General features: G+C 30.2%; 6 protein-coding genes across 10 annotated transcripts; 2 read left to right on the top strand and 4 right to left on the bottom strand.

Annotated features, from left to right (window-relative positions):
- Positions 1–30,561: 30,561 nt before the first annotated feature.
- On the bottom strand, positions 30,562–34,270 carry LOC119689963. 5 transcript variants are annotated; one of them, XR_005253522.1, is made up of 10 exons: positions 34,110–34,270; positions 33,879–33,994; positions 33,560–33,805; positions 32,594–33,300; positions 32,411–32,539; positions 32,133–32,333; positions 31,856–32,056; positions 31,579–31,779; positions 31,190–31,502; positions 30,562–31,132 (listed from the first exon to the last, which is right to left on the bottom strand). XR_005253522.1 is itself a non-coding variant. In XM_038104922.1 (4 exons), exons 1-4 carry the CDS (start codon positions 34,177–34,179, stop codon positions 33,274–33,276), a joined length of 459 nt encoding a protein of 152 aa, XP_037960850.1. In that variant the 5' UTR covers positions 34,180–34,270; the 3' UTR covers positions 32,813–33,273. The 5 variants fall into 5 exon arrangements, 1 of the variants encoding a protein (XP_037960850.1); XR_005253523.1 differs by having other exon boundaries at positions 32,411–32,523; XR_005253520.1 differs by having other exon boundaries at positions 32,411–33,300.
- A 2,160-nt stretch (positions 34,271–36,430) lies between these two features.
- Positions 36,431–39,159, bottom strand: LOC119687950 (methyltransferase-like protein 17, mitochondrial). The gene is made up of 4 exons (XM_038102513.1): positions 38,274–39,159; positions 37,982–38,197; positions 36,725–37,011; positions 36,431–36,660 (listed from the first exon to the last, which is right to left on the bottom strand). The coding sequence occupies exons 1-4, from the start codon at positions 39,078–39,080 to the stop codon at positions 36,498–36,500; spliced, it is 1,473 nt and encodes a 490-aa protein (XP_037958441.1). The 5' UTR covers positions 39,081–39,159; the 3' UTR covers positions 36,431–36,497.
- A 125-nt stretch (positions 39,160–39,284) lies between these two features.
- Positions 39,285–41,486, top strand: LOC119687949 (zinc finger CCCH-type with G patch domain-containing protein). The gene is made up of 5 exons (XM_038102512.1): positions 39,285–39,423; positions 39,547–39,903; positions 39,959–40,433; positions 40,506–40,657; positions 40,719–41,486. The coding sequence occupies exons 1-5, from the start codon at positions 39,403–39,405 to the stop codon at positions 41,325–41,327; spliced, it is 1,614 nt and encodes a 537-aa protein (XP_037958440.1). The 5' UTR covers positions 39,285–39,402; the 3' UTR covers positions 41,328–41,486.
- A 2,080-nt stretch (positions 41,487–43,566) lies between these two features.
- On the bottom strand, positions 43,567–44,989 carry LOC119690076. Its single transcript, XM_038105066.1, has 3 exons — positions 44,848–44,989; positions 44,595–44,772; positions 43,567–44,525 (listed from the first exon to the last, which is right to left on the bottom strand). The coding sequence occupies exons 1-3, from the start codon at positions 44,941–44,943 to the stop codon at positions 44,080–44,082; spliced, it is 720 nt and encodes a 239-aa protein (XP_037960994.1). The 5' UTR covers positions 44,944–44,989; the 3' UTR covers positions 43,567–44,079.
- A 10,643-nt stretch (positions 44,990–55,632) lies between these two features.
- Positions 55,633–56,469, bottom strand: LOC119688422. Its single transcript, XM_038103102.1, has one exon. It carries the CDS (start codon positions 56,467–56,469, stop codon positions 55,633–55,635), a length of 837 nt encoding a protein of 278 aa, XP_037959030.1.
- A 1,124-nt stretch (positions 56,470–57,593) lies between these two features.
- Positions 57,594–68,441, top strand: LOC119688941. The gene is made up of 5 exons (XM_038103623.1): positions 57,594–58,093; positions 58,162–58,446; positions 58,507–59,129; positions 59,497–59,668; positions 67,947–68,441. Exons 1-5 carry the CDS (start codon positions 57,803–57,805, stop codon positions 68,115–68,117), a joined length of 1,542 nt encoding a protein of 513 aa, XP_037959551.1. The 5' UTR covers positions 57,594–57,802; the 3' UTR covers positions 68,118–68,441.
- Positions 68,442–69,973: the final 1,532 nt, after the last annotated feature.

Genomic DNA, 69,973 nt, shown 5'->3' with positions numbered 1-69,973 from the left:
TTAAAAAAATATAGTAATTATTTCCTATACCTAGAAATGGAGCGAGTTTGCAGCCAATGCCTGTAAAGGACATTAAACAGTCGGAATGAAGCATAAGATGTTATTTCTCAATAATTGTATATCGACGTATTCTATATTAACAATGCCAAATTTTGTTGAAACATCAAATATCTCTCTCATCGAAATGTTTGGGTTTTTGTTTAAAAGTGCCAACGCATCATCACTATGTCGTCACAGTAGAGGTATGCCCGATTTGCACGGATTAAAAACAATCCCTCTCATGTACCAGACCGTTTCTATTCTGGAACTTTATCTGACATACTTCAGGATAGGGTCCCTATTTTGGATTTTCCATTAAAAAAATTAAGTTTTTCTTCGTTAACCTGCGTCCTGGTCTCGTTAGTTTTTTTTGTTTTTCTTCTTTTTAAAATTCGCCATTTTCTAGATCATGTTTTTTTCGTTTTAGTATGATCATCTTCATACTCAAACGCATCATCTTCGTTGTGATGTTTTTCATCTTCGTTTATTTTACCGACTATTATTTTAAGTGATGTTCTTTCGGTGTTCCATCTGTTGCATTTAAAGATGGTGTGTTCAGCGTTGGATGTTTGGTTGCCATTAGACTTAAAGCACCTTCCATTACTTTTTCATTGTAAACATTATTATATCCCTTGACACCATTCTCCAAAACCACTAACAAATAGCGGTTACTGCACGTCGCGGACAGCTTAACCAACATATAGTGTAGTACTTGACTTTTCATAGCTATGGTATATTCAAACGCTGGTAAACAATTATATTAGTTGTCGTTAGGTGAGATATAGATACAGTTTTGTAAGTTATAGCAGTTTGAAGTTATTGCAGATCAATTACATAGGTTACCATGAATTTACCATTTTACTACGATAAGGAATAGAATGAGCTATTGGCATTATTGAAAATGTCTGTTATTTATGATGAAAACTAAGTATACTTCTTATAATTTGGAAATAGTTAGCTTCTAGAAACTTAGCTGTATAAAAACTCCTGAAAAAAAAATCAATAAAATTATGAAAAATATTTTAATAATAACGTCATGTAAATGAAAACCCATTATAGAAGCATTTTAAAACATATGCAAAGTTTGGTCACAAATCGAAACCCAATACTTGGGTACTTCATAAACTGTGTGTAAGAAGTATAAAGAAGCAATTCAATAATTTAAATGCGCTGCTTTTCCTTATCAGAGAGACTTCGATTGCTGGCAGTAGCGTAAGTTGAAAATTTTTATTCCAAATAAATTATTTTATTTGGAATGCAGATTTGAACTTTGGACTTAGACTTTGCTTTATTTACGTACTTACGCTTTACCATAAACCCCAAGAAGTACATAAATATTTGTTCAGTGAAATAAAGAACAATATTTCAAAACAAATCACAAGTGTACTCACTCACTTCAATTGTTTCATTACAAATACAATATTTCCACACAAATTTTAATTCCTTATCACTAATTAAGAAATTAAATTAAATTCTTAATTAGCGGATTGTAATGTCATAGTTAATAGCAAATGCCTTAGTATTAGGCGTTGGTATTTGTTAGTGAAGTAGGTTACATAAAAGCTCTGAAGGTCTATGGATTTGTAATCATTCTGTCTATAAACATTTCACATAACTCCAAATAGTCATATGTACATATATACTTGCATTCATATATAAATACCTGCATATATACATACATACATACATATATATATGCTACGCAAATGACGTATAAATAATGGTGTCTTAACCTGTGGATCCTCCATTACTTCTAGATTTTTTTATTTATTGCTTTCCTAATAAAACGCAGCATTATTCACGGTGACTTTTTCTGGAGGGGAAGTACGAATTTTTATAGTTGTTAATTCTTTCTAACCAAAGTTTAATTATAGTTTGACTTAACCAAATATAAACATTTTAATTTACATTTTTATTTCGGTGAAGTACAATTATTTTTAGTTTTACTATACATACTTTACACTATTCAAAATAAAGTCTATATTTAGTTTATGGAAATGTTTATTACGCAATAAAGAAGACACTTAATCCAAAAATATTCTTTGGCCTAAAGCACATTAGCGGCAAAAAACGCTTGGTGTCAGCACTCTACCGCTTGAACGGTTGTGAGATACATTAGACTACTTAAAGCAGTGCAGACTTACCAGTGGAAACATCGTAAGTTCCCAAACTAATTGAAGGATGTAATATGTCCCTGGTACAAATCTTAGAAGACTTCTATATTGCGATTAACATAGATGTCCGTTTATCAACATGCGTCGCTTACACATAACCAATCGAAACCAATTAAGCTAAAGAGGAAGAATTAAAAATTTGAAATCTATATTTTATAATCTATATTGGGAAAATTTTCTTAAGTTCATTTATGATCTTTTGACTACTGCGACAAGGATATTTTTAGTACCCCATCACATTGCAGCTCAATAATCTTATGCAAGGCTGTTCAGACCAGATGCAATAGTGGACCAATACAAATTACTGTACAGGTTGGAAGGCCGAAGAAACAAATTTGTACGTTCATATGGTAGTTGTTATTATAAATACATTAGATCATTATAAATACGGTTATAATGTTAAATTTAGTTTTATTAATTTATCAATTTAAATTCATTTATTTGATATATCATAAAAATAAAATGATGTAGTGTTACCAGCACACCAAAAGAAAATTTGTTTAATTGTAGTAGATTAAAAACATTTCGCGAGCCGCACAAACACTAGGCGCGGGTCGCATGTGGCCTGCGGGCCTTACTTTGGACAGCTCTAATCTTATGTATAACTTATAGAGTTTGAATCTGTCTGTTAGTAAGCTATATAATGTGTACTAAAAAGAAATCCAAAAACCATCTCAAACGATGATTTTTGGTTATATATGTATATCCCGTATTGTATAAGTCCGATCGGGTTACGCTACACTACGTTAGAAAGATGAGATTTCGTACGAAAGAAACTTTTAACACTTCAGTAATTGGTTGAATCAGTTTTATTTAAGTGCGCGTCAAAAATGGACCCTATATTGCTTAATGTGCAAAATATGGCTCGAGAAATATATACGGTAACAAAGTGCACTTGGGCTTATTTGCCTTATATATAAAAGAAAGAGACAAGCTCGAATATAAAAATTATCCGAAATAGTTCTAGTCTGCATAACCTACATTCTATAGTACTCTATCTCAAAGTTTGAATTTTTTACACTTGTCTCTTAGGGTTATTACATTTTTCTGGTAGCAGAAAATATCTATATATTTTGTTAAAAATCTCCGAGCCAAAAATAAAAAACATCTAGGTGTTAAAAGTATGTTTTGATCGTATTCGTCCATACTTCATTGGATGCTATCATTTAAATTCGAACTATATGAATATTTAGTAGTCATTATTTTAAAATTTCAAGCAGTTTACAAGAAACATAAATCCACTATAGAATAAATACATATTTACATAATCACAGATATTAGAGAAAGCATAATAAAAAACACTTTACCACATACTCTCTAAAAATCTTTTACATCGACAGCTTAAATAGTGAGAACCCTATTTAAAGCAATGCCCATATATAACTTAATCTACTGACCCGATTAACACACTCCTATTAAAATGCACAAAACGTAGAGTAAGAAATAATGTGTGCTTAAGAGGTGATCATTCACAGAACTTGAAACTCGAACAGGACACAGACATGGGGACTAATTAATATTACAATCGAAACACTCATTCATGAATTAACACTTTTTGACATATGTAAACGATCTACTAATCAGATCTGTCTAAGTTCCTAAAAACTATAAAAAATAACACATAATTTTAGTCTTAAAATGAATGAGGAGAAATGAAAGAACAATACTGTTTTTGTGTCTTCCACAACAAAACCCATTAAATAGTAAATCAAGTCATGTCATGCAATGAACTGTCGTTGTCCACATAAAGTGGGGTTTGTTTTGTTTAAAACAACTGAACGATAAGTTTATCTAAACTGGGGGTAATAAGTCTTCTAGTAAATTATTAAGTAAATCTTTATCTACCTACGGCTAGCTATCATTACAAGCAGATATTAATAATTGTTGTACAAATCGAAAGACTAGGGCACTTCGGATATATAGTTAGAGTAAGTGATGTCTACCCACTAGAGAAAATATTGTCTTAATAATCTATTTGGAATGTAACAGTAAAATAATATCAAATATGGATAGATTGTTTGACTAATATATGGCAAATATGAATGCGACACACTAAAAAATAAGTTTAGAAAATAAGGTAGAGTGAAAGTAAATCCTGAGACAGGCGAAGACATAATGAGTCCAGTCAAATATGATGATAATAGGTTAGGTTAGGATGGAGTGGCAGGCTTGTGCCCAAAACTCACTAAAGCTCAAATAATGGCCCGTTGTAATACTACAAAATTAGCGTTTGTACATACGTCGACTAAAGGTTACCGTACAAGCCACGCAGAAAATCACGACTCCCCTATTAGGTAAAAATGAACCAAACAATTCTATATACTTTGACTGTCTCTATTTTTGCAGGATAACATCTTTATTAGATCGGTAAAAACAGGCGTCCCGAGTATTTTAAATCTTCTCCTAGCTAAAGATGGACACTGACACATGAGGTGAAGCACAGTTTCGTTTTGATCCCCAGAGTCACACCGTCGACAAAAGTCATTATAAGGTAGACCCAGTTTCGTAGTAGGTCTTTCTATTACACAGTAACCCGTCAGCACCGTTACCATAGTACTGAGCAGGTTACATCTCAGTTCAACCAGCTGAATGGCGTGTTTTTTGTCTAGTTTAGACTAGGTCAACCTAAAGATTGACAAGAAAGAGAAGAGGGTTTGTCTACAGAATCTTGCTTGGCAAGATATTTTTGTTTGATTGTCTGTCTGACTGCTACAATTACAACACTAATATCTACAAAGTGAATTTGAGGAAGTAAAGTGCTTGCCTTGGTAAGCTCGTCAGCCCTACAATTGCCTGAGATGTCATTGTGTCCAGAAGCCCAGTTGTCAGTGTCTAACTCATGACACTACTTAGCTCCTACCTAGCTCCTTAAGAGATGCTTGGCGTTCCCGAATTGTTAGAAATGCGATTATAGTGTCTACCATGGATTTAATGACAGCTTGACTGCCCAAAAATGATGATGTTGATAGTAATATATTAAAGTTCTTGAAATAGTTCTTAATATTCTTTTAATTATAATTAGTTTTGGTAAGAATTTGTAAATTTTATTTATACTATAAGCAATTTTTTTAATCCTTTAAACAATTTACGTACCTTTTGAGTTTTGAGCATTGGTTTGCTGTGATAAAGAATCTAGCATTTAGGAGATTCCTTTGTGAAGGATTTATTGTTAATTATGTATATATGTATTCACTTTAATATTTCAGATATAACTTTACAGAAAAGTCTTCTTATATTAACTTACATATATGAATATATATCGTTTTTGAAATGTTTCTTTAAAGAAAAATTTTTAAATTTTCGCTTGTTAAAGCACACTATTACTTTTAAAACTTCTAACGTCATGTTATATATATCACAGATTCTTTTTTTTTTCTTTTTGCACTATAATGTGAAAGAGAACAGTCTCTGAAGGAGTTTTAGACATATTAATTGTTCCAATACTTTATTCTGTTGCTTGATTCTTAGATTCTGAACTGTTAGGAATACATTCGTAGACCTAGTTAATCTAAATGAACTGCGTTTAATATCATATTAAGATATCAAAACGGATTAATATCTTGTTTTAAAGCCTTAAACTCCCGAATGGAGTTTGGAATAAATATTAATAGCATAGATCATAAAAACACTTGAATGAATATTTTTAAATGTTTTCAAAGTTCTTCTGGGATCCTTTTATAAATATACCGCCAATTCTTATTTTATTTAACTTTCTTTATTTATAAGGTATTTTTATAAAAACACATTTACGTTTTTCTAAGATCGTGTACTTTTCCGATGTTGTCAGGACAAATTTCTCACACACCTGAAATTTTGCTCAACCTATATAAGAGAACTGGAATCGGTTCAGCAAGATACAGGCGCGAATGAAAAATGTCGGTTAAAAAAAAAAAAAAACATTATTAAACAATTTCCTTTTCTCTATTATAGAAAGGAATCTTTACCACAATTTTTTTTTTTATAAAACAAATTGAAAATTTTTTTCTTTTTAACTTTAGAATTTTTCCCGTAGATCAGTTAGTTGGCGTTTAAGGAAGTAAATTTGCTACCGTACCAAGCGACGCTTCCAAAGTGACTGATGAACCAAGTTTCACGGCATTAGAATTGTTAACTACGGAAAATGTGAAAATTGCTCATCTTATGGGTCAGTTACTAAATGTGAAAATTAGAATTTGGTTTGGCATTCATTATGTCTTTTTTTTCTGTATTAGTTTTTCTTTTTTTTTTTGTTACATATTTGTACAATACTAAATGACCCACCCACTAACCATTAAAAAATACATAGGAAAGACAAAAGGTTATGCGCGCGTAGGGTATGTTTGATAGCGATTAGAACGACACTTTCACACAAACTTGGGCCCATGCACGTAGATAGTCGGACAGACAGCCATATGGATACGCATAGATGTGAAATATATTCGCGATGCATTCGGCGCATGTTTTCTATTAATTTTTCGCGCTTGCGTTAGTGTGGCTGATAATGGAAATGATGAAGTGAGTCTATGAATTAGTGTAGTCAATTGGACGCACCTTATACACAAAATTACAATGTGACATATAAGCGCTGTTATGTTGACCAAACCTAGTGTGTTATTTACGAAAACTGATATATACTCGTACATACATAGAGACATATACGCACATGGACAATATGGAACACCTTTAAGCCAAATAGTTGGGACTACGTCATCAACCAACTAGAGGCAATGTAATTAGAATAAGTGTTAATAGCCGCAGGAGTTGCTGCATTTATCAGCATAAAAAAATGACTGAAAAAATGCAAAAAGGACAAAAATTGTATTTAGATTGGAAACTAATGTTATAGCATTTTCTGCTGAAACCCAATTCTGGCACAATAAATGCACCTACGGGAATTTATAGTTATACGTACTGTACGAACTGAAGGTAGTAACTATTTATATACTAACAAATAGGTTTTAGCTGTATCACCTTTATCTGTCATATAATGAGGGTTACACTACCCTGAACTAGTTAACTAAAATATGATATTCTTGTTGAGTAAGTTATGCTGAAGTCCTTTAAAAATTATTTCAGGAAGAATTTATATACTAACATATAGGTTTTAGCTGTATTATTTTAATCTATCATATAATGGAGGTTTCACTACTCTGAACTAGTTAACTAAAATATGATATTCTTGTTGAGTAAGTTATGCTGAAGTCCTTTAAAAATGATTTCAGGAAGAATTTATATACTAACATATAGGTTTTAGCTGTATTACTTTAATCTATCATATAATGGATGTTTCACTATCCTGAACTAGTTAACTAAAATATGATATTCTTGTTAAGTAAGTTATGCTGTAGTCTTTTTAAAGTGATTTCAGGAACAAGTTAGTAATAACAACACCTATTACAAATAGTCGTAGAAAGGTTATATGCAAAACCAACAACAAAATAAATAATAATAACAACAATAAGAAAAACTAAAACAAAAATAGATTTTAAAGTATAAGGACAACATTGAAACACAAATGACAACTGAGTTTGACATATGCCAACTTGTCCTAAATGCTCATCGGCACTGGCTGCATAAGCGAAACATTTGAATTTGATAAGACGAATACAAGTATATGAAACCATGACGTGGTACATTACACACCTTGTTAAAAGGCCAATCCTTAAAAACCAAACGCACATATACATATCTGAATGTGCACTTAAAACAACGCTCCGCGGTATGCCGGTATGGTGATATGGTGATATGTCATATAAACACCCCACCTAGCACATAGAGCAACCACCTAAATATCATCCAGCAATCATCAATGTAGCGACATTTTAGTCCTTTTGTTTCAATGCATATCAATTTCTTTCGTATTCCAACTATACAAGTAGAAAATCTTGAAAAAAAATGTGTTCTAGGTAGTCCTAGGCAAGTTTATTTATAGGGGAGGATACGATCTCCCACAGACTAACTTGTTAACGAAAAAGACTATTCAAAGTATACTTATACACGTGTATGCCAACAATGTGCCAATATGAAATAGCTAAGTGACGGGACGAGGGAAATTACAAAAATTTCGAAAATTCCAAATATTTTTCGAACATATTATATGATTATTACATAATGAAAGTGGATTTTTAGTATTTTTGTGAACCACAAATTTCTTTATTAAAAATCAATTTTATATTTAATTAATACATTAAATTATGTGTATCAAAGATTTCGAAATTTCGAATTCGAATTTTATATATATCTCATTTTAAGAGGCTATTTGCTTTAAGTTTAAAGCTAAATAACAAAAATACAAGAAATTAATTATTTAATTAACAGAATTTAAAGAACTTTATATCAAATTCGATGTTATAAAATCAATTACGATGAAAGAAACTATTTTTTTAATATAAACTATTTTTGAATAGTGAGGTTTATTAAAAGATTTTATTAAACACAAGAAACTTTCTTAATTTCTTTCTTAGTAAACCTTCTTAGTTTTTTAATTTTATTCTTAGGTGTTATTCTAAGAAACTCAACATTACACAATAAATTAAAGACAAATGTCGAACCTACATATAAATTCATCAACTCAAAAAGATAACTCTTGTTGATTAAGACACTTACAGACTCTGTCTAGAAGAAAAGGAGACAGCGGTGCATATATTGTGTCAAAGTCCAGCACTAGGCAAGTAAGAGCTTAACTGTCTTGGAACACCATTGAGCTGCTTGCAATAACAAGAGATGTAGTAGTTATGCGAATGGAAGCCTCTCTAGCTTTAACTCCATAACGACATCCGAGAATCGAAGAACGAAAAAGGATCCAAATCGTTTCGCAATCAAACTGTACTAATTATAGATATTTCAAAGTAAAACTTCAGCATATAACAATTTTGAAACCGCTTTTGAAACTCATTATATTCCAATCCCTTGATACACAGTTCTTAATTCTCCATAATCTTCGAAAATAATAGCAATCAGTATCGAAAAGTACTACAAAAAAAAAGTCAAAATACATACGTAGGAAATATATGCATTAACATTTATGTAGAGTGAGTCTTTGTCGTCCGAAGCATTATAACATTTGAGTTAATATAATATTCCTGAAAGGCTTAAAAATAGCCAAGAAATGAATGACTCATTTATTCAAAAGAGTACTTAATACTAAAATTGGCTGAAAAATAGCCAAAAAATAAATGACTCATTTATACTGAAGAGAACTTAAAACTAAAACTATATATATTTTAGTAGTTATAAAACACTACTTTTAAATTTTAGAGTTATACACTCTTATGTACATTAAATATAGATCAGATATAACCAAGTATGAAACTGATTAGAACCTATAATAATGTTCCGATTACAAATTCCGATAGTAAAAACCTATTTTAATAAATTCCTAATAAATCTATTCAAAAGATTGTTAATAGACCTTTAAATTTTCTCGAGCTTTTAACGTCTAGAATTTTTTGATCTTTTGCAGTTAAACACTCTTACTTACATTAAATATAGATAAGTTATAACTAAGTATGAATCAGGTTAGGACCTAGAAAAAGGTTTCGATTACAAATTCCGATAGTAAATGCCTCTTTAATAAATTCCCAAAAAATCTATTCAAAAGATTATTAATAGATCATTAAAATTATCGAGAAAATCGACGTCTCAAACTTTATTTAAATTAAATAAAATCAATTATTAAAAAAAAATTTTTTTTTAAATAAATTCTTTTAATTTTTAAAGAAAATTTCTTTTACATACGAAACTTTCGAACTCTCCCTGGCAATTATTTAGACTCTACTAAAATTTATTAAAAAGGAGAGTTCCATATACTTAAGCGGCACAAGTAGAGCAAATTATATTAACAACAACAAAAACAATGGAAACAATGTATATTGTTAGATAAAACTGGGTTTGGCTTTTTAGTATAAATTTTTATATAGGTAATACATAGTATCAAAATGTACTTTTAATAGAAATTTATATCGGCTGTAGTCGAAAAGTGAAAGTACTACTTTTATTTGCCAGAAATTAATACTGCAGTTAAGAATGTTGTAAATACTAATATTATAAAACATATATATATGTATATAAATATATATATACAGTATATATTAAATCTCTATATAATGATTCGATTATATTAAGGAATTCATTGTCATCACTAAGTTTACTTTGGATTAGAGTCTTATGTACCAATTAGTTTTATAAATAAAAATGGCTGAATGTACTCTTTGTTAGACTGTGTATATAGTGAAAACAGATATTGCTGATATTGTAAATCCAAAGTAACTACATCTGAAGAGACAATATACCATATTTATATTATCGGTGCAAATATGAACATCGAGCAAAGACCTATGATATTGTGATGTTAAGTTTTGTTTTAAACTGAATGAAACGTTTTATCGAAAAGTTTTAATTGATTAACCGATTTTATAAAAAATTCTTGTAGTTGTTGTTTCTTTATTACTGTTCTAACCCCTGTTCTAGAATTGATGTTTACTCCACTTTTTGCATGAATTGTAAGAACATAAATGATGAACAATATGTTGACCAACCAATATTCATAATAACCGCAGATATATTAAAAACTATCAATGAACTTATCAAAGACAAGCCTAAATCATCATTGAAATTCGTGAAATTTGAATTGAATATCTCAAAAACATCAATTTTTTTCATTTCGAACGAAAATTGCGACTCCAGAAAAATATATAGATTGTATCATCAACTCTCGATTGTATCGAAAGACATATATAACAATATGACTTATAACAATATGTGCTGTTTTCCATATAATCAAAAAATCAACTTCCTAAAAGTCGAGTGGGAGATGCCTGACTAGTCAAAACTTAAAAAATCGGATTTGAGAAAATTATAATTCGATTTATTTTTATAGTTATAAGTATATTGTTTACAGAGAGTTCGCTTTGTACAAAAAGTAGTTGTTGTTTGTGACATCGTACCAGTTGTCAGTGGCGTAACTACAGGGAAGCGACTAGAAGCAACGCTTTCAGGCCCCGGAATTTAGGGGGCCCCATTATAAATTTATGTATTCATTATATTTATTTTTAATAAATTCTCAAAGGTGGGACGAAACGTTAAATTTTGGTTTTTGAACAAAATTGCATTTGTAATATCAAGAAATTCTTTAAAATTTCTTTGTGTTGACATTTAAGTGGAGCCAAGAAAAGAAAAGAGCAAAACGAACGAGAAGAAACATTAAAGAAATTACCAAATCTAGAAAATTTTCTAAAAATAAATGAAAACAAAAGTGAAGAAGTGCTAATTGTGCTACATAGAATAAATTGATATATTGTTCAAATACTGAAACAGACTTCAAACAGACGTTACGAAAATCTTGACAAGCCTAATATACCCTTCTTACACTTTTTCGTGTAAAGGGTATAAAAAGATGTTAGTAGGAGCCCTTTAGTTAGAACTTGCTTATGGGCCTAAAAAATGTAGTTACGCCACTGCCAGTTGTATTGATTTTGGTGGATTTAAACATTAGCTGTTCGTGACACTACATCCTTTAAAGTTTGTATAGTCTATATACTTTTGTGTCCTACCATATCTTTAATTTTTGGAGCATTTCTTTCACTGCAGCTGTATCCTGAAAAATATTAATCTCTTCTAGATCGTTGTTTGGGCACTCTCATTTCTGAACCAATTGTTTGTGGAAAATTCTTCTACTACATTGAATAAAAGCAGGACGTTCTCCAACAATATAGTATGTAATCGCTGTTTGACCACTCTTATTTCTGGACCAATACGTTGTGAAAAATTCTGCTTCCATATTGTATAAGAGCAAGGCGTTCTCTAACATTTTAGTATGTATAATATAGTATGGTATGTATAGTATAATATAGTATGTAAGAATGTAATTTTTAAATATTATCTGTTCAGATTTAGGAGATATTTGCTTCTCTTTTCTGAGTAGTGTAGAAAGAAGAGTTTTTTATACAGCGAGGACCTTCTTAATAAGACCACTTGTGCATATATAACTATATAGCCCATATAGGTCTATATAGCTGCTATTGAAGTAGGTTTCTTAGGCAATATCGCACCAATGGACAGTACCTACAATCGCATGTCAACTACTTTCCTTATTTACTTAATTTGGCTCTATATGACTTTCATCTTTTGGAAAAATATATTTGTTGATAAAACAAAAGCATTTTGGGAACGTAGAAGTACCGACCTCCTGAAGAACATTCCGGTAGACGATGTAAAGCATTAATTCGTTATATTTTTACACCATGCTGCATTTAGTCAGAAAAGACTACTTGGTTCAAAATAAATCAACTTAACTAAGAAAACTTTTTGTTATTATATATTAAAAATCCTGTTTACTTTTAAACATAATTTTTTTCCTCATCATTACAAATACAGACGGTTTGGTTCGCTTAAGCCGTTGTAGGTACGAGTGCTTCTGTTTGAAGAAGTGATGAAGTTTCTGTGTTGCAGTGAACTTCAAGTCATTTTTTATGTGCTTCAGCCTGAAGCGTGATTAATTCAACAACTGTTGGAACGTTCAAGTCATAATAAAGGTCACTGTTACGGACATATGATGGACCATTAGTAATTGTTCTTAAGATGTTGTTTTGATATCGTTGGATTATCTGACTATTTGACTAAGAATTTAAGTAAATAAATTACATATTAATCAATTTACTTTAATATTATAGATAAGGATTAATATTTTCTTTTTAAATAGGCGGAATTGAATAAAATAATCAGCAGAAAAATACAAATAAAGTCCAACCATCAAATCCATCTTAATCCCCGCCAATAAGACCAGCACTTCTATTAAAATAAGAGAAGTGTCCGTTTAACTGAATGTACTTTTATGAAAACTGAAACTGTTATTGATTAACGAACATTCTTAAGTGCGGTTTAGATAAATATCCATTTATGAAATTCTCCATTTAGTAGGGCTTTTACTGTATCTACAATACGCTACTATATTTCACAATATTTTTTCTGTTTAATTTTTCAATTGATTCTTTAGCATAAACATATATTATTTGTGGAACTGGAACTGAGACCACAGGACTAATACTGTCATTTAAAAATCGTAGCTCTTCACTCACAAACTTATATACTTATATATTATATATTACAAAGTGAAAAGGTGGAAAAATATAAAATGAAATATAAAACGAATTTACGATAGTTTTGCAAAATGTTACGACTTCAAAGTTCTTTCAATAAGAAACAAAAAAAAAAATAAATGTGAAAATGTGAAAAACAACAACATAACAATAAAAGGGGAAACTACAAAAAAGGCAAGGCACTGCGCCTTCTTTAGCAACCCTTAAATCCTGTAGCGGACAATATAGCACTAAAGATACTATTAATTCCATACAAAATCGTTAATCTTAAATTCATTAGCGAATTTTAACTTAAAGCTAATAATATAATGACCGACAAAAACAATAACTTATACAGCCACAACAACAACAACAATAATAATAACAACAACAACAACTAATACAAACAACTACTAAAATAACAATAACAATAAATACATTATAAATGTTTAAATTTATGTGAAAATCTCTAATCGCTAACGAAATTGGACCGAGAAAAGCATTAACTTTAATGCAATCAATTAATTATTTTTATTATTGCCCACAGAACAAAAGGTAGGAAAAAGTTAACAGCGAAGGAGTGTATGGGGCGAGACCCACTGCACTTCGCTGCCGCCTAGGTATGCAGATGTTACATGCATAGAATGTCGCGTAGCTAGCCCTAGCCCAATGGTGTGAGACTGAATGCGATTGGTGGGAAGCTTGTCCATTGCAAAAACAAGTGTAAATGGTTAATGTTGTTAATTAAAAATGATTAAAATTATGTTTTCACTCCTTCATAAGGAGGTCGATCGATAAATAAAATAACACTTATACTTCTCTTAAAGAATATGCATCTGTATTAAAGTCGAATATTGCTAAAAGCGATCTTGATTTAAATTAAGACTATCTTTGAATGATACTTCTATCAAATACAAAGAATATTAAGGCTCTAACGCCTGGTTAAGGGCTTTAAATTACTAATTTTTTAAAAAATAAATCACCAACCTCAAACTTCACCTAGTATGTATAACCTACCATATATCTAACTATTATAATATCTTTAAACAACGTTTAAACCAAGGCTTCGAACCGAAATTTTTTCAGTTCCAGTTCAAAACAAAAAAATTTATCGGTTCGGTTCCAATTTTCGTTTCAGCAAAAATATCGATTTTTTTCGATTTTCGGTTTTGGGTTCGATTCCGGTTCGAAGCATTTTTTGAAACATAGATACATTAAACTATACTTGAGTGTGAGATCAACAGTATATATAATTCGGACTTTTTATAGTGCTGTCAAAATCATTCTTTTAGATCTTTTAATAAATATATTGCTCCATATACATATATAAGGTACAAAGAATAATAAAACAATAAAACATCATAATATACAATATATATACATGTTAAATTCCAGCACATAAATTGGATAGATGACATAGTAAGAATGTATACTAATAGAGCGGGAAAATATTCTTTGATGACAGCTTTCAGCAAAGAAAAAAAAAGTGTGACTTAAAAATTAATAAATGTTTTAGATTTCAATCATTCAAAAACACTGGAACTACAATATTGAATATGGTAAAAATAGAGAGCAACGGTTGAGACACAACCATATAGACATAATAAGACATGAAAAAAAAATCAGAAGAACTCTTAAGTGACGAAATTTTTTACTTCAATATTTGATATATATGGAGTCTTCTTTTAGTGCGTACTTTTTTTCTATATAACGTTAGCTCAATCACAATGGGCATATAGCCCTAAATGGATCCCCCTGGGATAGCCGATACAACAACAACCTAACGTTAGCTCAGAAATAACTTATCAACTATATAGAACTCATTATTAAGTAATATTCGACAAATCATCCAGCAAAAATTAATATTAAAACAGTGGTTACACATAATAGAGATACATTTATTCAAAATAACTATTCAATGTAAAATCATTATAGAGTTTACACCTAGAGATAAACAGAATCAATTTTGTCTCAGGAGCTTTTTTAATAAAAGAAAGTCGTCACATTTTATCACTTACTCAAAGATAGGTAATTAGCCACCAATGCACCCTGAAAAATACACTATTTGTTACGAATTATGGACTGTTAGCATGTTGTACTGGGTCAAAAATGAAAAAATCGTGTATTTTATAATCAATATCGCCAGATGAAGAGCCATCAGCAATGATCTATTTTTCAAGCTTTTGATTGTAACGAGATTGTTGTACATGCTATATTCTTTATAAAATCAATGAGTTATGAAAGCGGAGTTTATGAGTGCGTTCTCTACAAAAATGGAGTTGTGACGTCGGCTCTTAAATTGTGTGATTTGTCACTCTTTAAGAAATATTCATGGTCATTACTGTCATTACATACAAGTCTACATTGATATTGAAGTAAAATAATTAGTGCGTTAATCTGAAGATACAGCTTTAAATATACAAAATATTTGCGACACATCAAAGCACCAGGGTATAGTTTTCAAGTTGTTTCCGTGAAAGTCCACGGAACCTTAAGTTCCTTAAGGTTAAGATATAACACAATTATTTCAAAATACTCACCAATTTTTAATACTTATCGCTTTAAAGGAAGTATAAATTCGTCTTATTTCCTGATAACAAAGCTGGTAACATTGGTCTATAAAGGATATCAGTAGAGATATTAAGTGGATATTGTTTTTCTTGCTTAATTATTATAACTAGGGTCGCCAGTGGTCGAAATTCGACCTATTCAAAATACAATTTGTTTATTTTAATAGTATTTAAATTTTATTGATGAATTTGATTAAAATATGAACAAAATCTAAAGAAAGTTGTAGAAAACAATTTAAAAAATAAATTAAAATTTATAATTTCATCTCGTGCAAAATTATTTGTTGTGTTTCTGGTTTTGGCTTAATTTTTCCTTGTATCATCAATCCAATCAAATCGTTTAATTTAAAATTGTCGTAATATGTGACCACATATGCACCTGCGAAAGAAGAAAATAATTAGTATAAAATATTGATGAATTGTTTGAATGAAATACCGATAAAGTTTCGAACTGATGCTCCATTTTGAAATCTTTTCAACAAATAAATTATCTTAACATCTGCTCCGTACATTTGTTCTTCAGGTGATATCGGAAAGTTATCAGTATAGGAATCAGCAATTTTGTAGAACAGCACCTTCTTCTGAAGAAATTCGAAATTCTGACGCAATTTATTGCGTTCATCCTTCAATTTTCTTTAATACCTTAAATAATAAAATAATTAAAAAAAAAAAAACAAAATAAAATCCTTCGATTTTCAATTGATCGCGTTTATTCTTTATTGAATTCATAATTTCGACAATGCGACTTTGCACAACATCTCGCTCCCGTGTTAATTATCAAACAAATTATTATACTCTGCCATCACGAAATCAAATCGCAGTATGCAGTGAAGGCAAGAAACAAAGAAATGAAATTGGCAAATGAACGAATGAAAAAAATTAAATATTGAAAAACATTCAAACTGAATGAAATCTAAAATGATAATAATGTATAATAATAATTCTATATTTTATATCATGAAGTTCTCAAAACTTCAGTGTAAACAATATTTTTTGTAAACACCCTTTCATCATTAGCCAAATGACCTTGTCCACCTTCATTACTGACATAAAATTTAAGCCCGTCAAATGATCTAACTCTACTGGCTGCAACGTAAAGTTGACCATGCGAAAAAACAGGTCTCCTCAACAATATTCCAACTCTATCAAATGTCTGTCCTTGGGATTTGTTAATTGTCATAGCAAATGCGCTGATGACTGGAAACTGTGTTCTTTGAAAATTAAATGGCAGTGCAGTCCCTGAATACGTCAAGTGTATGCGTGGAATCAAAACACGTTTTCCGCGAGCAACTCCAGTAAGTACTTCACAATCTATTGTGTTATTATGCATTGCTTTGACTCGCATTCTCGTCCCATTCACTAATGCTTGCTTCGTATTTAAATTTCGAATTAACAAAACTATCGCATTAATCTTGAGCTCCAACTTATGTGGTGGCAAACCACTTACAATCAAAGTATTCAAAAATTCTACTGGATAGTTGCACACCTCACTGTTATCCTCGCAAATAATTCTGTCAAAACTGTAATAAACCTTTTTTTCACCAGCGATGCGATTCAATACATCGTTATTGATAAGTCCACAATCTTCATTAGTTGGAGCTAACACAACTGACTTCAACATTCTATCTGATAAAATGGTTTCATTAATATCTCCAAAAATATCATGTACTATGTTAGATTCAACACCTATCAAATTTGCTGGAATTTCTACTAAATCTTCACCATTGCCAATTCTCTTTAGAAATTGAACGAATTCCAACTCTTCGGAGAGTGCTCTCATATTTTGAGTTAACGTTATACGATTGAAAAACGGGAATTCTGCCCAACTCGTAATACAATTGATACAGTTGATCCCACATATCGACCATTCAAAAATTTTTTAACTTCATCTACTTCAACTTGTACTTGTTGGTCATTTTCGTTTGTGCTTTCACTTTGAATTAAAACAGTTGCACTATCAAAACCCTTATATACATATTTATATATGTATTTAATACTTTTGACGGAAGTGCACACCTCGACATTAATGTGACAATTATATTTTGCAAGCAAATATGGGTTGTATGGAACGACATAACGATTATCTAAAGACTTTCCTCTAACATCAACGGAAACATTATTATCGCGCCGTCTATACAACGGATAACCATTAACTGATTCTTTCGTTAATTGTACAAATTCCTTTGGAAATTGTTTTGAACATTTTCCATCTTGCATACATACAGAGCTTGGATTCAAAACACCGGATGGACCGTGCATCATGTGTTTGACAACAAATTCATGTAATTTTGGCTGCAAATTTTTATCCGGTATCTCTGCACAAACTATTTTATCAATATCAGCCAGCCCGACAATTTTGTCATTTTCACATAAAGTTATCAAAATGTGAGCATGAGGCAAACCTCTTTTTTGAAATTCGACTATACCTATATATAAAAACCTCAACTTTGATAAAAACAGATTTATTCCAAATGTCAGATATGAGTTCTTTTAACTTCGTTTTAAATACACGCACAATTATTTCAGGTCAAAAATGAGATGATTCATTAGTATCGATATTATATACAATCTCCGGCCAATTCGGATTGCAAGTCATTGTAACAAAAAGCGATGGCTTGCCGAAATGCTGAACAATTTGCATTGCATCTAATTAATTTTGATACATGTTTCTTGGAGACCCAGTGAAGGATGAGGGTAAAATTGCTTTACGACCTAAGCTACCATCTCCTACTTGATTCGTTTGCAAATAATCACTAATATTGTTGTACACATCTGCCCTCAAATTTACTTGATTCTGTCTTATAAAATGTAGTCGACATCCTTCTATTCTCACATACATATCAACAATGTATTGCAAAAATAGTTTTTGCGATTTATGCAAAAAGCTAAATTGATCCCTTATTGCAAATCTGAAACATGCAAATTGTAACATTGCAACTTTATTTCGAATCTGCCTACCATTAGAATTATGTTGCACGTTATGCGATATATTAACGTGCCAACCAAAATCTCCATTTGGGAATAGTAAAGGATATGCCAATGGTTCCAAAGCAGAACCTAATACTAATACATTCTTAACTACACCATTTGTTTTTAAAAAAGATATCATATTTCTCTCAAATGGTGGTTCACCATCTACAGTCGTAAATATTATATCTTCGTATATCTGTATCACGATTCACGGTAATTGCCATACAAATCTCTTTTTGTGCATTACATACTCTATCATAATGTTCTTTCATTGTACAAAATGAATATCTCTCGAATTGAAGTGTTGTTAATATCGATTCAACCAATTAATTAACCTTAACTATCACACAATTCACAATTAAAATTCATCACAATTAAAATTTAACTATCACACAATACACTTGAAATTAATCTAAAAATTTCAAACTCATTAACCTTAACTATCCACATTTCACAATTAAAATATATCACAATTAAAATTTATCAAAATTAAAATTTATCACAATTAAAATTTAACTATCACACAATGCAAATAAAACGATTGATATCAAAGGATATTTCCACTTCAATGCGTTTTTTTTATTCACAAACAATATTTGAAATTTAATGAGCATTAAAAATCTGATTGTAACAGAATCCACAAAGTCCAAACACACAAAGTCCACTTTTTTCCAAAAGTGGAAAAAAATCGCACACACAAATCCACCGTAAACAATACACAATTCGTCACAAAAAAAACTTTGAAAAACACATGTATTTTGTTGTTGTAGTCGCTAAATTTACGCCAACGCATTTTTACCTGTGTTTCCGTTAACATACATGCGAAAAAATAACATTGTGTTCTTCTGCACGTCTTCACCTTTCCAACGGTATAAATTTTATCCATATATGTCAACGGCAACACAGTTAAAACGGGGTAACAAACTTTTATGTTAGCGTAATTATATATAGATGCTACATACTGAACATGTTATAAAAAATCAATAAAATTATATTTAAATTAGAAAGCTATATTATCTTAATCCAATAATTTTTAAGAGATATGACAGTATTGCCATCTATATTAGATACTGATATTAAGATGAATGTGTCTGGTGCAATGTTTAAAACTTACAAAAGAGATTGTAATAATTAAATTAGAAATTCAGATACTCTAAATTCAATTTAGTTACTTTAAAGGAATGAACATCTTAGGAATACAACTTGTAACTAACTTTAAATCCAATAAAGTCTTGGAAATTTAAATGATATTGTCTATAATTGTTCGTAATGATCTAACGAAATCAAGTATCGCTAAGAACAAATAGGTGTAATCACAACTGTAGTCAGATAGACTAAGTAAAGACAACCAATGGATCATTTATATTATAAATGAATCCTTAGGTTTAATCACTAAGGGAATGATATTGGAATTGCGGTCTTCTTCATCAAAGTAATGAGATAGGTATTATGGAGGTTTGAAGCGCAAGGCTTAAACAAAGTCTTCAGCGAGGGTGATGGGAATGGAGACGTCAGGAGGGAGGTCGTGAAGCCGAATGAGGTACCTACGGACGAGTGATAAAAGGTACTCGCTAACACGACTGATTTTGGCAGTGTCGAACTTAAAGAGCTTTGGACTTAAATATCTTTATATTATATCTTCATGAAGTATTTTACTATTATAAACAGTTTTTTTTAAATTTATTCATTGAGTCCTTACGAGCCATCTCTCTTTGGGACGAAGAATAAGAAATAAAATGTTAACACTACATTTCTAAATTCTGTTAAATATAAATGACGACAATATTTTCTATTCTACAGACCTATATTTAATTATAATTGGGTTAGAAAGAGCAGAAAAGTATGTATTTTGTAAATATATGGTTTATGGATTAAATAATCTTGCGTGAAAGATGGGGAAACAGTAGGAGAATAAAAGAGAAAATATAAATAACAACTATGTATAATAAATAATGATTCAGAATAAGATTAGTATTGACTTATGGCGGAACGATTAGCACTTCTTAGGTGGGGAAAGCAAGCTTTCAGACTAAAATGTTGATATTCATATAGTTTCTTAACCTATTTTTGTCTTATTTTTATGAATGCTGATTTCACCTTAACCTACTAGAACTTAAATATATGGGTAGATTTTTTGATTTTTAAAGATCATATTGCTCTTTTCACTACTAATATTTAACGCACTGCTTTCTTATAACTGTGTAAACCTAAATGGTTTTGAAGTCGTCATTCATATTATTATAAGATAATGGAAAAGATATTTAGATACTAAAAAATATAGAGAAAATTGTAAGTACTCTAAATAATGCAAAAGATCACTCAAACTTAAAGCAAAATTTTTCTAGTATAAAGAAGAAACCAAAAGGATGAAACTAAAAAATGCTATTAATGAATCAAACTGCTCAATGGCTTCGTTACTTACTGAGAAAACAAAATGGTGATGAGACCTCACAAAAAGGAGGTATGAGACCTTATTAGAAAAAATGAATAGGAGATATTAAAAAGAAAATTATAGTTTATTGTATAGGAAGTATCTGTAGCAGGTATGTATTATTTAAACACTAAGGGAGAGACGCACACCCCGAATGCCTGTTTCCAATAGTTCAACATTACTTAGTATGATTCAACTTCGTTGAAACGGAATGGCTTTTAGAAATCATAATATATAATGGGTGCTGTCGGGACGCACATGCTAAAATTCTTTTCTTACTTTAATTTAATTGAAATTATAAACAATCGATATTTTCTTTGTGGTAATGTTCTGTTATAACTGCACATCGTCCGCATCTTTTTCTTCTATTATCTTCTATATTATCTTACATCAAAAAGATTGATAATCATTGTCAATCAGAATTGACAGTTTATGTCACATTTTTGTCATTCGTCAAAAAAGTGTGGATCTATCACACATGTAGACCAAATACCATAACGCTTTTTATGAATATTATATAATGGTCTTTCAACAGCTCCTTTTGGATTTTCATTGGCCTTATTATTAATTCCATACTCCATCACAAGCTTAAGGACTCAACAAAAGTTTTCTATCATTTTCTATTTCGTGCTATTTGTCTTAAATTCATTAAAGGATTTGCCAGTTTCAGGAAGTATTGTTTTCATTCAGATCTATTTAGGTCTGCATGCGTCGTATTCCTTGAGAGTTCCAGGTTAGTGCATCATAAGGTTTACGTAATGTATGCCCTATCCACCTATATTTTTGCTTTCTTATATCATCGTTTATATTTATTTGGCCTGAGAGTGTCCATAACTATTCGTTTGTTATCGTTCTGTAGTTTAGCTTTTATTTTAGCAGATGTTACTAGCCAGGTCTCAGAACCATAGAGTAGAACGAACTTCACATACGCACTAAAAATTTTTATTTTTGTGTCTGTGTTGGGATTGTTGGCAAGCCATATGTTTTTTACTGCCCTTAATACCACAAATTTGTTTGTTGAGATCTCCATTAAGCAAAAAATGTGCTTTTTCGATATAGCTCATTATCACAATTTTTGTAGTAATATTTTAGAGTTTTAGTACATTCAGTGGTTGTTAAACGATCAATACTGTAAGATGCCATATCTTTAATTAATCTTATGATGACTTATGTGACTTTTCTCTTCGACATATGTTACTTAGACAGTGTTGTCAAATCAAGACTTCAAAATGGATAACCCGAAGAAAATCGTCGAAGAATAAAATCGAAGAAAATAATTTGAGACAACAATAAATTGATATATAATATTTCATAATGATATATTAAATTGATTTTTAAATCTTCTGTTTTGACAAAAGAAACTTAATTCTTAATATAAACTATTGTTTTTAATAGAGATATTTTTATCGAACAGTTGTGAAATTGCAACAACAAAAAATTTTTTATTATTTTTAATTAATAGAGAAGTTTCGAACAGTCATGAATTACAATAACAAAAATAATTTTTATATTATTTTAATTAATTGAATTTTTAGCTGACCATACAGTTGTTCCGAGTATTGCCAAATACCCATAATCAATGGTCTTGGAATTATTTCTTGTATTTAATTATTCGTAAATAATGTTTTGAGACTGCAAGTACCAGAGATTGAACTCGTGCCCTGCAAAATTTGAAGCTCAGATTCAGCGTTCATTAGCCAACTGACCCAAAAATATACTTGACTTGTATGTTCGCACTTTTTTTCTAGAGTTTTGTTAGTTTACTGTAAAAGTATTGTAAAAATATTTAATTATTCTTAAATAATTTTTTGAGATTGCAAGTATCAAGGATTGAACTCACACGCCTGGTACAATTATCTCTAAAATATTCATAACCTATAAGATCTCTATTAAGAGGATAATTGACGATAGATTATACAAGATAACTATTAGATAGAATACTATTATCAGCCAAGAAAAAATAAAGGAAAGAGTTGAGATGAGGACATTGTATAGCAGGAGCCAGAAACGCGATTTGTTCCAGTAAAAATGGACCAGTCGCGTGACAAAAGTATTGGATGATGCGAGATAAACGCAACATAAATTATTATGTATACCTATATATCAATCATCAATGTAATCAATTTCAAAAAGTCGACAATACCTTATTCAATCAATACAATCGTTAACTCTTTAAATAAATTTAATACTTCAGTTTTGTCTTTATAAATTCAACATACTTTCCTGTAAGTTCTGAGTTACATAGAAGAGTTAGAAAAGAAAAATAAAATTATGATCTGCGACTTATAGACAGTCCAGTATAAGAATAAGAAGCCAAGTATAAGAAGCTGCTCGAAATCATTATTATGGATTGCGTTATAGTTCTATTTCTTCTGAAAATCAATTGAAATATGAAAACTACAAAGCTCAAAAAAAATACCAGATATAAAAATTATCTGAAGTCCTAAGAAATAAAATATTTTTGATTTTTATTTTAATTGAACGCTGAAATAGTGCGAACAACAACACCATTGCACAAAGGCAGACTGACAAAAATTCATTGACTAAAATTTCGTCGACTTGGAGAAGAAATTATCGCATAAAACAAATATTAATTTGTTTGGTTGGTTTTGATTGTGGCAGAATTCATTTTTTTCTGTTCAAGTTATATATAAGTACAGTATTGTCACCATTACATCCGGCAATAAGAAATAAAAACATTTTTAAATTGAATTTACACAATCAATGAGATTCCTTTAAAATCTGTATTAAGGTTATTCATCCTACTCCTTCATTTGTATGATTTCATAGTATAATGTATATTTCGGGCCCAATCTGTCCAGATTATTTCCTTCCTTCATAAACATTTTGATATTACAAATGTATTGCAGAAGATTAAAGTCTTCCCAGAATTTACTTATAAATAAATATTATATATAATATAATAATAATATAATAATATAAATAAGTGTATAAATGATACAATTGATAGTGAATAATAATTATTCCTGACCTTTCTTATGGACTTACAGACTGCCATTTGACGTTGTCTGAAAACCTTTACAGATCACTGACTTAGTAATTTAAGTCGATATCAAGCAAAGCAAACCCTCAGCTTAAAAATGAAAATATCAAATAATCTATTTTCATTAAGCAGGATAGATTTATGATTTTATCTGGTTATTTATATCTGAATGCAATCTAAAGTATCATTTAAATAAATTTACCGTCTCCAACACCGATCTCTGTAAATTCAGTGAGATAGACATTAGAGAACATTCTATGCGAATACACTACTCTTAGTAGAGAATGGTTATACTATTAACGCTTTTGTACATAGATACAAAATTTTTGAAATGGCAAATCTCAGACTGTAATAAAATTTGAAGAATCCCGACTAATAAGAATTAAAAGTGCGAACCCCTGTACAAATAATGTACGAAAGAATGGGGATCTTAAAAAATTTTAATTGATAACTTTTTTTCTTACAAATTATAAGTCGCTAGCATCCCAACTATCTGTGGTGGAACTATTATTAAGTATTAGGTGTTATCTTTAACTGGAAACAGTGGCGTCGCTAGGCGTCAGCGATGTCGCCAAAAAGTTACCGACTGTGGATTCTAAGCACTTAATAAATATTTTGAGCAATTTGGTTTGATAATGGCATTAACTATATTCGAAGTATTCCCTAATGTTTATATAGTAATCAGATTCATGTTCACAGTTCCAGTCAGTATAGCTTCGACGAAAAGAAAGAAGCAAAGTTAAAATTGTTTAAGACTTACTAGAAAAGTATGATGGTCCAAGAGAGACTATCTTCATTATGATATGTATAATTGAAAAAAAAAAAAGGGTAATACTAAAAGTAGGAAAATTCATTTATTTTAATTTGTGTTTATTTTAAATTGATTAGCAATAAAACTTTCAATCATGCTTTGTCGTATTAGTGAATGTAACTTATTTACTTTTACAACTGGGTTATAAAGGGGGCCTCGCAATTCTGATGTCGCCGACGTGCAGAGTTGGTCTAGCTCCGCCATTGACTGGAACCATTAGAGTCACATATATGTATCTTTAAATAACTATAGATTATGCGTAGTGAATTAAATTTTGTAATTTATAAATAAAATTTATTTATTTTTTGCTTAGGCACAATAGATCTTTAAGGTTAAAGTACACGATCGCTTCTTTTAATAATAATGCAATAAAAGTTTAATGTTTTTATTAAATTAATAGAAATATAAATGAATTTAACCATTAAAAAATAAAGTTAGTAATCTTTTTTGTCACAGTTTCTTTTACTGCTCAACTTTACATTGGAGCAGAAGGAGGATACTATAGCAGGAACATTAAGCTTTATATTATATTCAAGAAAATCATGATATATAGCTTGATCTTGAGCTTGACTTTCGATTTTTCTGACGATTTTTGGCGTCATTGTATAGCAGAAAAACTTATGGGTCTGTAAATATTTTTATAGCGACTGTAATGATTGTGAATTTAAGAAATTTTGGACCTACAATTATATGTATTTAAGTTTTTAATTTCCATTAACAACATTCATACACTTTCAAACAATCTTATAGAAGCCAAGATATCTCACATCATTTGTGTTTCAACAAGTTTGCTCTGGATCAAGATAGAAGCGTATTCTAGCGCATACGCTTCTACCTTTCAACATTCAAGAGAGACATGATACCTTTTGTTCAAAATCCTTCTTAGACTTCCACAAACCGAACTATATCTGAAAAATAGCTGTCTAAGATTTCACTTAATAAAGCTACCTTCTGCTCAAAAAGTATTTTGTTGTTTGTTAACTACTCCTTAAGTAATAGACCTTTTTCAAAAACTTTTTCAAAGTATTTTGAAGGAGATAAAATAAATTTGAAATAAAATTTAAATTTGTGTGTTTTATTTACAAAATCCGGGTACTTTTTGAGCTGGAGGTATCATCTCAATTATTTAACACATCTGCTGAAATGTCTCCAACATTATTTAAAAGTTCTGTAAATTTCTATTATTTAAAATAAATATTAAAAAATTTTAATTACTTTGAAAATTATTTATTGACTAATAATTGCTATACTGATAAGTATTGAACATAATTTTTATAACATCGTATATTCAAAAATTGATTGTACAAAGTTCATAAACTTTTATTATTGGTTTTTTTGTTGCCCTGCACAGTTTCCAAAAAAAATATTGATAATTAATATTTATCAAAAAAAAAATGTTAACTATATTACTACTGATATTACGAATATATGTTCGTATAATCATTATACATATGTCATGATGTTTAACGTCATCAATAATAGTTTATAGGGTCCAGTTTTTTAATCACCAATAAAACAATGTTTTATGGATGATAATTTAATAAACTAAAAACCTTGGAAGTGAAATAAATGAAATGTTAAGTTTTATATAATATACGAGGGCTGTTTAATGAGTCTATGATAACTGCACTCAATATAAAAAAACATTTTATATATAAAAAAACATTTTATATATAAAAAAAAACATTATTAAAAAATCAGATCGAAATTTGACTAAGCATAACTAGTTGATGATATATACACACAATATAGAGCAGATAGTATGGAACAAGTTTTGATGCCCTACTTTACAACACTCCTCAAAGCCATAGGACATTTCAATCTAAACATAATCATCTACTGATGTACTAAATTTATTCAACCTACCAAACAAACGCATCTGTGTAGTCGTGGGTTGTATCACCAGTCAAGAGTTAAGAGTTCCCTCTTATAAACATTATAGGAGTTGTAAAGAGGAAAAGTATTATTAAGCTTATATGTTCACATCTCTCTCCCCTTATTACTGGCATGAAGTTTCCTCAATGCTGTAGAAATCTTTTCCATGCATTCCTAAGAGGTGGTTTTAGTGGATTCAAGACTGACACTGTGACTTTCGATGTGAAAAGCATACAGCACAAAAAAAAATGAAGAGGAAGAGAGGAACATTTATTTTGTGACTTTCGAGCGCTAGTAGGAAGCAAAGCCAGTATCTTGTAAATTCATATCTTTAAAAAAAAAAAAGCACTCTTTAAAACAATCGGACTAATTACCACAGTAACCTTACTTAATGTATTAGGAAACACAATTACCAAATTCATTAATGCTCATTCTTACCAATGTAAGGGTAGCATCTTTGATAAATAGTGTGGGGAATTGAAAGCTTCTTTGCCTTAAAACTTGAAGAAAATCTAAGTGAAGAGTTTCAACTTGTAAAATATCGAGAAATCACTCCTGATATCTTGTTAAATATGTATCTTCGCTCCAAAGATAATTAGTATTCACTAATGTTAATTACTTTAGAGATGTTATAAATGAAAGATTAAAGCTGTTGGTTACCCTGAGGTCTATATTTATAGTTGATACAATTACGGAAAGGTTTTCTATCAAAATCCCGACTTTTGTTAGGATATAATTCACGAGTGTTAGGACATAGAAAAAACAGAGCAAATAAGTTCATTGCTGATTTTACTAATTGTGTCTATAAGACCTATTGTTGTATTCAATATGCTAAAATGTGACATTGTAAATAGCATATAGTTGGTTCAATATTTTAAAACTCAACTACCTATTATGTTTTTTTTGCATTAAAGAATAAAAATTGGACAAGAAACGTATGGCATGGCTTCAGACGTCTATCGAAATACATACATACATATTTAAATTGGACAATGAAGTTGGGTTTTAAATACTATATTTATAGTATGTATGTACATATCTACATATAGATCTTATATACTTTATTGTAATATATTAATATATTATATTACTTATTATAAAACTATTAAATTGTATATATGTATGTAAATACCGATTACAAAATATACCCTATGTTTATAAACTTCAATTAACTTTTCTGGGCTTTTATTTTTTATTTTATATATTATTATTTTATTATTATTATTATTATTATTAACATAACTATAATATTATATTATTTCTATTATTATTAGATGATTATTTTATATATCATGTCTTTTTTACCTATTAATAGCAAAGTATTAATTAATTTTAATATATTATTGAAACCCTAGATATATTCTTGTCTTCCTACTAAATTTGAATATTATAGGCGATGGAGTAGTGCTTATAAAGCACAATAGCTCACAATAAAATTATTTAAGTATTCATAAGATAGAAAGAACTTGACCAGAAAAAACTTGACCGGACAGACAGACGGAACTTATTGATAATCGGAAATCATTTTATACATTAATTTAAACTTTTCAAACTATTTTCATACAAGCAATTCTTTTATATGTTTTATACTTTTTTTATTTATAACCCTTATATATAATTCCATAATATATTTTAAGAATGCATCCACGGCGTTCGTCAATTAAAGAAGTAAACTAAACATTTTTAGTATTTGAAACTCACTTCAAGTGAGTTCATTTAGAAAACTAACTAATAGACAATTATCATATTACTCAAGAACATACTATATACAGTTTTGCATAGTGAAGTCCATTTATAAAATAAAACAATAGACTCTATAAGGCCTGCAATATGCCTACCGCAACCATAGACATCTTATTTGAGAAGTAAAAATCGAAAGAAGTAAACATCCTTTAGTATGTTTATGAACAATTTTTTATTTATTAAATGGTATCCAATATAAAATAAGGATGATCAGAAGAAAGGTATAAAGGAATATAAGGGAATATAAAAAAAAAGTAAAATAATTTAATAAATAAAATAAGAATTTTTAGAACAATAAAAAATAAAAACTTTATTGAGGATGATATTATCACAATATTCTAGCTTATAGCTGCCATTCTATAGACCCACATAGACCATTGTGTTTATAAGGATCAGTAAAATTAAAAAAAAAATTAAAAAAAGTGACAAAAACCTTGGAACTTGAGCAATGAAAGTTTATGTTGGCTACTTGTGGAAAAACATGATTAGTCGTCGTTTCTAATTTGGCAGGGATGAGTTCTAAGCATGGCACTTGCAGTCCAAACAAATTATATATGGACTTTAAACTAATTTAAAAAATTCAAATATTTCCTAAGACTACTGTTATTGAGTATTTGGTAATAATTGAAACAGCGTTGTCTGGTCAGCCAAAGTTCAATAAAATAACTAAATATTTGTTTTTGTCTTTTCTTTTCTATTTGAACCCTTCTAACTTTGAGAAAATATATTTAAATAATAATATATTTGTTTATTTTTAAATACCTGTAGAATGTTGTCATAATTGTGTTAACTGCAAGATCATTCATATTTTTATAGTTAAAAAAAAAAAATTACAAACAAACCAAGAGCTATCTGAAAACATATTGCCGTAAGAATCGAATTTCATTTAAATCTGAGAAGGTTATGGTACTGTGAAGGACAATTTTTCAATGTTTTGATTGGAAATAAAAACGTAGTTTTAGTAAATATACATATGTATATATTTATATATCATTCATATTTCAGGACTTTAGTTTAACATATATGATGTGCTTGAATACCACTCGACAAAAAAAGATTGTGCACTTAAAGCTACCTTAAGTCCTCTTTTTGGGTGTTTCAACTGTTTAAAGAGCCTAACGAAAGTCCGTCAGACATGTAGACATATGTTTTAGATGGAATGTGCTATCATATTATCTAATTTTCGAATATTTTGATAAACACTTAGTTGATACCCTCAAGGTTGAAGAGATTCCGGTACACCGTCTTGTGAAAGATTTAAACGCGATATAACAAATCAGATTATGCAAAAAATGGCATTGTTATCTACTCTCACAACATAGTTAGATTTATATTGATAACACAGGCTTATTTTCATCTAGGAGATCAAATTATATATATACATGTTACTCATTTTTGCAAATTCTTTTTTATGTCATCAATCGACTCAAGACGGGAGCTTCAAAGTATAATTAATTTTTCGAAAAACGAAAACAGTCGAACAAAACCATATCAAAGGAGCAAAGAGGTTGTTCAAGAAGATTTGCTGAATTTTTAGTCAGAATTTATAGCCTTGTGAGATGATGCGTTTCTTGTGGAGCAAATTCTTTCGACACTTGTCCAGCGTCAACGCATTTCAATCACAAAAAATCGTTTATAATAGTAGAAATTGATTCCTGATGTACAGAAATTTTAGCAGTTGCCTTTCGCAAAACTTTAATGACGATTTTCAGACACTATTTTCTTTACTTTAACTATATTAAGTTCTGTCGAAAACGACAATGGTCAACCTTTGTCAATCAAAGGTATGCATAATTAATTGATGCATACCAAATATAAACTATACAAATTATTCATCAGAAAATATTAAATAAATTGTTTGTTTTTTCCAGTTAAATTAAAATACTTATATCCCTTTAAATAAATTTCTTTATTCGCATGCAGATAGACTTAAACAATCGCAGCAGATGTGTTAGTTAAACATAGCCAACATCAGGATGAGGTTCAGGTTTATTACGTATTAAACAATTTTAAAAATAATTACTGTTCCGTTCTTCACTTGTTATCACAATTAATTCCAATATATACTTAAAGCATAGAGGAAGTTGATATAAAGGTTGGCTTAGAATAAGGGCATCATTTTTCAAGAAAATGAACCTTTGTTACTGGCTGCACTATCTGAATTTGAACTGGAAAATGTCGTTGGTTGTACATCAGCATTCATACTTGTTTTCTATCCTTTTTTTATAGGAAGGCCGAAAGGATTCTCACAATATTGCCTTCCCATATAGAAAATCTTCTATCTTCTATACTGATTGCCATGTAATCTTAATATTTTTTTGGTTACTGTTTTCTATCCTTTTTTTATAGGAAGGCCGAAAGGATTCTCACAATATTGCCTTCCCATATAGAAAATCTTCTATACTGATTGCCATGTAATTTCTTTAACCACAATCATGGAGAAAAGCTTGAGGATTTATACCTATAATGTTTCAGTTTGTACTACAAAATATTTTTAATTGTAAATCACCATTCATACCTCTTAGTGTTATCATTTCTTCATAGAAAAATTGAATGGTTGCTCACTGAGCTGTTGTCATTTCATTTCTCTTTTTTGGAAAGCTTTGGGAAAAACTTCAATTACTAATTATCATCACTCGACTCTTTAAGTTATCATTTTCATCATAAGAAAAATCAATCCATGCTGTTGTTATAGAGAATTTCTTTGGTTGGTCGTCACCATCATTTTTTATTAGTCTTAGCACTAACATTGAGGAAAGCTCCAGGGTTATGTCATCAGTAAAACATTTGTTATAACATATTATAAATCATAGCTGTTAGTTGGAATATTTCTATAGGTAAAAATTAAAAGATTGGTCACTGCAATTTTTTATTTGCTTTTATGTTATGATCAATCATTATTCCTACCTCTATGTGGGTTCATCATCATATAGAATAATCTGTGTACTCATCACTCCAAGGTGTTGTTATAGAAAATTTCTTTACTTGGTCGTCACCATCATTTTCTATTAGTCTTAGCATTAACATTAAGGAAGGCTTCAGGGTTATGTCATCAGTAAAATATTTGTTATAATATATGATAAATCATAGCTGTTAGTTGGAACATTTCTATAGGTAAAAATTAAAAGATTGGTCACTGCAATTTTTTATTTGCTTTTATGTTATGGTCAATCATTATTCCTACCTCTATGTGGGTTCATCATCATATAGAAAACTCTGTGTACTCATCACTCCAAGGTTTTGTTATAGAGAATTTCTTTGGTTGGTCGTCACCATCATTTTTTATTAGTCTTAGCACTAACATTGAGGAAAGCTTCAGGGTTATGTTATCAGTAAAATATTTGTTATAATATATTATAAATCATAGCTGTTAGTTGGAACATTTCTATAGGTAAAAATTAAAAGATTGGTCACTGCAATTTTTTATTTGCTTTTATGTTATGGTCAATCATTATTCCTACCTCTATGTGTGTTCATCATCATATAGAAAACTCTGTGTACTCATCACTCCAAGGTTTTGTTATAGAGAATTTCTTTGGTTGGTCGTCACCATCATTTTTTATTAGTCTTAGCACTAACATTGAGGAAAGCTTCAGGGTTATGTTATCAGTAAAATATTTGTTATAATATATTATAAATCATAGCTGTTAGTTGGAACATTTCTATAGGTAAAAGTTAAAAGATTGTTCACTGCAATGCTTTTATTTGCTTTTATGTTATGGTCAATCATTATTCCTACCTCTATGTGTGTTCATCCTCATATAGAAAGGTCTGTATACTCATCACTCCAAGGTGTTGTTATAGAGAATTTCTTTGGTTGGTTGTCACCATCATTTTCTATTAGGTTTAGCACTAACATTGAGGAAAGCTTCAGTGTTATGTCATCAGTAAAAAGTTTTTGATTGTACATCACAAAATATACCTGTTACTTGGGACAGTTCTTTAGGTAAAAGATGAAATGTTAATCACTACGCTTTTTTTATATGTTTTGGATAGTTATGTGAAGAACTTTAATGATCAATCATCACTCACGCGTCTATGTGTTACCACATATAACATAGTCATTATTCCAGACTATTTATAAAGGGAGTTTTTTTTGGTAGTTGACCACCAACATTTTCTATTCATTTTATTACCAGTATTTGGGAACATAGTTATCCTGATCGTTGCGCTACTTTAATTTGTTATGGAGAAGGTCTTTAGATAGAGATATTCTGACATATTTGGATTACTGTCATAAAGGAAGACGTTTAGGTAAATCATTACGCTGCTTCTATTTTTTTCCAAAATAAATTTCGTTGCTGATTTCTATCCATTCCTATTTCCTATCCGTTCACCATGAAAGAGGAATGTATCCGCGTTAATCGATGATATGTTGTATTTAATAGAAAATATCTCTGCTTACTGATTGATTGTTAATGTGATTTGTCAACACTACAAAGTTTGGTATGTAGATTATATTTCGCTACTGATTATTATCCATTTATCCCCTTTACTGATGATGATTTTATAATGACGACAACCAACTATTTACATAAAGCTTGGTAATTGAGCTTTTCTAGTGTATAGTTTTGAGATTGGATGAAATATTATTGGGATGATTTAATGCTGACGAACTAAATTCCAGAACTAAAAAAAAATAGCAAATAAAAAAATATAATCTCGTTCGCCTCCAGTAACATTTTATAACTTATTAAATATTTCAATAGTTTATTCTTAGAGATTATTTTAAATATTTCTAATTTCACTTTAGACACTAAAAAGTCTAATTAATTTGTTTGTTCTAATATACTGTAAAAAATTTTATCGGAACTGGAGATTGGAAAAAGAAAGATAAAATTGGAAACCATAATATAGACTTTCTAGTTATATAAAAAATTAAAATTACTTGAAATCCATTATCGTCATTATTATTGTTATTGTTATTGTTGTTATTCATGAAAAGCAACACATCCGCATCCCCGCCTCCCCTCTCTACTCTATGTGCTACAGGGTGTTGATGTCCTTGCAATTCTTCTGCTATAAATCGCCGCCTCGATACACGAACAATAAACCGCCAACTTCTTATCAACCACTGGACCAATAGGATAAGGTACCGAGGTAGTACCAGCAGAAACGGTATACCATGTCTTAGCTACAAACATACAATTAAAATACATAATATATACATATAATATATCTAAACTCTATAAAGATACACTAATTACCCCCGCAATATGCTTTAAAACATATATTATAACAAACACCAAAGAGAATATAGCAAAATTGTGCCTAATATAAAATTCTGTGTAAGTCATTGTGTGGTTTCTTCCAACCGTCAAACCTGAAAGGTAGAAAAATAAAAATTAAAAGTAAATATAATTATAAAATAAACCAATTGTAAGTAGGAAATTTTAATATATGATAAGACATTAAGCATCATACTCGTATATACATACCACCATCGTAGGTCAAGAGAGGATAGTTCAAGTGAAGTAATATTATTAATATTAGCAACGGACTTAACATTTTTAAAAAATATATTTAACACTAGAATTTTGACATAAACCAATAGGTCCTGCGAAATTTATTTAGAGAAAATTTTTGAAACTCGAAACAACTTTTTGATTTTGAATATGTTTTGATATTATTTTATATTAGACTTCAAAATGTATATGGTTTACTACGATGAATCAATAATAAATTTTTTTTTTATTTCTATGGTATTACAATTAGCTTAAACCAATATTATTTACCATCTACCATAACTTTGTTTTGATAGTGATGATGTTCATTTAGCTCCCGTTTGACTAAAGGATCTCCACAAAACATATATATTCAGTAAATTAAATTCACTCCAATAGTTTCTGGGTTCTTTCATTTCTCCCTGTGGTATGCAACTTTAGAGCTCCAGGTCAAAACATATTCTTATATTTCGCTTGGGTTCTTGCATAGCGTAATCTGATCCATTTCCTTTTAATAGTTCTAAATTCTGTTGCAGTGGCGTCGCTAGGCGTCAGCGATGTCGGCGACCGCCGACGGCCTCGCGCCCGCAGGGGCCTCGCAAAAAGTTATCGACTGTGGATTCTAAGCACTTAATAAATATTTTGAACAATGTGGTTTGATAGTGGCATTAACCATATTTGAAGTATTCCCGAATGTTTATATAGTAACCAGATTCACGTTCACAGTTCCAGTCAGTATAGCTTCGACGGAAACAAGCTACTCAAAGTTAAAAGACGTGATTAAGACGTACCAGAAAAGTATGAAGATCCAAGAGAGACTATCTCCATTGGAAATTCTATAAACTGAAGCAAAAATAGCAGGTGGAGCAAATTATGATTTAATTTAAAAAAAAAATTGAGTGAGGCTAAAAGTAGGAAAATTCATTTATTTTAATTTGATTAGCAATAAAACTTTCAACAATGTAACTTGAAAGTTTACAACTGGGTTATAAAGGGGGCCTCGCAATTCTGTGTCGCCGACGTGCAGAGTTGGTCTAGCTCCGCCACTGTTCTGTTGATATCGACTGATTTCAATATAAGTTATGTTGGACCTTTATATTTTTAATATGCTAAACAAACAACTGTTGAAATCCATATGATGTTACTGACAAGCTATTGGTAGCACTATCAATAGTTTTCAATTTTTGACGATTGCCAATGGAATACAGTGGTGGCTAGTAAATAAGAATAAACTGTGCGCTTTCGATACGTAAAGCTCATATAAATCTACAAACAATTGTAGCGACCTATAGGAGAGCCGCAAACTATTGTGTAGTGTTTTTTTGTTCTACGTGGGGTTTGAATATTATCGTCTTTTGGGGTTAGATCAGATATTTGTTGATCATAAAACTTTCTAAATTTGATGTATATATTTTTAATACTTACCAGTCACGTAGCTATGCGGGGCGGAGGGGCTGAAGCTCTTATCACTTACAGTTCCGAAAGTAATTGATGGACTATATCTACATTTATAGCTCTTCATCATTACATTATTTAATGGTAAACAAAAGTATAGTCGAATCAGTATTTTATTCGAAAGCCCCGCTCCAAAAGTGCATTTCTAGCTACGAGCCTTTCACTTACGTTTTTTAAAAATTAATGTCGTTGTTAATATTATGGATGTCAGTGACATTAATCATATACATATTTTTAATATATTCAATATCTTCGAAGTGTTTCTTTGCTCAACACTTTTGAGTATAGCGAAACTATACAGTCTTGTTTTACTCCATATCCATTGTAATTGGATGTAGTCAGTCGTAGTGTACTTTAATAATTTATATATTAATAGGAATATTATATAAGAATTAATATATTTAAGAATATATTAATAGTAATATTTCCTAGGAAATAGGAATTTCGGTCATATTTCTATATGCTAACGATTTCCGAAATTTTAACTATAATCTTCTATAAAATTATTTTAACCAATTAAAATATATTCATATGAGCACACTCACGATCTAAACATAGATTAAGTACTTCAAAAATGATTATTAATTTATTGTTATAAATATACTGAACCTATACTGAGCCTTAGTTGATTTGGTTCAGAGTTTTATCTTATAATTTCTAATTACAAACTAAATTGTAGGTGAATAAAATACCATTCACAAATATATATTTAACTATTTGAAGTTATTAAATATTTGTATGTCTACTGATATCGGATATTATAATCTAATGTAATATAATATATTAAAAAACAGGAAAATATATTTTTTCATGTTAAAAAAAATTAACATATATACATATATTTAATATTAATGCACACGGACTGCATTAACTAATACCAACTTAATGCTAAATAAAATTTTAACAACAATAAAGATATTATTTTTTTCAAACTTCTCTAACATTTTCAGTTTCTGATTGATTTAGTTTTTGTATTTCGGCTTTTTGCTTTAGAAATTTTGTGTGTTTTGTTTCTGTATCAAATTTCTCTCCTATTGATATAGGCAGCCTATGGCCCCAATCTGTTACTTTGGCACACTGGTAGACAGAACTTAAAAAAACAGAATTAGATTATTTATTTAAAAATTTCGCTTTTTAATTTATGATAAACTCACCTGCCATGTTTAGATTTTGTAAATATGATTTCTTGGAGGTTAGCATCAGCTGTACACATTCTGCATATAACATGTTTGGAACGTTGTATTGTTGGTCTTACCAAACGTGGCCAATCACGAGTCTCATCTTGCAATTCTCCTTTTTTCATGATAACATAACTATAACGAGCAATTTGCCTTTCTGATTTAACTTCACCAATATGCAAAGGTTTATAGGCGGCTTCAAAATTGCACGGTGTACGATCCGTTAAATTATTTAAACGCGGGCAAGGTAAATCATGAGGACACTGAAAAAAAATTAAATTGATTAAAAATGATTGAAATATAAGAGGCTAGTAAAGAATATGAATTTCGTTAAATATATAAATGAGGGCGTCATAAAGGAACTTGAACTGAACCGCAAAGCGGAAAAAAAAATACGAACCGAAAAAATAGATCAGATTCACATATACATGAAATTAAGAAACAGATATTTGATATATTAAGTTGAACCAATAAATTTTATTCGAATCGGAACCAAAATGAATTTTTAAGTACAGGACTAATTACAACTGAAACATGAATGCTAAAATAAAACTTTCCTTAAGCGAACAGTAATGCATCACAGCGAAAAAAAAGTGGCTGGGTTTCACCGTCTTGACCCAGGTTAGTTTTAATTAAAGTCCCACCCATCTTTAATCCCCTCTCCTTTTATACTTCCTTCACGCAACATTATCCTAACTCTAGCATTTTTGTAACTCCTTTCATGTTATCTACTATATACCATAGATCTATATAGATGAGTTACCACAACAACAAATATAATAATAATGAAAAGAAAAAATAAAACGAGTAAAAGCATCTTTAATATGTTGAAGTATGTATTAATTTTTAAGACTGAAAAACAATTAAAATACAGTGAAAACACTCTAAGCGGATATCGACCACTGGACCACTGAAACGGAATTAACATAAAAGGACTTTCCATTTATAATCATGTGCTTCGTATAAAAAATATTATCTAGTGACTAGCAACTGTATACGATTAAGAGAAACACTTCCCATCCATCAACAATCCACTATAACTCCTAAACAATTCACTGTAGTTGGTTGTGCATTTCGCTTTGACTTGAGTTCTTATGGTACCTACCGACTAACTGAGGCTTGAAGCACAATTACATTTTTGTAATTGTCAATGACTTATTTGTTAAAAAATGGTAAACGTTTTATAAGAGCTGAAATGTAATTATTGCTAAATAACTTGAAATTCTTACTTACCGGTGCCAGTACATGACATTTATTATTATCATCTCCTAATGTTAAAAGAAGATCTCGCGCTTCATTTACAAGTTCACTTCCGCGTCTAGTGCCTTCCTCTACTATTATTAAATAGCCAGAACATTTCTCCCAAAGATTCTTTACCACTTCTCTACGTTGCTGCGCATTTGGCAATTCAAACAATGAATAGGATGATACTACTAAATCATATTTAGTCTATAGGAAAAATTATTTAAAATATATTATGCCTTTCTAAAAGTTCAATAAATTTATATTAGATACGACTACTTACATCAAGACTAGGTAAAAATTGTCTGTAATAGACATTTCGTAATATTTTTTGTTGATTGTCTCGACCTTCTTGCAATATAAGTTCCGATAAGTCATTCATATCTCTTGAACTATCTACATTGAAATATTCAAATATGGCATCTTCCCAAAGAGTGCTTGCAGCCCACATGCCTGTACCAATACCAGAACCGAAATCAAAATAGCTATGTGGCTGAAATTTAATGTCTCGTGATTGTAACTCATGCAATATGGACAGCAGCACACTATACTCATGTGCACCACGTGTGATCGCATATACAATAGCCTCATATCCAGTATAAATTGTTGGCTTCCAAGCATAAGTACACTCCGCAAATTTCTTACCTACGGCATTTTGTCTTTTTTGCAGTAAACGTTGCTTTTCTTCCTCCTTCAATTCTTCAAAGTTTTCTGGCAAAGGAAACTTTTCATTATATTCCCTTTTTATGTCACGTATTTTTTTACGCATTTCACCCTTTTCAAGTGGCGGATGACGCGCTGCCAAATATTTATTTAATTGTTTACCATCTTTGAGAATACTCTTCACGGGTATATCGCCAATAATACGTTGGAGAGCAGTATTAATATGCGGTGGTAATACGATGTGTTGTTTTCGTACAATGCCAGGATGTTTACGCGGTTTCAATTCATCGTTTTCCAATTTTCTAGCTAGCTCTGGGTTAATTTCCACAGCAATTTTAGATGTACCACGTTTTAACAATTGCTGAACTATAAAACCAGAATGTAGTGTTAAATTTCTAGCACTTCTGCTAAATTTTGTATTCATCATTTAATTTCAACTTTTTAATATTTATTTATGCAACACAACCAGAAAATGTGTTTATGAAAACAGCTGTTTTTATTTCATATGCCGGTTTTTTTGTGATAGTGTTGTGAATTTTTCGTGGGTACTCCAGCTAATGTTTGACAGCTGTCAAATTATTTGGATGTGTGTGTATTGTACATTAAGAAAACGCTACCTCTAGTGAATCGTAGTAATTCGCTGTTGCAGTATAAACAAAACTTCCTGGAAAACTTCCTTTGGTCTGATTTGCATTAGCGAAGAAATGCGTTTTTTAATTTTTCTTTCTTCCCTTAGCTTGTAGTTTAAAATGGAAAGTTATAAAGAGCAGGTAACATTAAATATAATCAAGTTTCTTATTCAAATTAGTATTTCGACGTATGTTATTGTAACACAAAAATGAAAGCCTATGCTACTTAGTAAGAGAACCCAATTTAAATTTATTTTATTTTAGTTAAAAGCCGTCAATGACGCTTTAGACGTTGTTACCAATCAAGCTGATCGCGAACAATTAGAATCTCTGAAGAAAGACATACTGGAACTTATTGCGCTAACGGAGGAGTTTGAGACAAAATCAGAGGAAGTAAAACAACAACCGGCGACGGAATGTGCGGATACGAATATGGAAAATGAGTTGAAACAATTTCTAACTGAAATTGATAGTTTAAATAATGACAAGGATATAAAAGATTCCAGTGAAACAAGCCAATCAAACGCAGCTAATAGTGAAGAAAGTGAAGAGAACATTGCCAACGAAGTTCAATTTGACGTCAATGATGAAATTGTACAACTAAAATTCCAGGAGCTTAAAGTAAGCTTATACTAACTCCAATTTTTGCACTATAAAAAATTGTTAATAATTTTAGACAAAATTGGAAGGTATGGTTGGAGAAAAATGCTCAGCACCACATGAACATAATTGGGGTGCAACAAGCTACCACAATGCTATTATTTGTGGTGTTGAGGATGCTATGGAGATATCTGCAACTGGCAAATTGGACATGCAATTACGCGTACTGTTTACAAATCCAACTCATCGAGAAATGTTACCGTGCCGCTTCTTTCTTGAAGGACATTGTAAATTCGATGATGCACAATGTCATTTTTCACATGGTGAACTTGTGTCGGCTACTGCAATTCGCGAATATGCCGAACCAAAATTTGACACTTTGGCACGTAATTGTTACGTGTTGGCAAAATTAGATAATGGACTATGGCATAAGGGACGAGTGTTATGTGTAAATTTCGTTGAAAAAGAATGTCGTGTGCGTTTGGATGGAAATGCAAATAAGCAGCGGGAAAATGATTTTAAATTTGAAGATTTATTACCCATTTATCAAGGCGAGTAATGTCATAAACTTACTTTACTTCTATGAACTTTTTATTAATAATTTTTTTTTTTTTGCAAAATAGATACAGAAATCTCTAGCAGCGAATCTGAAAGTGACACAGACAGCACTGAGCTAGACGAATTAGAGAAAGCACGACAAGCCAGCTTAATAGAACGTAGTTTATTTACATTGTCGCCCACACAGCGTTTAGGGGAGTGGGAAAAGCATACGCGGGTAATATTTTATATTTATTAATTTACTTGTTGGCATATATATAATGTGTATTACCTTACAGGGCATTGGTTCTAAGTTAATGGAAAAAATGGGTTATGTTATTGGTACAGGTCTTGGCTCGGATGGTGGTGGAATTGTGGTACCGATTTCTGCTCAAGTACTGCCTAAAGGCTGTTCACTAGATTATTGTATGAATTTACGTGAGGCTAACAATGGAAATGAAAGTTTCTTTCAAGTGGAAAAAAAATTACTGCGTGAACAAAAAAAACAAGAAGCACTTAACCTGAAAGCTTATGAACGCGAAAAGCAGCGCGTAGATGTTTTTAACTTTCTAAATGATAATATATTAGCTGGAATTAGTCAAGATAATGCTACTGACAAAAAAAGTACAAAATCAAATGATAAAAAGTCAAAACTTTCCAATCAAACTACAAAGGCACTTAACGTGGAAAGCGTAATTAACTCGGATAATATACGCAAAAAAGAAAGTGAGCTAGCTAAACTTAAAGAAATGATGTCTAGAAATAAAACAAATAGTGAAGTTCTTAAGCGTTTAGAGCCTCAATTCAATGCAAAAACCCGGGAACTGGACGCTTTGCGACAAGAAAACAAAAAATTATCTGTTGAACTCAATTCACGCAAAACGAAGGATGAGCTACGCTTTTTCTAATGTTTTTGCTATTTTTTATTAACATATAAGCTTAGTATTTAAGTGTTGAAAATATTTATATAAAAACATATTGTTAATATAATGTCAAAATACAACTACTTCTTAAGAAATCTCTAGACCTTGGAATTATATCAATAAGATTGCATAGAATAAAAGATTTTTGTTAGTGCAAGTGAGGAAGCTGCATGAATAATAATAATAAAATTAAAATGAAAAATAATTATCGTTTAACGTTTGGAGAAATCGAATTTTGCTATTCTCTATATATGCAGATAATATATAAATACAGTTAAACTTCCATAACTCGAACTAAAAAGAGTGCAATAGAGTTTTAGAGAACAAATTACATACAATTCTGCTTCCGTAATTCGAACTTCTATAACTCGAATTTCTCCATAAATGAATGTGCATTCCATAAGTCGAATTTTTGTTTTAAGTATAAATTCATTTTGGTGTTAGGGTAAGTTTCTTTTTCCGAACCAATGTAATTGTTCATCAATCTGCTATGAAGGCTCATTCGAAATGATATCACAACTGATGATCACCATAAGACTTGAAATAAATTGGAATCTCTTTACTGAAAATTAAAATCTATTTTGTAGGGCTTTAGTGGCCTACCAGCGCTTCATCGGAGACGGTTTTTTCTACAGATTAATGCCCCAACTAAATAAAACAATATACAAATTATGAAAATTGAAATAAAAATAAGAAGATTTAGCAAACCCATGTATTAGTTTAGAATAAGTGTTTATTGAAGCACAAACAATAGTTTGTTGTGTCATCAAGTATAAACGTCCTTCATATATTAGACCAGACGGATTACCGAAAAAGTTATAATTACGGAAGTAATGCGACCACGAACAGCACTGAAAAAAAGGTGTTACCACCTATTTACCTAAGTAATATTTAACCAATCTGATAAGTTTAAAAACTTGACTATTTCCGCAATTTTAAAAGATTTTAGCTCTGACAAGTCGGTTAAAAGGAGCACGTGAAGATTTTTAGCATTTTAATAGCTAAAGTTAAACCCTGACATACAAGGTTTCCTTCTCTTCTGCAGCACCACGACAAAAGTCATTATCGGATAGGACAACTTTTAATTGTATATATTCCTAACACATATTGACCTATAATTCTCCTAAATATATTTACATAGAAAAACTCATCGAGAAATGTTACCGGGCTAAAAAAAATAGACGTTAAAGGTAAAAAAATTAAATATTCTTTAAGGAAATAGATTTTGACCACATGACAAGTTGTTGGAAGAAATACATTCAGTTAGGGTGTTCACGGGGCACTGGTTATCGGGTTATGTGATGATAAAATGAAAAATAACCTGTGTGCACCGTGAACAGACTTTTATGTAGGTTATCTGGTTATTTTTATACAATCAGCTGTTCTTTGTTTTTGTCGTTAGTACAAAGAAATTTAAATTTCAAAATCAACACAAAATGCCTAAAAAGAGTATAAAAAATCAAATTATAGACTTAAAAATAAATGCAGCTATTAAAGATCTTGAATTTATCGAAGGTATGTTTTTTAAAGCTTAATAGTTGCAAAAATCAAAGTTTTTCCATTTATAGACACAGCACACTTCGATCAATGGCACGCTCTCATTGATGAAAGATTGGATGAACTACTGGAGGATGTAAGAACAATCATATCTTATCGACGAGGGGATGAACTAAGTGTGCCAAAATCCATTCATTGGCGAGATAATATTTTATGTTGTTTCGACGAAGGACGATTTTTGCAAATGTTACGTGTTAACAAGATTCAATTTGCTCGTCTTGTTGAAATATTTGCAAATGATATAATATTCAAAGGTCCAGGATCCAATTTGCAACTGCCCGTGGATTTACAACTCGCGATAGTACTATTCCGTTTAGGCTCTTCAGGAGAAAGTGCATCAGTGCGAAAAATCGCGACAATTTTTGGAGTGGGAGATAGTGGCACTCTGACTAAAATTACCCAGAGAGTATTTTCAGCACTTTTGAAGAAATTACCGGTATACATTCAATGGCCTAGTGCGACTGAGCGTAGGCAACTTATTGCTAATACGTTCAGTGAGTTACCATTCTGTATTGGTTATATTGATGGAAGTGAGATAAAGCTGGCCGAAAAACCTAGCAATAACCATGAGGCATATTTTTCTCGTCAACGAATATATTCTATTAAATTGCAAGTTGTATGTGATCATAAGCTCCGCGTCATGCACGCATTAGTGTGTAATCCGGGAAGCTACCATGATTCTAAAATATTTAAGAAATCGCATATTGCAACAAACAGCGCGTGCTTATTTACTGGAGAAGAATGGATTGCAGGCGACTCTGCGTACCAGTTGACTAAACATTTGATAACGCCATATCGCACCAATTCTTCTTTAATGAATATTGAACAACAAAACAAATTCAATAAAAGACACAGCCAATACCGCGTTAGAGTTGAAAATTGTTTCGGAATCCTTAAAGAAAAGTTTTGCAGTTTAAAACAAATGAGAATTAAAATAAAAGACAAAAAAAGCCAAAAATTTTTCAATTCTTGGATTCTCGTTTGTTGTGTGTTGCATAATATTTTGTTGGAAGACCGCAATTTTTCACAATTTGAAAGTGAGAATAGCGAATGGTGTGAAACGCAGTATGATAGCAATACTATTGCTGCACCTACACCTGAGCTAAAAAGACAAACACTGTATAATATGATGTTTGAATAAAAGTACACATTTTTAAATTTTTTTAATAAGTCTGTTTTATTATTTATTTTTATATTTCACATCAACTTTATATTTTTTAATTCTTTCTTTTTGTTCTAACTCTAATTTCTTGAGTTTGAACTCATTCTCAACTTTCTGCCTTTCCAATTCTAATTTTTGTTTTTCCATTTCTTTTGTCCACTCGAATTTTTCAATTTCTAAGCTTAATTGCTCTTTCCGAAATTTGACCCGGTCACTCTCCATATCTTTAAGCTTATCAATGCAAGTAGGACGTGCTGTACGCTTAACCTTGTTTTCAAAGGAGATAGTTTCTGATGATGCTGATAGTTCACCATCCAATATAACACTATCTTCTTCCAAATCAATTGCATCAAGAGTACAGTCCAATGCGTTCGATGTGTCCATTACAACAAATTCAATTTCCTTTGAAGGTGAAAAAATGTCGACAAGCTGTTCGTAATGTGGACATATTTTAACCACCTTGTCTGCACATAAACAAAAAATTTAAAACTATTGTAGTAAAAAGTCTGCACTAAAATGATTATAAAGTTTACCTTTTACAGTAATTGTATTGTCATCATCTTCAACTCCAGCGCCTGTTGAATTAATCCATGCGTCTGCTTTTTGCAAAGTACTCTTCAGATGGCGAATTTTACATTTTAATATGTTCCAATTTGCATTGATGTTTGTTTCTGCCAACAATTTTTTATAATATAGCTGGGCTGTTGGTTTCTATCATTAAATATATTTATAAAAACAAAAGTTATAACCCAAAGTAACAAAAATACAAATCAAAATACAAATTACCTCTATGTTCCTGTGCTCTTGCATATAGCTTAGTACTGTTTTTATTTCTTGCTCCGTCCATTTCTTTACTTCATTTTCACGTTTACGTTTCCGCATTTCGTTAGACACTGAAAATGGGAAATAAATAAGACATTTGTATATTTTTATTTAGTATAGATCATTTCAACTTACTTTTGCAAAATGTTTGTTTACGTTTTAAATGTTTGTTTACAAACGAAACTAGTTTCAAATGTTAGTGATGCCAATTTGAAATTCAAAATTCGTGGTGCCATTTGGTGAAATTAATCTTTTTTGTAATGCCATTTGCTTAAATTTTATATTATTTTTCAACACTGCAAATAATCACATAACCACATAATTTGTATACATAGGCAGGGGTTGTGCAAAGTTGGTTATTTTTATTCAGTGCATTTTGTTGTTGCTCATATAAGCACATACACACATAACCCGATAACCGGTGCCCCGTGAACACCCTAAGTAATTAACTATTACTGACTCTTAAAGGAACTATTATGGTAACTATTAAAGAAATATATGCTTTAACATATTTGCTAAAATTTCGTAAGCTTTGACAAAAAATCTCACCTTCTTGTGAACAAGTTTTAACTTCGGTAAGGACTTCGGATGGACAGACTTATAATAAATTTTAAAAGTTTTGATTTACTAATAAATATAAATTAGATATGTAAATTATATTTGTACTTAAATTAAACAAAATGTATAAAAATGAAACAATTTATTATATGCAATAAATAAATAATAGAAAAGGGTACGCTAATAAAAAAACTACCGGGTAAAAATAATATATGTCGCTCAATATCGTCTACAGAGTGGAAATGCTGTGTCAAAGTTGATTCCGAAACTGATGTGATAAATATTAGCGGATTTTACAGTATGTCTACACCAAAGTACTAGTACTAGTACAAATATTCTCTGATCGGTACTAACTCATGAAATGTACAGCAATGTCTCATTTCTCATACAAAATCTATACCAAAATATACTATTGAAGTATATTTTTAAAATTTAATTAGTTTTGCCGATAAAGCTACGCTTTCTTAAAATGACAAAAAGCTATTTTTTTTTAATTAAATTAAAATTTCAATAAATTTGTTTTGTGTTTTTCCTTTCTTTCTTTGTTATTCGAAACCCTCTAAGTTGAAGTATATTTTAACTTCATTTTTAAAATGCATTTATAAATCTTAACACTATAGTCTTATTCATATATTTTTTTGGACTGGAAAGTGCTATGTGGTCAAGCAGTATCGAATTAACTTACTAAATTAACTTATATCGAAATATCAAATTAATTGCATAATAAAATTCCTTTTAATACTAGTCCTCCTCGCGATTTTAATTTAGAGTATACTAAGGTCGTGTGCGAGTTAGGCTATGGACGTGTGCGAGTTAGGCTAAGTTGATGCTAAACCAAATGGGGCTTTTCTTGGGATTTTTTGCACTGCACACATTTAAACATTTATCAACACGTATCGACACATCACTATATTATCGACACAATTTAGAATTTCCCTTATTTAGAACGCAACTTAGCCTAACTCGCACACGACCTAAGTTGCGTTCTAAATAAGGGAAATTCTAAGTTGTGTCGATAATGTAGTGATGTGTCGATACGTGTTGATAAATGGCTAAATGTGTGCAGTGCAAAAAATCCCAAAAAATCTCCCATTTGGTTTAGCATCAACTTAGCCTAACTCGCACACGTCCATAGTGCAAAAATATATTACTATAGTAATATAGTGCAAAAAATCCCAAGAAATGTCCCATTTAATTTAGCATATACTTAGCCTAATTCGCACACGGCCTAATAGCTAAAATACTCATACTAAAGTTTCAAATTTTTCCTAAATATTTTGTATAATATTTCAAACGTTAACACTTTAACAAATTAACTTGTTAATTAATTAACAGGAAATTTGTTAATTAATTAACAGGAAATGCTTAATTTATTCACTCAACTTTTGCCGCCTTATCAAAATGTAATTTTTTGTGAGGTTTTTTTTTAAATTTACTTAATTTAAATTAAATAAATGAAAAATTCTTATAAAGAACTACGAAATAGAATGAAGTCTAGGCACATGGAACAACTAGATATATAATTGAAAGGAGTTATATTAAGGACGTGTGCGAGTTAGGCTAAGTTGCGTTCTAAATAAGGGAAATTCTAAGATGAGCCGATAATGTAGTGATGTGTCGATACGTGTTGATAAACGGCTAAATGTGTGCAGTGCAAAAAATCCCAAAAAATCTCCCATTTGGTTTAGCATCAACTTAGCCTAACTCGCACACGACCTAAATATCAAAGTTGATCCATTTTGTTTTAGCAGAAAAGCAAAATTTTGAAATTATTTTTAGGAACAATTGTTTATATATTTACATTTATTTTTATTATATATATTATTTCTATTATTATTAAATTATTTTTATCATTATTATTTACAAATTTAATTTAAGTAATTTAAATTTGAAAATGTAAGAGCAATTACAAAAATAACTTAATTACTCTTGTAAATTTCACAAGAATTTTAATAGTACATTGGACCATCTGGTAGTGCTAAAACTAGTACTTCAATAGTTTTTATTATTCTTTATATTGAATAATAGAAATCGTAAAAATATAAAGGATATAAATGGATAATCAAGAACTGCAAACTTGATAGAAAGGATAACCCCTGTATTCAAAACAAATAAATAAAGACACAAAATTAATATGTGATGTACTATGTGTATATTATACTCGTATTTTAAATGTTCTCAACTCAACCTTATTAGTGCTTCGCATTATAGCTATTCAGACCGAAACCAACAACTTAGTATTTGCTAATTTATTATGTGTTACCGAGTACCATGTTCACTAAACATATAGTATGAGTTATTACCAAACACAATCTGAATGCAGCTGTTACTTAAGCCACAAACAATGCACATATAAACATTTTTGGAGATATAATTTATAGTACTTTATCAATAACGATTATTGTTTAATAAAATTTATAATTTATAATATTTATGATTTAATACAATCATAAGGCTCGTGTAAAATGGTTTACAACATATCTTTAAGCAATTGTTGCTTTATATATATTAAAAAAACTCAAACATATATTTGAGCAGTTTGTATTATATAAAAATTTCTCTTCAAACTATATGAGAATTATAATCATTAATTACACATTTATTTATATTATCATATAAAAACTAGTTTTAATTCGTCATTATCATGAAAATTTTTTTCATAATTTACAATTTTATTTGTTGGCTTGACTAAAACTGAATTAAATGTGTCCAGCAAAAGCTAACCAAGCCAATTATGCTGAGATTCGCATTCTTGAAATAAGTGTGGTGGTGTTTGTCGCATCTAAATTGTTTTCCATAAGTGAAACCATAAGCATAACGTTGTTCATCAAGTAAACAAAGAATGCTGTGTGCTGCTTAAAAGTCAGCTTCACTGCACTCAGGAGATCAATGACAGTAATCGACTTTACTTCCAGAAACAAATCACATATCATAACAGACCAGCTTGGTCAACTTCAACGTTGACCTCAATTCGTTCAGACCAATAAAATAAATTAATTTAATTAAAATAATTAAAGTTTTGTTTTTAACATAAATTATAATTGTATTTATTGTTAGAATTATTAGATGTACTCATCTCAGCATATAAATTTATCATATGTATAATTTTATCTGTTTACGTACACGGTTATATAAACGCACTTAGTGAAATATTTGTGTAAGTTTATCAATCTGCTGTATAATAGCACTATTAACATCAGGAATAACTATTTTTTATACAACATTTCATTTGACACTACATTTACCAAACATATAAATTTATACGTTTATAAGGTTTGTAGGACATTTATGAGGCTAGGTCTTCCCTGTAATGACCTTTATCGTGGCTGTGGAGGAAACTGTGATTTATTTCATGTGTCATTGCCCAACTTTAGCTAGAAAAAAATCAAAAATCTTGGGGACCCCTTCATTACGGATATGACTGAGCTGTTGTCCTGCAATATTCAGGACTTTGCCAGATTTATAGAATTGTCAGGTTGGTTTACCTTAATCTAATGGGAAAGTCGTTGCCTTTTTCAGCTTTGGTAGTATACTGACTTTCTAGTCTATGTACAAACCAACATCTTGCGTACCAAGTCTTCCTTGGTATACAAGACCATCACTTCAACATAACCTAAGCTATGTCTCCATATTTTATGGTATGTAATGTAATTTTCTACTGTAATAGTTGTCTCAGACATTAATTCGTTAACTATCAGATAGCTATTATCAATAATTTCGAAATCATTTGAAATGCCGAGCATGGTAAAATGTTCCTTATCCTTTGATATCAAAAAATAATTATTTTATCTTTGTAATATTAATTCTTTATTCTTTTTAAATATCGGAACTAGTATTATCTGATAAGTATCATAAATCATAATCCCTTTTAACAAATGTAACTAGAAATATATTATTAAATATTCAAAAGCTTTAGCGTACTTTATAATTTGGCTATACGATACCAAACTTGATGTATATAAAAGATTAGGTTTATTCTTACTCTTTAATAATATATCAATAAATTTTTCTGGACTCCATAACAGTGGGTGTATTAATTTTAATTGCATAAATAAAATGATATCAATTAATCTAATTCAAATTCAACATCTAAGTAACTGCTCACTATTTTAAATTCCATTTCCAGCACGTATTCAAATATAGCCATACTTGAATACTGTTCCTATCAACGAGTTAAACCATGAAATTCATGGTTATGGAGCCATGACAGTGACAAAGCTCCAGTTAGTAGATAACTAGAGGTTTGAACACATAAATAAACAAATTCAAAGCTCCAGTTAGTAGATAACTAGGGGTTTGAACACATAAATAAACAAATTCAAGTGAAATACCTGATGAGCGCTGAGATGGCAGCATAAGGATCATCAGGTTAGTAAGAAACTAAATGTTGAGATATGGCCGTTAAAAAATGTGTCTACAATGCTAATACTCAAAACCACATGGACTCATATCTCCTAGGAAAAAAATTTCAAAATTTCTTTTCAAGACATGGGTCTTCTTATTTAATGAAGAAGCTCATAGAAAAAATTTCAGGGTGTCCGATTTGTAAATGAATGACCCATATACAGACATATGGATATGAAATATATATTTTAGCTAAAATATTATTACATTTCGTAGCTACTTTCAGTATAATTATTTTATGACTGTAGTATATATTATTTTACACATTTATTTTTTTTCTTACAATTTTAATTGAAATGTTTCAGTTGAAAATAATAACCAAATTAGTAAATTCTTACGTAAAATAAACAATTAACTAGTGAAATTATCTGTTAACCAGTAAACCTTTAAATCTGAAATTCTGTGAAAAATCTCCAATTAGAACTAATCACAGACTAGAAATTGGATGTAGATAACTGGTTGCGATATGAGGAACTCAGTTTGAAATCTTTTTTCTGACAACCATGATATTTCCTCTGACTATATCTTCAATCTCATAGAAATGAAAACAAATCTATAGATTATACACCAAATATTAATCGCTATGCCTATAACAGTTGTAAATGGAGAAATGAGTTCTTGAAAATTTGAACTGACAAAAATCTATCTGCGATCAATAATATCTGAATTCAGATAAATAAATAATTCAGATAAAAATTTTTATTATTAGAAGAGTTTGCGGACAGAAAGCTAGAGAAGTAAGCTTTTGGTGTAATTTTTATAAATCAATCTTTATCTGTTTACATTTATTTCTATTATATATTTTATTTTTATTTTATAAAGTTATTTTATTATAATTATTTTGAAATTTCATTTTATACTCATTTTTTCCCTGTTTTGTTCTCCACATGAGTTTTGATAGTAGACTGAAGCTAGTCAGAATCTTGCCAAGGGTACAGATAGTGCTTTAATTGTCACTGCTATAATTATTATTATTCTTTTTATTTGATAATAAAAATATTATTAAAATAGGGTACATAAATGAATATTCAAGAACTGCACCCAAAAAATCAGAGTTAGCAAACTTGATAGAAAAAATAAAACCTGTATTCAGAACACATAAATAAATGCACAAAACCTTAATGTGGTATATCACATATATACCATGCTGACATGGTATAAGAATTATAAAATTTATGATTTAGTATAATCAGAAAGCTCGTATTAAATGATTTACAACATATCTTTAAGCAATTGTTGCTTTATATATATTAAAGAAACTCAAACATACATTTCAGCAATTTGTATTATATAAAAGTTTCTCTTCAAACTATGTGAGAATTACAATCATTTATTACACATTTATTTATATTATCATATAAAAAACTAGTTTCAATTTATCATTATTATTATGAACTTTTTTTTCGAAATGCATAATTATTTGATAAACTAATTACAAGTAAAAATCAAAGATATTTTTAGAAAATTTCAATAACTACTCTCATTCAATAACCATAAAATAAAATCTCATAATATTTAAGAAACAAATAAAATTTGAGGAAACTATTTATAATGTTTCGTCTAGAGGAATAGTTACTTTAAAAAACGCGCGATATAATATAATTCTAACCTACATAATATTAATTTTTTTAAGAATAGTATATATCTCTCTAATTTCGTAGATTTTTTGCTAACATCAGTCCCCATGCATCATTAATAGCAAATCTCGCTATACTCTGTTAAGCTATAAGAATTGGTGGACTCACTCCACATTCCAGCTTCGAACCATCTGTGAAATATAGTAATCTCATGTGACTATGTTATTTCTTATTTCTTTCGTATCTTGATGAACACATTTTATGAAAGGAATTTTAGAATATATTTTTGGTTCAACATGTACCTAGTTACATGCTTTTGTACACTAATCAGAAACAAAATAATATTAGAAAATATATTATAAATACTTATTAAAATTACCGAAGAAATAATGATTATAATATTCATCATTTGTGGTATTGATTGTGTGAATTACTTTGCAGTTTTTTCCTATAAAATATATAAAGTATATAAAATATTCTTAAAATATTCCACATTTTCCATTTTAAAAGATCTATTTCACACAATGGCGAAATTTTTCTCTGTAATTCATTTGTAAACCAAAGAAAGTTCTTTAAAACTTTTTTAGCATATGAAAGTTTTATCAGCTGCATAAATGAGCACTTTGTTATGTGAACGTTTCCTCATTAATATAAATGAGCAAGTGCCTAAATGAGACAGTGTGAATATACTATAATGCTATTTGTTGTTTTTTAATAATTATATATTTTTTTCGAAGGATTGCAAATTATTTTCTATATGCACCTATTGCTTCAATTATATTACATATATATGTAGTGGTTTTTTATGTTGGGGTTTATTTCGAATTTAACACTCCGTATTGGTAATGGATAAGTTAATTTAACACTCCGTATTGGTAATGGATAAGTTTATTTATTTCTTATACTTAGTTATTATAAAATATTCTTAAAGTTAAGATTTATGTTTTTACGTCTTATTCACGTGCTGCTTTTTCTTTTTCCAAACTACTACTGGCGGGAACTGCGGCTATTGTTGTCTCCTTTGTGCCTTGTTGACAGTTCTTTTATTTATATTTTTTGGTGCTGCCACAGTACTCCCCCCTAAGTGATGGAGTCACTGAATTTGGTTGGAAAGCGAACGTTGCGTCCTGATTTTGTCAGGTTAGCTGTTGTATTTGGTCGCACAGACTGGTCGCCATTAACGTTGTTTGGAGTGTGGTATACCATTGATTTGTTGTGGATGTCAATGTCTGTATCGGGACATATGAAAGCAGCTTTAAGACGATCTATGCTAACTGTTTGTTCTTTGTTTTCGATCAGTATTCTAAACGTCTTGTCATTTCGCTCTAGTATTTGGTAAGGACCATCGTAAGGTTGCGTCAATGGTGGTTTTACCTTGTCATTTCGTATAAATACATGCGTGGCTGAGCTTAGAGCCGGTTGGATGTGGTAGCCTCGGTCTATATGATGCGATACCAACGTTGCCTTGACGCTCTGCATTTGTTCTCTTAGTTTGGTTATGAAATCGTGTTGATTTATATTTCTGTGGCTAGGGTTGCTTACTATTTCGCCCGGTAAACGTAGAGTTTGGCCATATAGCATTTCAGCAGCAGAAGCTCCAATGTCTGGTTTAAAAGTCGTGCGTAGACCTAACAATACTATTGGTAAAACTTCTGTCCAAGAAGTTGTTTGGTGGCACATTAAGGCTGCTTTTAATGTGCGGTGAAATCGTTCCACCATTCCGTTACTTTGAGGATGGTAACTCGTAGTTCGTAAGTGTTTGCAACCGATAACTTCAGCTAGTTGGTTGAACAATGAAGATTCAAATTGTCTTCCTTGGTCTGTTGTGATACGTAAGGGTACGCCAAAACGTGCGATCCATTGAGTAATCAGTGCGTTTGCGATGGTTTCCGCTGTTTGATCTGGGATCGGAATTGCTTCTGGCCATCGGCTGAAACGGTCGATGATGGTTAATATATATGTGCAGTTGTTTGATGGTGGTAGCGGGCCGACGATATCTATGTTTATATGTTCGAATCTGTGTTCAGCGAGTTCATATTGACAAATAGGTGAACGGTTGTGACGTTGCACTTTAGAACGTTGGCATGGGATACATTGTCGGGTCCAGTTTCTGATATCAGCATTTATAGAAGGCCAGAAAAATTTTTCAGCTATCATTTTTGTTGTGCCCCGAATGCTGGGATGAGACAACCCATGCGTAGCTTTAAAGATATGTAGCCGGTATTTCTGCGGAATGTAAGGACGAATTCGCCCAGTTGAAACTTCGCAATAAATTTTATCTGATATTGTTGGTAAAGATAAAAGTTTGATTTCGATGGAATTGTTGTTTTTGATATCTTGTAGTTGTGGGCAACATCGTTGTAATCCAATTATACAATCGTAGTCGATTTTTGGGATGCTAATACTATCTATCCGCGAGAGAAAATCTGCTGGGATGTTGTCTTTTCCGCTGACATGAACGATATTCGTTGTAAATTGACCTATATAATCAAGCTGTCGGACTTGACGTGGTGAAGCCTTGTCGGACTTTTGCTGGAATGCGAACGTGAGTGGCTTGTGGTCAGTTATTAATACGAATTCACGACCTTCTAACATATGTCGAAAATGTTTTATGCCCTGATATGCGGCTAACAACTCACGATCGTATGTGCTGTATCGTTTTTGTGTATCTGTTAATCGTTTAGAGAAAAAACCGAGTGGTTGGAACGTGCTGTCTGTCACTTGATGAAGAACTGCGCCGAGAGCTTTATCCGAGGCGTCTACTTGTAATGCAAGCGTAGCAGTTTTTGACGGATGAACAAGTAGTGTCGAGTTTGTTAGTTCATCTTTACATTTTTGGAAGATTGTTTTGTTCACTTCAGTCCAGCATAACGGTGTGTTGTCGTTCTTCTTGTTTCCTTTTATCATTTGTTGAAGTGCAGTTTGAGAATCTACAGCGTTTGGTACGAACCTGCGATAAAAGTTAAGTAATGCTAGAAATCTTCTTAATTCTTTTGTTTTTGTTGGAAGCGGGTACTCGCTGATGCTCTTCACTCGATCTGGTAGAGGTTGAATGCCCTTTTCACTGATGAGATAACCAAGAAATTTTACTGTGTTTTGAGCAAAAACGCATTTTGATACGTTTATTATTAAACCATGTTTTCTGAATCGTTCGAATACTTGTTGCAAGTGTTGCCTGTGCTCTTCCTCGTTTGCTGATGCAATAATGACGTCGTCAATATAGGCAAAGGCGAATTCGAGATCTCGTAATACTTCGTGAATGAAGCGTTGAAATGTTTGACCTGCATTGCAAAGTCCGAATGTCATGTTAGTAAATTCAAATAATCCAAATGGAGTTATGATCGCCGTTTTTGGAATATCCCCCGGTTCAACTGGTATCTGGTGATATGCCTTAATCAGGTCGATGGTTGAAAAAACTTTTTGGTTATATAACATGTGTGCAAAATCATGTATGTGAGGAACTGGGTAACGATCTGGGATGGTGATTGCATTTAAGCGACGGTAATCTCCGCAAGGTCTCCAACTACCGTCTGGTATTTTTACCATATGTAAGGGGCTAGCCCAATTGCTGCTTGATGGACGGCATATTCCGGCTGTGACTAAGTTTTGGAATTCTTCTTTTTGCTGCTGCTAGCTTGTCTGGAGGTAACCTACGTGGTCTCTCACATATTGGTGGACCTTTTGTTAATATGTGGTGAGTGACTTTTGTCACCTGGCGATTTGTCGGTGTTGGTTTAGTGATGTCGATGTATTCTTTTAGTAGATCTGCAATTTTGCAAGATGTGTTCACAGTTGATATTTTTTTGCGCATTTACCTTACGTTCACTTGCGGCTGAGAAAATCTTTGTTGATGTGTCGATCAATCGTTTCATTTTTATGTCTACTATTAATCCGAAATGATTTAAAAAATCTGCACCGATGATTGAAGTGTTTACATCTGCGATAATAAATGGCCATGTGAAATTTCTTCGTAAGCCAAGAGCTAGAGTTATCTCTATTTCTCCAAATGTTTTGATCATAGAACCATTTGCTGCGTAGAGTATTCTTTCGTTCTTATTGTTTGTATTTGAATTTTTTTGTTTGGCGGCAATAAGTGAAACATCTGCACCCGTGTCTATTAGGAATGATTTTTTTGTCTTATTGTCATAGACGAACAGTCTTGTAGATGTTTCGTTTACAACTTCCTCTGCCGCCGTAGACGAAGTCGGTTTTAGTTTTTTGTGCCATATGTGCATGGCTGCTTGCAATTTTTTGCATTTGACCCATATGTTCTATGATACCAACAATTTGTACTGGTCTTTTCTTCACTATCATCATGACATTGCCGGTTTCTGGATGTTGAACGTGAACGTTGATTTGTTCTTGAGCGGTGTTCGGTTGATAATTTCGAGACCATTTTCGTCAGTCTGGTCACTTCTCGTTGAAGTTGTTCGATTTGTGCATCACGTTGAATATGAGCTGCTGCAGGGACGTTAGCTGCATTGACGTAAGTTCCTTGCATTGTTGAGTTTATACGGATTGTTTCGGTTATGTTGTCTGCCAATTCCGCCATCTTAGGTAGTTCCACTTGAATTGTGGCTAGACATGTCTGTACTTCTACAGGAAGACGTTGTAACCATAACCCTTTCAGTAATTGTTCGTCTTGTTTGCTTCCACTAATACGTTGCAATTCGCTTAAAAGATGGGATGGCTTTTTATCCCCAAGCTGTAAACCACTAACTAATTTTTGTATGCGTTTTTGTTCACTATCCGCAAAGTTTTTTATTATTGCTTGCTTGATAGCTTCGTACTTCTGAGTTGCTGGTGGATTCTGTATTGTGTTATAAATTTGTTCTAACAGCGATCCATCCAATGCTGCGATAACTGTGCCAAACTTTTGAGTATCGCCCTTTATGTTGTTGACTTGGAACCAGTAGTCCAACTGAATAAACCAAAGGTCAATGTTGTTTTTTATTAATGTTGGCATCGGCAGCTTTATTGCAGTGATTGTTGCGTTTTCATTGATTGGGTTAGTGTCTTCGGTTATCTTTTGCTCTTGAGTAGCCATTTTTTTTTATATATTCGACGTCGGCTTGGTCACCAATGTAGTGGTTTTTTATGTTGGGGTTTATTTCGAATTTAACACTCCGTATTGGTAATGGATAAGTTAATTTAACACTCCGTATTGGTAATGGATAAGTTTATTTATTTCTTATACTTAGTTATTATAAAATATTCTTAAAGTTAAGATTTATGTTTTTACGTCTTATTCACGTGCTGCTTTTTCTTTTTCCAAACTACTACTGGCGGGAACTGCGGCTATTGTTGTCTCCTTTGTGCCTTGTTGACAGTTCTTTTATTTATATTTTTTGGTGCTGCCACATATATATATGTTATTTATGTTTCTATTTCACAAACATTACATATTAAATTGTTTGATTTTTAATGCTAAATTAATTAATTTCTGCTAACAACACAAATACTTAATATTATCTGCTTACTAAGAAAAGCTCTCCTAGAACTTTCACAGAACTTTCTGACACATGAAAGCTATTTTACCAATGAAAATGACCAAATTTTAATTTAATCAACATATATAGCTTTAGTTGCAATGGAAACATGATACTAGCGTTTTATTCACTTTTCCCTGTATTAATATGACTATGCGGCTATATTGTACATGACTATGTATGTAACTGCGAAGAATTGTGCTTTCTGTGTTATAATTGTGATATATTTTTTGATAGTTACATATCAGAATGTAACATAAATAGCTTTAGTTGCAATGGAAACATGATACTAGAGTTTTATTCACTTTTCCCTGTTTTAATATGACTATGCGGCTATATTGTACATAACTATGTATGTAACTGCAATCAATTGTGCTTTCTGTGTTATAATTGTGATATATTTTTTGATTGTTATATATCAGAATGTAACCCAATGGGTCAGCCAATAGGCCTATGTCGATCTACCAGTGATCACCAGTATAACCTAACATACCAGAGTAATGTATTGCATTATTGTACATATGTACCGCAACGGCTTTATGTACTTCATCATCGGGTACACTCCCATATGCCCTAGTGGTTTTAAGTACCAGTCTGCGTACATCTATATTCATTTATTGGTTACTTTTTTCTATAGCAAAATGCTTTAAAAATACAACTCTGTGGTATGGTTTTGGCATTGATAAGCGAATTTGCTTTTCCATTTATTTATTTTTATTATTTATTGTTTTTTTGGCTGCAGTGGTTCGTTTGGTGTGAATTGCGCATTCTTTTTCTACTTTATTTTTCTTTTTTTCCTCTAACAACGAATCACAATAACAAAACGACAAGCCACAAGGGAATTTTTCGATAGAAAGCAAAAAAAAGTGAATCAACTTTTAAGGAAATTCAATGGGGAATTCAACCTCAAAAGGCGAATATGTTGGTGACCAGTTCGATGGCAAACAGAAATCTTCAGCATCAGCAAATTCAAATGATGCAACGACATCAGCTGTGACAACAGCTTCTGCCGCTGTCATGCTAAAGGTTGAGCAGTCCAGTACAATGAACAGATCAGCCTCTGGCGCAGATGTCAGCGAAAAATTCTTAACACAACTAGTGCCAATTGAAAAGCTATCAATACAACTAAAGGAGAGCTCTTCCAAGTTTGGTGTTAATGGCATTGTGGCTAATGTGTTTGTGGTATGGCATATTTGATTGGTGATTTAAATACACAAAAACAAAATGACTAATCTGCTGCATAATTTCAGAACCAAGTATTCCCTCTTTATAAAGATTTGGGTGAGCGTTTATTTCGTTTAATGCACATATCTTCAAAAGCAACCACATCTTACCTTGGCACAGTGGCATTTCGTCAACAATGTGAGCGTTTTCTTGGCATAATGGACGACGCCAAAGTGTTAGAATGTTATGTAAAAATGTTTGCACAAGAAGATAATCCTGACTTTATTGATAAAGAGGGCGTAACACGTCTTTTACTTACATGTTATACAATAGCAATGCAACATTCAGGCAACGCAGTGCGTTGCCCTGCGGTAAATAGATTATTTTCACATTATATTTTAAATTTATATATTATTTATTTATAATTATAGTTGAATCGCACATTTGAGTCAGTGACCAAGAGCATATTCTTTTCACACGACTGCTTAAGTATAGGCTATGTGTCCCGTTGGTTTGAACAAAATCTAATACGTTTAGTGCTGCTTGTTCACAAATATTGCGTGCATACGCTGTCTACAGCATATCGTGGCTTAGAGCAGCAACTAACCTCATGCGGCATAGAATTACAAACACCAGTGTTAGAGCAACGAAATCCATTCCCCGATTCAGTTGGTAATGGTGGTGGTGAGGATAATGCTTCATCAGCCCTTATGCCATTATCACAAGCTTGGTTATTAGCTGGTGCATTGCCACCACTTTATTCTAAACCGCAAACTGTTGCATCTCCCAGTAGTAATAAAGCTTCAGCAGCACAAATATTCAAAGAAAAGCTGTCAATGATGCCATCACATTGGACACTGCTTTATGATTCGAATGATCATGGTGTTGGTGCCAATCGCTTTTTGCATCATGTACTCGGCTATCGTGGACCCACTTTAGTTTTATTGCATACAAAGGATGGGCAAACATATTGTATTGCCGCACCAAATGAATGGAAGGAAACACATCTATTTACAGGCAGTGAAGGGAGTTGTGTTGTGCAGCTATTACCTAAGTAAGTTGTAAACATTGTGTGAATAGAGAAATTTGCAATGCTTAACAATTACGTCCAACTCCAAAATGTGTGAGTTTTCGCCATGTGATGCATTACAATGATGCCATAAGAAATAAGAAACTTATGGGAAACACTAAGTTTTATTAAATGTGACAAGATGAAAATCAAATGTGATATTCACATAAAGACTATCACAGTTTGAGCAACTTTTATGCTTCGCGGAGTGCAAAAAAACTCAACATATGCCACATGACATAGCGCTAAATCACATCATTGGAATTTGGAGATTAAAATGAATGCTGAGATACTGAAGATTCAGTTGAATTCGAATTTTTGAGATATATATATATATGTTTTTCTTTTACAGATTTGTGATATTAGAACAGAAACCGAACATTTTATACTTAAACACAAGCATACGTGGTTATCCTAAAGGATTACGTGCTGGTTCCGATCCACGAAAACCTATTTTATCGGTTGATGAACATTTTGAGAAAATTGATTGCAAAGGCATTGCAGCAGTGTTATTATCTATTGAGGTAAATATAAATAAAATATTTAGTATCACCTTTATTTGGGAACTGTCGTATTTGCCACTAGTACCTGTTATTTTAATGAATAACTTAATTTTGTTTTTTTTTTATTTTTTACAATTATCACTACTCTTATCTTAATATTATAGTTGCGGTGTTGTCTCCGTTTTCGTTATTTATATTTTTTGTAAATATTGGTATCGCCCTTAATTGTTTATAAGTTTATGTTTTCCGGGCTTTAAATATATAGTTTCCTCTCTTGTTTTATATTACCTTAGATAATAATACATTAAATAAAACGACATAAAACCTGGCAAGAAAGCAAATACTTAATTATCCCCTATGTTTTATATAATATTTATCATTAGAAATAATATTAGTTTATAATATTTATTTTAAAATTATTTAGAATAATCTTTTAATAAAGTTTTACATAATTAATTTTTTTATTATCAATTTTTTTTTATTATTATTTTTTTTTATTATTATTTTTTTTTATTATTATTTTTTTTTATTATTTTTTTATTATTATTTTTTTATTATTATTTTTTTATTATTATTATTTTTTTTTTTATTATTATTATTATTTGTTTATTATTATTATTATTATTTGTTTATTATTATTATAATTTTATTATTATTATTATTATTTGTTTATTATTATTATTATTTTTTTTATTATTATTATTATTTTATTATGGTAATTAAAATACTGTTTTGTATTATATTTAATGTATATTTATTAACTTCAACTTTTTATTTTTTTATTTATTTTTTAAAATTTTTATTATATTATATATTATTATAGCTCTTTAATTTATACACCTACAAAATCAGTCTAGTAGTTAAGACACCGATTCGACGAAGTTGGAATCCATTTCAGTTTAGATCACCCACAACTTATTTACATGTATATCTCTAATCTATAGGTGTCTAAAAAACTGTCTATATACACATTAATATTGACATATGTTTATTGCAAAACAACAGATATTAAGTTTTATATTATTAAATATATGTTTATATATATTATATAAATTATTTAACTTTGAGGAGTAAAACCTTCTAATCTCTAATCGCTTCAGTTGTATTTAAAAGATTTTAAAAAACAGTTGTTAAACAGTTGGGTAAATATATTCCGAGAACTGAATTAATAATTCTTAGTACTATTTTTTTTTTCTTTTAATAAATTTTTTTATGACTAACCTATTTGATAGCATAATTTCTTACTTTATTTATTGCTTTCGTCTTTATCTTTCACTTTCTAATTTGTCTTTATTTCTTATTCTATAATTGAATAAATTCAGCGTATTAAATTATGTTGTCCTTTAAACAGTCTGTTTAAATTTCCATTGGATTTCATTGTAGTGTTAAATGCATTATATCGTCCAAGTCTTTCTTAATGGTACGACCAATCCGACTTTATATTTTTATTGAACAAAAAATTTATTTTACAACTCCACGGAATATTTAAAAATGCTTCTAGTGTAGTTTACAGGCTATGGTTTGATATTTTATATATTCAGCAAAAGAAATGAGTACTATTCTAACTTAAATTAATGAATGCGGCGCAATCTTTTCATCTTAACAAATCTGAAATATTGTTTTTATACTATACTAAGTCCATAGGAAGGCATTTTTTTCTCAAAGTAAGCATATATATACATATATACCCCTGACCCTTGTTTTTATTCAATATATTCGAAAAAAAGACATTTTAAACTTAATAAATAAACATATACAAGATGAAATGGCTATGGATTGGTTAATATATAATCATCGATCAATACCAGTGGATTAAAAGCAATATATCCACAATCATGCACTCGTCAACATTGTCAAATTTTTATCCGATTGCGTATGGGAAATTCAAAGTTCTGTCATGAACACCTTTTGAGTGGCGATCAGTCATCAAACTATTCATTTTGTAATAGCATACCATCCATAGATCATATACTTAACAATTGCCCTTCTTTAGATTCCATTCGTAGTAATATCTTTTCATCAACTTACGTACCAGCCTATTATAAACAATTACTGTTAAAAATAAACTTTTAATATACCATATTAATATATTAAAGCCTGTATTCTGGGTACTAATATATAATTTATAAATTCCAAGCTGAAGACTCTGGCAGCAATCGCTGATTTTTTCCTATCTTAGTTATAAAATTTTTTATTTTGTAACTAATTATAATAATTATTTACAAAATTAATTAATTAATTATTTTGCAAGCCAATGCTAAATAGTTGTATACATATATAAATGTAAATTATTCTTCTAATTTTAATTCTTTAGAAAGATCACCTATAGACATAAACTACCAATGATAAGAGTATATATAATATATATATATTTTGGTTGTAGACATTTTAGGAGCAATTCTTATCGTATTGACTGAAACTTATTCTATTTAGTTATTAGAATGATTAGAGTTTACCCTTAAATACTTTAAATTTTGTAAATTAAGATTAGATCAATGAATTTAGATTCAGGTGGCATATAGACTAACAATTTATTTTCAATTATTTACATTTTTTACAAAAATTACATTATTTTAATACAAGAAACTATACCAAATAGTATTAAAATTATTTAAAGAATTAATCCAATTAACAATTGATATGTAGTTAACAAATAAATTCGTAATAAAATTTTAATCATAAAACAAAAAACCATATTTTAATAATATGTTAATAACATCTGTTTGTAAAACAAAAGTGCTGTAATATAATAATATAATAATAATAATAATAATATAATAATAGTCTGGCAGGTAGATTCAATTATATATTGACAATTATATGCCACGCATAAACTTTAGCGTCTTTAGCCATGTTACTTAGACATATTTTTTTTTAAATTAATATGTTAGCAAGAGATTTAGCCAGCGGATTGACATGGTTTTTGCGATGTGAAACACATTTCTGTCTTATTTTCTCGAACTCGACTTTAACACCATCAGACGTTCCAAAGCGAAATGTATGTCACGGGGCACCAGTTATCATTCTTAGAATCTTAGCTTGAGATCTTTACATGATTTCTGCATTTGACGAATAGGCATTGCCATATAGCTGTAAGCCATACATCCAGATTGATTTAATAACTTAGCTGTATAACAAGACGTAATTTTATTTTAAAAATTGTGACCGTTTAAGTATATTTTCTCTCTCTCTATCGCTTTCTCTCTGTCTTTCTCCCTCTCTCTCTGTCTTTCTCCCTCTCTCTCTGTCTTTCTCCCTCTCTCTCTGTCTTTCTCCCTCTCTCTCTGTCTTTCTCTCTCTCTGTCTTTCTCCCTCTCTCTCTGTCTTTCTCCCTCTCTCTCTGTCTTTCTCCCTCTCTCTCTGTCTTTCTCCCTCTCTCTCTTTCTCCCTCTCCCTCTCTCTCTTTCTCTCTTTCTCTCTTTCTCTCTCTCTTTCTCTCTTTCTCTCTCTCTCTCTTTCTCTCTCTCTTTCTTCTCTCTCTCTTTCTCTCTCTCTCTTTCTCTCTCTCTCTTTCTCTCTCTCTCTTTCTCTCTCTCTCTTTCTCTCTCTCTCTTTCTCTCTCTTTCTTCCTCTCTCTTTCTTCCTCTCTCTCTTTCTTCCTCTCTCTCTCACTTTCTCTCTCTCTCTTTCTTCCTCTCACTCTCTTTCTCCCCCCTCTCTCTTTCTCTCTCTCTCTCTCTCTCTCTCTCTGTTATGTTATATAAAATTTAAGATTAGCTGCAAAGTATAGAGTAAGAAGTCCTAAATTTTTTTGTTTATTATATTCACAAATTTTATATATTTAAGAAGTGAATATACGACTATATATTTGAAGCTATTTTAAAGTTGATTATTCCCTTCATGTAAAAGTTAATAATTTCATTTATAATATATTTTATTCTTATTAAATAGTTCACATATTTATGATATATGTAATATTGTATATTTATTAATTATGTTATACATTATATATCTTGCAATATATTTAGTAATTTTGTAAATCAAAATTGCTATCTCGCCGATTAAAGCTCAGTATTTGGTATATGTTCTCAAGAATCTCGTTGACTTATTATTTTTTTTTTATAAGTTGTAAAAAGTGTCGTAGTTAATTTATGATGAAGTATTTTTTAATTTAGTATTAAAATTTTTTACACAAAAACAAAAAAATATTTAATTCCTTGTTAATTGAATGTGATTTGGTTAAATTTAATTTTCATGTTTGTGTTTTCAATTTCTATTAAAAATTTTTTTTTTTTGCTTTATCACTTCTAATTCACATGATATTCAAAAAGATTTATAGCTTATTAATTGCCGTCTTATCACATTTGTTATAATTTATTGCACTAATAAACTGTAATTAGTGCTTCGCACTTTGTTAACATGATAATTTTAATCAATATTATAATAAACCGTGATTAGCAATTAACGGTTTGTTAACATTGATAATTTATATTACATATATTTCCAAATAAAAATTTGGATAAAAAGTCATAATCCTGTGTGTTATATGCCTAATAAATTACTCATTATTCAATTATTCAAAAATGTATGACTCAATTGTGGTTAAAAAATTTGATGTGCCTGACTACTTCTAATCTAATCTCGTTAAAAAATCCATCATTTACATTATTAATAGGTTTTCCAACTATTATAATTAGCTTTTAAGTTACTTGGGTCTATTGTTCAAAGATTCAGCCGCAAAACTTAAACATAACTTAAATAATGTTTTTAAAGTAGTTAGTGGTTCAACTAATTCCTCACCCTAACTTTTGCCGCGTGAATAACGTTTAAGGTAACAAAGATAATATACTATATTGAACTCTCGAACATACAGATATAACATAACGAGTGCATAAATGAGTCAGCAGAATTCAACAGAATCTATCTCATTATCTGTGCCTGTTTCATCTAAGCTAGTACTAAAGTGTGGAGGGAGCATTAAATAGAGAATAAAAGACGATACTGTATTGAACTTCTGGATATACAGATGTCCGGGATATGATCATGAGCAAGTAAGCTGTTCATATTCTCCCCATCTAAACTTGTATTGTAATGTGAAGAAAACTGATTTAACTTCATGTCATATGGATATAATATAGTAAGCGTGTAAATTAATTTAGTAAAACTCGTTAGCTTTAAAGCATAATCTAGCTTACCGAGCATACTTCCTTCATTTAAGTTAGTACTGAAGTGTAAACAAAATATTAAGTAAAATACTAGAAGTAACATTAAGTTAAGCTCCCGATTACACATATACGTACATAATAGATAATGAACGTGAAGATGCTGTATCAAAACTCATAATTTTTTCAAGAAAATCGTCTTTAAATTTGATATAGCAATGCAGAAATGTTTCTAAAGTAGTTAATGGTCTTACGGCATATGCATTACATCCATTAAGGTTAGATCAAAGCATTAAAACTTCTTTAAAAATTGGTGTTTAAACTCAAGTACCTGCACAAAGATCTGGTCTTTAGATTGATTCTTTATCATGAATTTCAAACTCAAAAATTTAGTAAATGTTTTTGCGTTTATTTAAAACTTTTTAAGTAATGTAAAAGTTAATACCTTCATAAACCAATTGAATGCTTTATGAAGTGCATATTAATTCATATACTCACTCACCTATTTTATCTCGCCTATATAAAGTAACCTTTAATATATAAGATTTTATTTTTTTTTAACAGAATTATTGTTTTAGTAACGACTAAATTGAAGTTGTTGTTGTGTTGAAAGGGATAAGTAACACTTGATCAATTCAAAAGACTAGTAATTTCAGGTTGTATATTCGTCACTCCTGATATCTAATTATACTCTTAATACCACTTAAGTACCACTCTAAAGTATTATCTCGGCTCAGTAATTCAATACTTTGAACCATTGATGATACTGTTAAAAAACATTTTATGTTACTCCAAATCACAAGTTTGCAAACTTGCTCAGTTTAAAACCAATTTTAAAATTAGAATTATATTGTAGAGCACTAAATTTATATCGTATTTATAAACTTTATATAATACGAAATAAACTCATTTTTTTGCGTAACGTTGGTACTTGTATTGCTACTATTCTATATTATGACGAGGAGACCGTGCTCCATTTCATGTGTCAGTGCCTTTCTTTAAAACCAAAATCAAAAGAAGGTCAAAGATCAAAAATCTTCAGGGCCCCTTTTCTTGCCGACTTGACCGAGCTTATTTAAACTGTAGTGGGCTTTTGGGCACAAGGCCGCTACTCCAACCTACCGAACTACCTACTCTAAATTATGGACACAGTATAAAAACTTTTAGACTTCGCACTAACTGTTTCAAGTTAGAAGTTGTAGAGTTACATATTTGTTTTAGCATATAGATATGCACTAAAAAGGGGAAAGTTCAGGTTTAAAATAGATCTGCTTTTAAAATCGAATATATTTCAAGCGAATATTTTGCTTACGAACACAACTGACACAATGTATTTATTCGTGTGTACTTACATATTTTGTATTTCATAATAAGAGTTTGATACGAAATATTTCGGCTCGCGAACAAAATGTTCGCTTCGTGAAAATGTAGCATGAGAATATCTATTAAAATGAAACATAAAACGAGGATTGTTTTAGGTATGTCTCTTTCCCTAACAATTATTAAAATTAAAACACAATTTTGAAATACACATATAATTTTATTAAATTTCATAAACATTTTTAAAATTTCATTTATATTAGTATAACGCATTTATTTACATAATCTTTATGTCAGTAAAAATATATTTAAGTATAAATTTTGCATAAAAAATAAAAACAGATATTGACGAAATTTTGAAAATATTCACAGTAATTTAGAATTTAATTTAATTTCTTCTTCGTATTCTTAAATCGTTTCTTTTATGTATACTTATTAAATAATTTTGGGTTAACTGAAAGCTGTTGAAGAAAATATAACTCGGATTAGATAAAATATGTATAGTATACATACACATATATATTATTCAATTTAATTTTTCAAAAAAAAATTGATTACTTAAAAATAATTTACAGTTTTCTCTATAATGTTAGGTATATTTTGAAAGCATTTTTACTTAATACAGTAATTAAGGGATATGCTTTTGGTGTAAAATTGATTTTATAATCTGTGTTGCTGCGACCCAAAAAAAAAAATGCAAAGCACAGTACAGTCTTTAGCCGACGAGCAAAATTTTCGTACGCTGGATACTTTACTGTAGAGCACAATATTCGCAAGTTCGCAAGCGAAAACTCAGTTTGGTAGATGCTTGCTTCACTTTTACAGTGTACGATATTCAATGTAGAATTTAAGTATAGACAATTGTATAGAAGTCAAGACTTGCTAAATATATTAGATTGAGTAAAAACTATTGAGGTTTTATATTACTACTTGATTCTTTCATATGTACTTATTTATTGTATTTAATAGTTAGGATATGTTATTAATAAAAACAATATCCTAACTTAAGATTATAGCTGTTTGGGCCTTCAGTCCAAGATTCTATTATATTTTTATTATTTTATAATAAATTTGTCATACAAATTTATTACTTTAAGAAAAGTTTTTAAAATTTACTCAATCTTATATATCATATAATTATATCATATTATATATAGTATTATATCGATTTGCGTATGTACAGCACAAAGAAAAAATTATTGTTTATATGTTAATAATCTTCGACATATAGGAGAATAAAATTTATTTTACTACAATATTATTAACAATTTATTATTTTTTTAAAAAATTTTTCTTATTGAAGAGCACATTAATAAATATAATATATATTTATTATATCATATACACATATATTTATTATATTGTATATATATATATATTTAATCTATTTTATATATATATATTTATTATTTTTTATATATATATATATATTATATATATATATATTTAATAATAAAATTTCAGACTTTAATACATATAATAACATTATATATTATTTTAAATATAATATATCCAGACTCGTGGCCAGAAATGTACTTTGGGTGTTGCTTATAATTTTAATAATAATAAATAATTAAATAATAACTTGACTTTCATTTAAAAAATCTTGCCAAAGTTTATCCCATGGAAACATCCAATTCGTAAGCAGTTATAGTGTATTTATAATAAATATACTTGTACAAATGTATAAATATAGTTTATCGATTCATTTCGAATGGCTTCAACGTGTCTGAATATATATATATATATATTATATATTATATATATATATATATTATATATTATTATATTATATTATATTTAAAAATATAAACACAACGTTTGATCAGACAATAGTTTCTTATGGAGATTACAATAATAAAAGAAATTTCTTTCAGGTTTGGGGTTGTGGCGATAAGACATCACGGGAAGTGCAATTGGATATTAAAAAATGGCAAATAAAAGAGGCGGAACGACAACGCACAGTTAAACTGACAGCTGCAGATTGGATGGATCATCCAGATCGTTATCTTTTAGAATTGGGAGGTCGACAAAATTATAATAATTAAAAGTCGAAAAAAAATAACTAAGTTGTATACAGCCGAAAAAGACATTTAAGTTGTTAATTGTGCCTTCCTCTCTCTTCACTGCAATCTTGGGTGAATTGTGATTGATCCAGTTTTTATTAAATTTAAATTTTTTTAAAAATTACTTAAATTTATTTTTTAATATTAAAAAAAATTCTTCAACTTATTAAAAAAAAGAAAGTATTTTACAAACAATCCAGCCTAACTATAATTTTCCTTAAATCTGTTTTCCTTTTGGCCACACAGTGATTATATATACGTATATTGCTATATATGTATATTTTAAATAGTATTTTTTTTTTGTTATTGTAATTCGGTTTTTGGTATTTCTTTAATGAATATTAATTATTTTTCGTATTTTTTTTTTTTTTTAATTATTATCAAATTATTTCTTTCTTTTGTTTTCAAAATTGAAATTGTTTGTAAATTGTAGAATGCATATTTCCTTATGTATTATATATGTACTTAATATATTTATATGTATGTATATTTCTGTTTTGTTAAATTGTCTTAATTGTTTATTTGATTTTTTTTAAATTTCAACAAAAAAGTATTAATATAAAAATATAAAAAAAATATATATATAAATGAAAACAACAAATATGGAGATTTTCTTTTAAACTCTACTTTAGTATAATTCATTACTTTTGTTATTTGTGGACTTATACACTAGAAACTATTTCACTAATATGAGTTATCCAGTGAGTACCCTTATAGTAGTATTGATTGTTTAAATGCCACAACGATATTGTTGTTAAATAATAAACCTTATAATTAATCTTCAAGAATTTTGGAATATAGACGAAGAGTACCTAATAAGACCCAACGCTGACTTGTTGAAGCTAAATAAAGGCTAAAATTCAAATCTTTTAATTTATCAAAGCTCAAAGATTAATAAGGACTGATCATGAAGAACCATTGTGCGTATATATTGATTCTATATTATACATCAGTAGTAGTAAGATATAAGGAACACCCACAAAAACCTGGAATGTACTATATTAAAAATGACAAAAGAACTATTGAAATGAGAAACTAAAGACATATAGTACTTTCACCATAAAAAAATTTGGTTCCAATTTTAAAAACGTGCGTACGCACGTATGGACCCTATAAATTCTTTCCCTTCACGAGACTGTATTTATTATATTGACTTAAAAGTTTTGAGCCCATTTTTGACCATATCAGATCTACTGTACTGTCCACTTCTTTTCCGCATAAGTCCTTCATAACCTGCAATCACTACCCATCCACTTTCCCACCCATGTGATCGTCTTGTATATCTTTTTATGTTCTCTGCTTACAGGCCCCAGCTGTACAACAAGTGTACAGCGTACAAAATATATATTGAATGTAACGTAAAATGCAGGAAAGAATGAATTAAAATAATGAAGAAATCCAAAACCCACCCCGGTCGGTGAAGCTAAAAGACAATAATGACCTTATATAAGAAAAAAAAAAAACAAAATAGTTTGATATGAAGATGAAGAATATCAAGGGTAATATTAAATATTCATCGTGTGACCGGAAACTTAATTCCCCACTAGTTAACGTTTAAAGATGTAAAAATTTGAATAAAAAAGAAACTATTGCGCATTTTTACTGTGATGGTTCGGATTTAGTTTCTAGACTTTTAGGGAGGGGTTCCTAGATAGCTAGTAGGTAGGACTGCTTATCCATAAAGACTCAAACTCTACAGAATGAGTTTTGTTTTAGTTCTTGGAAATCTTGTCAAGAATGTGATCTTAAAACGACGAAGAATCATTTAACATAAAACGTACATGAAAAGAAGAATGTAAGAAAGAAATTAATGGGAATTAAAGGTGTAAGAAAGTCGA

The sequence above is a fragment of the Teleopsis dalmanni genome, chromosome X (assembly GCF_002237135.1).
Source record: "Teleopsis dalmanni isolate 2A chromosome X, ASM223713v2, whole genome shotgun sequence".
NCBI classification, from domain to species: domain Eukaryota; kingdom Metazoa; phylum Arthropoda; class Insecta; order Diptera; family Diopsidae; genus Teleopsis; species Teleopsis dalmanni.
Note: the sequence above shows the minus strand (reverse complement) of the source record. Positions and strands in the feature narration are given on the sequence as shown.

Coding starts and splice junctions, on each gene's coding strand:
- LOC119687950 (XM_038102513.1), bottom strand. CDS start 39,080: ATGATGAATACAAAATTTAGCAGAAGTGCTAGAAATTTAACACTACAT. Junction 38,198..38,273: donor AATTTTTACCTAGTCTTGAT/GTAAGTAGTCGT, acceptor TTTTTCCTATAG/ACTAAATATGATTTAGTAGT. Junction 36,661..36,724: donor ACAAAATCTAAACATGGCAG/GTGAGTTTATCA, acceptor TGTTTTTTTAAG/TTCTGTCTACCAGTGTGCCA.
- LOC119688422 (XM_038103102.1), bottom strand. CDS start 56,469: ATGGCTACTCAAGAGCAAAAGATAACCGAAGACACTAACCCAATCAAT.
- LOC119687949 (XM_038102512.1), top strand. CDS start 39,403: ATGGAAAGTTATAAAGAGCAG. Junction 39,424..39,546: donor TGGAAAGTTATAAAGAGCAG/GTAACATTAAAT, acceptor ATTTTATTTTAG/TTAAAAGCCGTCAATGACGC. Junction 39,904..39,958: donor TAAAATTCCAGGAGCTTAAA/GTAAGCTTATAC, acceptor TAATAATTTTAG/ACAAAATTGGAAGGTATGGT.
- LOC119690076 (XM_038105066.1), bottom strand. CDS start 44,943: ATGCGGAAACGTAAACGTGAAAATGAAGTAAAGAAATGGACGGAGCAA. Junction 44,773..44,847: donor AAGAGCACAGGAACATAGAG/GTAATTTGTATT, acceptor ATTTAATGATAG/AAACCAACAGCCCAGCTATA. Junction 44,526..44,594: donor CAATACAATTACTGTAAAAG/GTAAACTTTATA, acceptor GTTTATGTGCAG/ACAAGGTGGTTAAAATATGT.
- LOC119689963 (XM_038104922.1), bottom strand. CDS start 34,179: ATGTTAAGTCCGTTGCTAATATTAATAATATTACTTCACTTGAACTAT. Junction 33,995..34,109: donor TCTCTTGACCTACGATGGTG/GTATGTATATAC, acceptor TCTACCTTTCAG/GTTTGACGGTTGGAAGAAAC. Junction 33,301..33,559: donor ATGACGATAATGGATTTCAA/GTAATTTTAATT, acceptor ATTTTTTTTTAG/TTCTGGAATTTAGTTCGTCA.
- LOC119688941 (XM_038103623.1), top strand. CDS start 57,803: ATGGGGAATTCAACCTCAAAAGGCGAATATGTTGGTGACCAGTTCGAT. Junction 58,447..58,506: donor ACGCAGTGCGTTGCCCTGCG/GTAAATAGATTA, acceptor TTATAATTATAG/TTGAATCGCACATTTGAGTC. Junction 59,669..67,946: donor CAGTGTTATTATCTATTGAG/GTAAATATAAAT, acceptor AATTTCTTTCAG/GTTTGGGGTTGTGGCGATAA.